This window comes from Acanthopagrus latus, chromosome 14 (assembly GCF_904848185.1).
Source record: "Acanthopagrus latus isolate v.2019 chromosome 14, fAcaLat1.1, whole genome shotgun sequence".
NCBI lineage: Eukaryota > Metazoa > Chordata > Actinopteri > Spariformes > Sparidae > Acanthopagrus > Acanthopagrus latus.
This window is the reverse complement of record NC_051052.1, coordinates 8685620-8755778: the sequence shown is the minus strand read 5'-3', so window position 1 is coordinate 8755778 and position 70159 is coordinate 8685620. Positions and strand designations below refer to the sequence as shown.

Genomic DNA, 70159 nt, shown 5'->3' with positions numbered 1-70159 from the left:
GAAAGCCTGTCATCAAACGCTGTTATCCTGTTTATCTCCCTTCAAGAACTCCTCGGTGTCCTTTGTGTGTCTTTTATACTCTTGAGACAAGAATGTGCGCCGCTGGGAATAGCTCCACGCTATTTCATCGGTCGTACGCACAAACAGGGACAACAGAGAAAAGCGCTCGAGAGAGAGCCTTGCATTACTGTTACACCTCATCGCTCCGTGTCAAAAGGTTGAAGCACAGCCTCTTTCAGAGAGATGATCCAGCAAGCACCCAAAGGCACTGGACTGCAGTGTGCAATCAGGACTGGTAGATGTTTTCTGTCAATTTTCAGCCATTCTATTTCATTTAAAGGACAGCAAAGACGGCCAGTGAAGGCCTCTCTTTGTCACGCTCTGTCAGATTCTATGGTGGATATTTAGTGCTTGGCGTTTCTCTCTTTTTCTGCTGTGCTTGCAGAGGTGCACTGAGAGGCTGGGCGGAGCTTCCCCTCACCAGAGCTGCTCACCTGCAGCAGGTTGGCAAAACAGCGCCTGCTGATAAGCCCTGCTCTCCACACTACCTGCTGCCACATGGTTTCATCAGTTAGATCTGGTACACGGCTCCTGTTAGATCTCTTTTGAGTTCACCAGCACACCTTCATCTCTACAGCCAACAGCCTTACCCTCTCAATTGTCATGCTACCACCAGCGCCACCTTGAGCTACAACACCTCCATCTTTACACGCCCAGATGGGGATTCCACCTGGGACTCTCTGCACCTTTACCTGCGAAACCCTTGTAAAGTCAATAAATTACCTTATATCCTATTTCCTGCCTGACTGTTTACTTTTGATTGAAAGATGTGTTCACTCTCCTACTGTTGATCAGGAAGTTAACCTGAGACAGATAGACAGATGGTTGTTCAAATTACCTGACGCATAGTTTTTTAAAAGTTCCAAACAGCTTCTGGTGGCTGTTTTCCACATGGATTCGTGAAACAAAAACAAATTCTTACATGATTGTCGGAGTATCTGTTTTTGTTTTTTGTTTTTTTTTTACTGTAGGTGGGTTTTCTAGAACATTAAATACATGATACTAATAAATCAAGGAAAGTTGCAGATGAACGGGAAAATGGAGATGCTTCTGACATTGCAAAATTGGCTTTTTGAATAAAAAAACAAAAAATCTTGTGAATCATCATAATAACCCAATCAAACCATTTCAACACCTATGGGGAGATCTTAAACCAACACATTAAGACAGAGCTCTTTACCACCATCATAAAAACACAAAATGAAGTAATATCTGTCAGAAGAATGGTTTTCTGTCCCTCCGACAGCGTTACAGAAACTTGGGAACTGATGGTGATTGGAAGCCGCTCTGCAGGCTCTCGATGGTCTTTCCTTGACATGATCTCCTATCTGTTCATCTAGCATCATCAAACAGACGAAGACGTTTTCTTCGAACCTGCGAAAAGACAAAGCACTTCAAACTGACGCATCACGCGGCCGTCTATAGAGCTGCCACACACACACCGAGTAGTGCATCAACTTGTGTGAAAAGCAAAATTCAAGTCACAGAGTTCACTCGGGCCATTCACTGGCAGCGTCCATACAGCACGTTTTGGCCTCAGTCGCACACACACACACACACACACACACACACACACACACACACACACACACACACACACACACACAAACGCATGAACCCCCCTGAACCCCCTTTGCCATATAAACAGGCAGGCATGTTAGGAATGCCCACGTGCATTTACAGACATGTTTTGTGCCACCAGTGGCATTTGTTTGGTTAATCAGTCTGAGCAGGCAGCGAGGGCCTTTTGTTATTGGCTGGGGTGCAGGGCGGGGCCTGCTGGCTGAAAGAACCTATGAGCATCAGCAACATCCTGCCTCTTTCAGTGAGGAATACAGGATGCATTCCTGTAACACGGCAGCATTGTTATCTCGTATAATGCCAGAGAGAGCAGGGAGGAGAAGGAGGAGAGAGCCCTCGTCGGTCTCTGTCATGGCTTCAGTCCTCTCCGCAGATCCTCCACGTTCCATCTGAAAGAGGGAGAAGATGAGTGTCGATGGAAATGTAGTAGCTTTCATTCACAGTTAAATACTGGTGGGCTGATGAACGAATGCCAGCTCAGGAAATAAACCATTAACATTTTCTGGCACTGCACTTCGGCAGAACATTTTTTTTTTTCAAAATCACTATCATAAAGCATCCTCATTTGGACTTAAAATCATGTTTGGCAGTTTAATCTTCGAGCTCATTTAGGCCCACGTTAAAATGAAGCATGTTTTTTATTTCCTACCTGGTTGGGGCAGCTGTGGCTCAGGGGGATGAGTGGGTTCTCCAGTAATTGAAGGTCGGTTCAATGCACGTTGTAGCGTCCTTGGACAAGACACTCAACCCCAAATTGCTTCCGATGGCTGCTTCTTCATTGTGTGAATGGCTGAGCATTGTATTATCAAGGTGAGCTTTGCTTAGGAAGCGCTGCATTGCTCCTGGCGAGCAGGTCGGCCCCCGGCGTGGCAGCGTCTGCCATCAGTGTATAAATGTGTTTATGAATGGGTGAATGCGCTCAAGGTTCTGTTAGCATTAAAGATTAAATAAAGCTTTATTAATTGTGTAAAACCTCCACTTCCCAGCACCCCGAGTTCCCTGTCGGAGCAGAGTCAGCTATCTACATCTCTAACTGATCTGACTAGCTAACGGCAGCAGTTAGCGGTAACCTCAGCAACAAGTGAAGCTGACAGATAGTGTTGCTGGCCCTAGCTGGTTAGCTCAGTTAGCCATGCAGCTAGCAGTCCTATTAGCATTAAAGACTGAATAATGCTTCATTAGCTGTATAAACCTCTAACAGTGCTCCAAACTCCCAGTCTGGGCAGAGTCAGCTGCTTTTACACTTGCTATCTGCATGGCTAACTGAGCTAACTAGTTAACTGCAGTTACAGTTAGCAGTAGTTAATCTGTACGTACCTACGCCCACTGTTACGTCAGTTGTGTAAGCCGTTCTTCAATGCGGCCAAGGAAGCATTCATGTACAACCAGCTCAAAGAATGTGGAAAAAAGCGGCTCAGACCATATCCAGATGTGGTCTGAGTGCCAGAATTAAATGCGCCCTGAACGCATCCCGAGTCCGCTCAGAAGTATGCTGATGTAATAGCAAATCCTTCAAATCAAATACCATCCAAGAATGCACTACTAATCAGTTAATCAATGGTCTTGTGTTGCTCATGCACAGCGTGTCGTTCTTGTTTCCTTGTTGTGACCCCTGAGAGGGATTCATGAGATCAATTCTGAGACTAATTTGTCCTCGCACAACCTTCCACTCACTGGGCAAGCAGCGCCGAAAAAAAATTACCCGAATGATGTTTGAGGAAATGTGAGCGACCACTAACGTAACACAATTAGAGGAGATGAACAGAATGTAACACAGAAGTGATGTTGTCTGTGCGTGGTGAATACGACTGGACTTCAGACCCGAGGAAGACTAGCTGGTGCCATCAGCTAATGTGGATCCTTTGATAATAAATATATTTGATATACTTTAAGATTAAAAGGATCGGTGCTGGTTACCAAAACGCGCTGCATTCACCGAACACGTCGTCAGGTGAAAGCTCAGGGAATATGCAAACATAGACAAATGAAAGAAAGAGTATTGCGGATTTGACTGCTATATTGTTAGACTTGTGTTAAAGACCCTCCTATGACTAATCTGTCTTCATTTGCATCTCCTAATTTGGGTTTAACATACATTTAACAAAATCAATGGGGGACGGTGACAGGTCGAAGACAAACTAAGCTGGCAGCTAGGTCTTCCGCTGACTAGAGGATTCCTTTTTCACTATCAACACTTTGATGTCACATGGAAGTCACTGAGGCCAGATGGGCCTCATGTGAGGATCATCAGAGTCACAAGGGTGACAGAACGTCCTCAAGTCCGGTTGTGACCCATGTTTGTAGTTACAGAAGATCTGATAAGCACTGTTACTGTATTTAACTCGTCATGGTCAGAACAACTCTGTAAACAGTGGTGGAAATATTAAGTATTCAGGGTCTTTACTTAAGTGAAAGCGTTAATAGTACACGGCCCCAGTGTTCCAAACAATGCTGCAAATGTGCCCTCTTGGATGCCCCTATGGTGCACAAAACGTGTTGATGTGTCCTCTAGGGAGTGCCCTTTTTACAAACGGGTTCCCCTTTTAATGTATTCGGCCCCTGCCCCTCAACTATCCTGAGTCCGCCACTGGTCCAAACCTCAAAATGATTCAAAATTGAAAAGGATGAAAAGGAAAAGCCAGCAGATCCTGACATGTCACGAGCTGGAACAACGACATGTCTGGCCTTTTGCAGGAAAAATTACTTGAACGATCAGTATAGTAGTTAATTGTATTGTAAAAGTGAATAACTAAAATGGGTTACTTTCCATAAAAACGCAATATATGCAAGGGGTGACGCTCCCCTCTGCAGGAGACTGGAATTAACCCTGCAGTTTCTCACAGGCGGGATGCTCTTTAATCCAATCCAGAGAGGCCAAACGTGTCCCCCATGATCAGCATTCAGGGCTCCGACTCTAACCGTCTAACTCTGATCTGTAGGAAATCATAGGTTTTATAAAAGGAGCAATTGTTCAGATCGCAGCTTGCGGCAGAGCTGATCGTAAAACACTCAGGAGGGGCAGAAACCAGGCGGCAGGGGTATGACAGCATGAGCCTTTATATTTTCCTCATGAGCAACAGTGCCAACACAACAAGGCTATTGTGTTGCTCTTGTGCCCTGTTTACACCTGGCATTAACATGCATCTTGGGTGATCCAGTCATCAGTGGACAGCTCTATGTGCGTCAGTTCACACCTGGCATCAGAACGCCTCTCCACATGCGATCTCGAGGGACCGCTCGTGATTGGATCTCACGTCCCTGCTCTATATGCAAATAAACAGTATGTTTTCAACCTGAATGTGATGAATTTAGTGTTTATTGGACCACAAATGAGGCAGGAATTTGGTTGGAAAAAAAAATCAATAGACACTGCTAGAGTCGAGTGCTTCTGCGGGCTGAGCCTCACTGATTAGACAAACACGTCTTCATAATTTGTACAAAAAACGCAACTCAATAACTTTATTTGCCTCTGATGTTCTGCTGCTCTTGTTCAACTTTTTGGCATTTTCTGATTCAGATTTAAGGACTTTCCTGACAAACAAATAGCTTTTCTTGTTGCAAAAGTAACTGTAGCTGCCATCAGCTGGTTAGCTTAGTTAGCTATGCAGCTAAGGGTTATATTAGTATAAAGATTAAATAAAGCTTCATTAGCTATACAGAATCTCCCAACACCTCCCCAGTTCTCCAAGCTTCCTGTCTGGGCGGAGTCAGCTAATAATATGACCACTATCTGCATGGCTAACTGAGCTAGCTAGCTAATGGCAGCAGTTAGCAGTGACTTCGGCGAAGCTGTCTGGCTGTTCTGCCTCGATGAACAGCTTTGTGATGGACCGACAGCTTTACTTGTTGCCTAAGTAACTGCTAACTGTAGCTACCCATAGCTAGTTAGCTCAGTTAGCCTTGCAGCTATTGGTCTTATTGGCAAACAAGATTAACACAAGATTTAATAAAGCTTCGTTAGTGAAATAAAACCTGCAAAACTACAATCTCCCTGTCCCTAATATGACGGCTATCTCCATGGCTGGCTGAGCTAACTAGCTGACGGCAGCTACAGTTAACAGCAGTCACTGGTTAGATGCATGTTTGATGCATCTTGCATGCATTCACACCTGTACTTGGAGGTGTCGCTTGTGATCGGATCACCCATAGTGTATGTTAGTGTCAGGTGTGAATAAGGCCTTTGTGTGAAGTTGCCAGGTTGGGAAAATTGCAGAGAGAGAAAACAGAGACGGGAGGGAAAATCCATCGTAAACAACACCTAAGAGTGTTATATTTGTGACAGCACCCTGAGGACAGGTGTGAGCGAGGGTGTTTAAATAGATTGATGGAAAGACGAGACAGACCAAGAGGAGGCAGGAGGAGAGTTTGAGACTCCGACATACCAGCTCTCTCTGCCTGTGTCTCCCAGGTCGTGGTCGGTGGCGCTGGGTGAGTGGAGAGTCACGTCCCCCCCCGTAGGCCCTCCTGCACCCAGACAGAGTGGCCTGTGTCCTGTGGAGGAGAAAGGTGACGCCAGCAGGCCACACTGAGGCTGTTGTTAAACCCTGCAAATTAAGAGTTGGGGGGGTGGGCATGGCGGTGTTTGGGGAGAAATGCAAGCTGGGAGAATAAAGAATAGAAGGAGGGAGGCAATATTGAAAACGTGGTCTGCAGGGGAGGACACGAGTGAGGCAGAGATATGGAAAGCAGGATTAAGAGTTGTGTGCGTGCGTGTGTGTGTGTGTGTACGTGGCAGAAGTTACATCTGTTCCCAGTTACACCCCCCACCCCCACCCCCCACCCACCTCCTCCTCCCCAGCTTGTAAATGGTAGCATTCTGCCAGCCATGTGGGGCTGAGAGGGGCAGGGGTTCCACTCCTTGGCGGGAGATGAGGCGAGATGAACTCGATTAACAGTCAAATCTTGTTCTCTCGCAACCTCGAGTTGTGTAACCACCTCCTTGGCAGGGTGAAAGTTCGAAATCATTACAAATACTGCTCGTTGCATTCAGAGCAGAGACAAGTACAGATCTGCTAAACGGTTTTTGATTAGTTCGGGGTTTCAGTAAAGTTGTTTAGGGGGGTGCTAAATGATGTATGGATGTAAATTGCTATTTTTTTTTTTGAAAAGTTGAGCGTTTACACTTGGATAATCATGATGAAAGCTGCTCTCGTGATCAGCTGCAGTGCTTACATTAGTGGTTCCGTGACGATTATCATAGTTTGGGTCTTATTTTGTTGTCATGTCCATTGTAGTAATGCAACCACAAAGTTGAATAATGACATTTTTCCTAACAGCAGCAACTCTCAAACATCCTGTCTAGAAACACAAGGTTAGCATGGTTGGCTGAATGTATTTGGAAAAGGGAAAAAAAAAACAACATCTTAGTAAAATTATAACCCAAATGTATGCTGTTAGCATCCATCATGGTGAGGGAAGTGGCTGCGGCTATCGACAAAGCCAGGGTCAGTGCGCAACTATACTAACTTTAGCAGGCTAACAAGTTGATTAACTAGCGGGTGTTATTAGCTCGTACAACAGATTAGCGTTATTCATTACTGGCCTAGCATTAGACATAAATGACTGTCCTTGAAAAATTAGTTAGAGGGAAACAGCTTCTTTATTTTTCCATGACACAAGAGCAGACCTTGCTAAGGAGAGCAGTGTGTTAACCTGCTGCCATCTGGCAAAACATACAGAAGTAACTTGCTGCCATACCATCAGACTGCAAAGCAGCTTCTTTCCAAGAAGTGTTGATTGTTGAGTCTCTCTTCATCCATCATCTGTAACACTTATCCTTTGCAGGGTCACGAGAGGCTGGAGTTGATCCAAGCATTGCAACATTGGCGGGGTACGCCACTCTTTTGCCCAGATTGTCTAATCAAAATCAAATACAAAATTGGCATCAAACCCGAACCATTAACCATTAAAGCGTTGTTTTTTGACGGTCTGGGAATGAGACTCAACAATCAAATATATTCTGCAGGAACACCTTAAAATGTATATGGTGTCGCTTTATTAGTATGTAGAGTTGTTTTTTTTTTTTTTTGTGTATGCGATCTTGTTTTGCATGAAGACAAATGAATTAATACTCACCCTCACTGTTTCAGAGTAATTTTTCAGCGATGGCGAGCGCTATCAAAAGCTGGCGAGCGTGCCTTCGTGCGGGCCCAAAATCACACTGGGCCTCACTATTTCAGTTTAAAGTTTGTAGTTTGAAACAGTCCTTTGTTACGTAATTCCTGCTCTGGTAGTAGTCCATCTGGGAGTACTCTATTGGCATGTACAAATGTGTGAGAGTGTGTCAGTGTGTGGGCGAGAGCAAGATGGAAAGAGTCAAGTGAGTGAGTGTGTAACCGTGCGCGAGTGAGCGGTGTGGGTGTATCTACCGTCCATATCCGCTTTGGGTGCAATCGATTAAATCAAATTCATTTCAGGACTCAGTGTTGTCATCGCTATTTTTTTATCACCTGACGATCCGAATAGGATGACAGCTCACCAAAGACAACCCAGTTGCCAGTGGGCAAAGCGTTCACGTATACGCTGTGGTGTACGAGTGTGTGTGCGCGCGTGTGTGTGTGTGCGTCTGTGTGCGGGGGCAGCGGCAGCCTGGTGAGTGGGCTGTTCACTGCCTTCCATTCTCTCTGCAATCAGAGACACTTCCACCGCCGTATTTTTGCTACCGGAGCCATTCACAGCCATCGCTAAAGACTCCCAGAAACAGGATGTAGGCCAAGCCGGAGCTGCAATTGCTTGGCCACGGGTAACCGACTCAGTTCCAGCATTATGTAAGCCTGCCAGATCAAGCTGTGTAGTCATTTGGTCACACGCTTAATTTACATTTTCAGCAATGGAATGAAGGACCGGAAGGCCCTCTCCTCCTCTCCTCTCGTCTCTTTTCCATTTCAGTAGTGACGGCAGGTTGGAGAAAAAAGGGGAAATACCTGAAAAGTCCTGCTCTATCAAAGACAGAAGGTGTGTTACGTCACCATCATTTAACCTCTCACTGGTCACTTTTCAGGACACGGGGTGGGGGGGAGCAGCATCTGAGATCAGGGAGCTCTGATTGGAAGGAGAGGCAGGAGAGCAATGAGTATAAATCTGTGGGACATTGATCGTGGATCTGTCTCCTACAGCAACACGTGCTTCACAAGACCAATCTGACCCAAGATCATTGCCAGAGGGCATGTTCTACCAGAGAACATAATGGGGAGGCATGCTGTTGTTTACGTAACTACGGCGAGGAGGAACAGCGTCTTTTTACCGGCCTGTCGTAAACTAAAAAGATTCACGTCCCGAGGCGAGCAGGCTCACGCAGGCACCAGCTCCACAGTAAAACAAAGACGAGGCCGCCCGGAGGAGAACGCTCTGCTGGACGGTTTCTGTCTACAGCTGTGTCCAGCCTTTGAATTGCCCCTGTGTCCAGATGTTTCTGGCTATTATCTCAGTGCATGTGTGGGCCACAGCGCGCCTCTCACATCAAGGCCGCCACCTAATGGCCAGAAGTGTGAGGACAGGAGGAGAGACGGAAGGGAGATAGTGTAGCTCTGATAGCGTCAGTGGTGGAAAGCAGCACGGTGCAGTTACTCAAGTACTGTGCTTCAGTGCAAATTTGAAGTTCTGTCATTTCAAGCTACTTTATACATTTCAACCAAGTTTAAAACAGAAATGTTGCACTTTTAACTTCCCTAGTTACAAGATACCTGACTGAAAACACATTAATGCAGGAGTAATACAACTATAGTAAAGAATATATGACATATAACCCTTAAATGACCACATTTTCTGTATTATGCATGTATTATATGTATTATATGTATGTATGTATTTAAAGGAGGACTATAAAGTATTGGAGTTCATGTACAAGATAGATGAGGTAATAACACAAACGGTTATGAAATAATTTTTCCATAAGTGAATAAACTCTCCAGACCACTGTTTGAAGCTAGAAAGGTGGCAGGGTCCGCCAAATATAAACAAAGTGAAAGTTTGTTTATTCAGTCATGAAAACAAAGAGACTGTTTATTTAATTTGTGTGGGTGTCACAAAAATCAGCCGGTGAGGAGCTCTCTCTACTCTGAATCAAAATCTGATTGTTTTCACCTAAATTTCGTACATGCTGGGCTAAAAGAGGAGTAAATGCTAACGGTCACTGTATAGTAAGACTGTGACCCCTTTAAAGGGACAAAATACATTTATACAAGGTCACAAAAACAGATGTTGTTTATAATGGGGAGGTCACAATGTAAAAGTAAACACCAACATTGGAGATGAAAAATATAATCATACTGTTACAATGGTGTAATATCATATGCAAACTAATATGACCGACCTCATGAGCTGTTTTTGGACTGCCAGTACACAAGCATCACAACCCTGTGGCATGAACATCCACTTAATATGAATTTAGGTGTATAAATGTGTGTTTATATGAAAGGTTCATTGAGTTGATGTATAAATAGGTGCATTTTTTGAGTATTCAGAGTATTTTGCGTGTGCGAAAAGTCATAGTGGGGATGTAGGAAGTGAGGGGCTCCGGCAAGAGTGAGCTTCAGTGGGGAATGAGTGGCATGTCACGGGCCCGGCAGCTCTACATGGCAGATATATGTCCAAAAGTGCTGAGCTGACAGAGGGGTGACAGGCAAGGCTTAGCTGACCCAGCAGTGCTGCTCCCTCGCCCCCTCGCTCTGTCTGACTGCAGACTCATCAGCACAGTCTTCAATGCAAAGCGCACCCTCTTTCCTGGGAATCAACCTGACCGTCGCGCCGCTCCACACTTTGGGCGTTCGTTACCACCAAATCTTCCGAGCTTAAAGGAGGCTTCGTAATCTGCCTTCCGCTTGAGCTGCCGTCGCGAAAGGACGGATTTTGTTTTCAACCCCGGAGGTAAACTGGACTGAACGTGAATCACCCCCCATCGCTCTGACCGAAAGTAGCCCTGTTGTTGGTTGCATAACCGCCATCGGTGGGGTGGCCAGCCCGGCTAAGCCGCTGAGCCCTCCTGTGATCGCGGCTCTCTCTCTCTTTTTTTTTTTTTCTAGGGTTCCCGTCCAGAAAAAACAAAGCCATATGAACTGATAACGGCCAGGAAATGAGTTCCGTAGAGAATGACACAGAAGCCCGGGCCTGTTTCATATCCAGTCGCGCATAATAAGGGGAAAATGGATTCGATGCCTGTTCTTGCAGCCGCTCTTTGCTTTCATGTGGCCGCACGGCTTTGAAGCTTCATAAGAGACTCATGTCCTCTCTTATTACGCTGCAATGAAACACATCCACCGAACTGCCCAATAAAACGCGGATCAGAGCGAGTCACGTTTCGGAGAGCTGATGTGAGAATGTTTTGATGACCCAGCAGTCAAAGGTTGTATTTTGACTGCGCAGCTGACAAAACTGAGAGTGGAAAAAAAAAAAAAAGTACCGTGACTGCACTTTAAGACTAGACCGTGCTGCAAGTTGTGCACATTTATAAAAAAAAAAAAAAAAAAAAAAGGCAAAAAAACACCACAACTTGGAGAGTGAAGCTATATACATATGAAGTTATTTGCAACCCACTCATCAGCCAAGAGCCAGTCTTCCACTTCAGCCCCCAGAACAGCATGCGAGTCTGTCGCAGTCGCCAGCGAGGAGACAGAGCTGCAGTCTCACATGCATCCGGCCTCTTCTACTGCTTTAACACATGAAATAATCAGCTATTGTTTTTGTGCGCTACCTCCCAATTTTGAAGCCGTTTAATTACGTTGCCACGTTTCTTCCAGCGCCTGCATTTAACTGCTCAAACTGCACGATTATTTTACAGCTGTCACCACGAGGTACTTTTAGTAAATCATAAAAAAGTATGACTTTTTTCTTACTTTTTTCTTCCTTATATGGTAAAATACATTTTAAATGTTACATTTTGAAAAACCCACTGGCAAGTAACCGTGGTTAATTTCAATAGAGGCATTAAATCACTCAATTCTGCTGTCCCCCTGAGCATTTTAGCCCTTTTCATCTCATGGTTTTGATTTTATGGCCTGCAGTTTAGCTGTTCTCAAGCCAATGTTTTCAGCCAAAAGAACATTGTTAGCAGTTAGCTGGTGAATATATCGGAGCATTTAGGTGCCACACAGCCACATGTTTTTCTCTGGAGGGGGAGGAGCCCAAAAACAGAGCAACAAAGAGAGTGAATATTGGATTTAGATGAACACGAAGGCTGGTTGTGTCAACATGTGACAACCAAGATCTGTGGCAAATCTTCCTCTTCAGCCCTGTAGTTCTCACTGTGTGTGTTTGTATAGGGACAGATACGGGAAAGCCTGAGATGGTGCTTGCAATGTAGAGGGAATGAGTGAGGAGATATTCTGTTCTTCACCGGCTCTGTGGTACGAACCAAGAGAATCAAGTCGTTGTTGTTCTTCCCGAATTTCATGTTGATTAGATTATCCATCCGTCTGCCACTGTCTTTTTACTGGCTACCTTCAACCAATCAGATCAACAATACATACATACATAATACACAAGGGCAGGAAGAGTAAGAGACAGGTGAAACAAAAAAAGGTGGAAAGAAACAAAGACAGGAAGCGGAGAGTCACAAGAAGGCAAATGATGAGAGGACTACAAAATAAAACAGGAAACAACTGCACCAAATAACCCAGAAGCATGATGTCAGTCGATCTAACTCTTGCCGAAGTTCCAATATTACTGCATTTCTTCTACACTAACCTCTTGAGGAGCTGCCATTGTTATTTGTATTTTTTTCTGTTTACCATGCAGATCACTGACATCAGGTCTGGGATTCCATGCAAGTCATCACAGTTAAACCTAGGCCACACACGCAAAACTAAGTTACAACGGCTGGATGTTCGAGTTTAAGTTTGATCCGCATCTTATCCCGTCGATATCCTTGTGATTATTTTGCAGATAAGCCCAGTAAATACAAAAAAGAAAAGGAACGGAGCCATAAGATCCGGCTCCCTTCGAACACCTGCATCACAAGTATCCCTCAAACAAGAAAAGTGCGTCAGACAAATTAAAGTCTGTTCCTCAACGGTGTTTGAGTGTGGATTTAGCTGAATTACCGCGCGGCTTACGGTGAAGGTACGCATGGAATCAAACCTTCCCGTCTCACCAAACGCTAATCCCCCCCCCCCGCCGCCCAGACTGTGCTGTCTGTCTGAGCTTGTGTGTGACCTCCTCTATCACCTACACACCACCACCTTGTTCCCTTCTCCTCCACGTCTGTTTACACCCTCCAGTGTCAACACCGCCCGGGCGCCATGGCAACACATGCGGCGCTACGATGAGAAGCGAACAGGGGCCTCCTGCTGCCACTGGGTTTTTTTTTGTTTTTGTTTTTTACGACCGCTTTTAGAGAAAAAAAAAGCTTCTTTGAAAAATATTTTGAAGTCGTGTCCAACAGTGGGAGAGAAATATGCGTTTGATGTGGCGGGCCAGCGGGTGTTTTATGTTACTGCAGGTGTTTAAGGCGGGATGACAATAGAAAATCCTGCCTATTCATAGTTTCACAAGTAGGTCATGCTATCACCTACACAATGACTGATACACCCTCTTTTTTTTAGGTTAAAACACCCAATTTAGACCTCAGTGAAAACAACTGTTGACAATAATGAGCCCGTGACTGATTTCAGGGTCCTGACACCAAGGATTACCTAACCAGGTGTTGAGCGTCTGCCTCGACCTGTCAGTGTTTCTCTCGGCGAGGCCGAAGACAAATCTTTTCTTTTTCAGATTCTGAATTCTGTTTCGATTCAGTGCGACAGGGTGGAGACGGTCCCGCAACTAGAAGACCACAGGCTCGATCCGCACAGCAAATATGTGTCCCTGCATCTGGAAGTAGACTCCGAATGAATTCAACACAGAAGGCGAAGACGAAGTTACGGCAAACCAAAAAAGAACCGAAACTGGCCGGCCACAACTGGAACTTCACAAACTGTCCATGAGTGGCTGGGCACTGTGGTTTTTTTTTGTTTGTTTGTTTCAAATAAATAGGCCAGTCTTTGTATTATAACAATAGCAACCAGACCCAGAGTCTGAGTCTGCAAAAACTGTATGAACCCATTTTAAAGGAGCACTATGTAGTTTTGGATAGAAGAGAAAGTTTGTTAAAAGTTTACCTTTTTGAGATGTTTACTGATGGACCAGAGTAGTTGACTGACCATGGAGATGGAGCTGTAGTGAGTCCTCCTGTCTCACAAACTCATCTTTGTCTGAATGGTAGGTTTCCGAAGAAATACCAAAATAACGTGAATATCTCATCATCAGCGCCAAAATCGACATTCAACCAGGTCACTCCCTCTTGTGCTGTTGCTTTTTCACCCCTTGATTTATGGCACGCTTGCTTCAGACCTTAATCTGGGCCACAAAGAAACTGGGTTTCTCCAGGTTTCTTTAATCCCAGACCATAATAGCAAAACCGTTTCTCATTTATGACGTTCACATAACCAGGTTACTCAGGAAAGCCGACTGTGACCTGGTTACTCAAGGCACCTTATTCAATGGGTGAGTCAGCCTGAGGAAGGCAATTAACCCTCTACCTATCAGTTGAACAGGATTAGAGCGTCAAATTAAAGTAAATGTGCCATTTCAGGATAATTCAAGGGCTGTGTCTCCTTTGACTTCCCGATCTTGGCATCAAAAATTCGAAAAATAATACGATTTTGGAGAGGAGGGCTGCTGCATCTCTTTAGCGCGAGATCAAAGTCGCCCTCTGTGTCTCCTCTCATTCCTGCCGGGAGTATGAGACCAGAGACCAGAGGCCAGGCGATGCAGTCGCACTGTAGAGCTGCACACACATACACACACACACACACACACACACACACACACACACACACACCAAATCTCATCACGCTGCCATGCAGATGCCTTCACGTGCAGACGTACAGACATGGGCGCTGGCTGTGAGATCAAACGGAGGTGGGTAACATCAGTCCATCCTACCTCTCTGAGAAATCTGTGTGCAGCATGGAGCGTGCCAGCCAGCACCACGCCACTCCCTGTCTCCTTCACCCTCCTCCTCCTCCTCCTCCTCCTCCTCCTTTCGTTGGTGCATTGTCTGAAGATGGAAGACTCCCATGCACAATGCAGCAATTCCGTCGTCATACAGTTCCTTATGTTTCCTGCTAAATGACACAATTTGTGAGCCTTTCACGGTGACACCTACTAAACAAGAAAACCTGAGCAGAGAGGACTATTTCTTCGCCGAATTCTCATTTCCGGAGCGACAGGGGCCACAAAGCGCTCTGAATAATTAAAAATGTTTGCTCGCTCTTATTGAACAGAACAGTCCCAGGTAGGACATCATTTCCACACATGAGGGGGAAACACCGGCGTTATTGAATGTTTAGCGAGTATATTTTTTGTCTCCGCTGCTCCAGGCCGCGGCACACCACGACCACCCCGACGTGAAAAAAAGCATCACGACCTCTCGCGGTGTAAATAATTCAGGCTCACGTTATGTTTCCTCCTTCGCTCCAGCCAAAGCGGCCATTGATCTGAAGATGACGGGCAGCAAACGCAAACTCTGCAATGCTTTGCCTACTTTTACACATTTATGTGACGGCAAGGCGGAGAAAGCCACAGCGTGAGTATTATACCTGCTTCTGGAAATTAAGATACAAAGTGTGATTTATTTGACATGGCTAACAGTGCAGGATCATGGGAGTTACACACAACTGCCACTGCTGATGAAAATCTATCGACAAGAGTTTCACAGGCGAGGGAATACAAGAAGTGTTCCTCATGTTCATTATGGCGTCAGGGCTTCAAATGAGAGGCACCGTTAGCTTAGACAGAATTGCTGATTTCTCTGAATCATTTGGGTCAACGGAAGTTAAACAAAAGGTCGAATTGTTTTTAGACATATACATTCATTTGGATATGCTAATTATAGCTTGAAATTTAGCCTCTTTCAGCTCATTGTTTTGACCCTCACTGCTCTCGTTGTGCACATTTTCAGCTACAACAGGCGACTGATTTCAGCTCTGTTTGACGTCTCCAGGGAAAAAAAAGCTTAGTCAAGACAGCTTAAAGCTAAAACTAGTGAATAAGCAATGTGGAACAACTTGGTGAAGACCAAAACAGGGCTTAAAAGGAAAATGAACATTGGACTTCACCTGTTTGGAGGCTAGAAACCGACATTCCAGTCTGAATGCTAATGTCGCTACCAGTCTACTGAATGTATGTTGTGGCTACCATGTTCGCAAAGCCTTTATACAGCGGATATGTGTCAGTGTTTTGCCTATAAAAAGGGTGTACATTTTTCACATCAATTTGAGATCTCAGGGCATGGATTCTGCCACATGAGCTGTATGGGGCCATTTTAAGTGTTTCTTTCAGTTGTTCGACTTCCCATGGGCTTCAGGGTGAGTAGATGCTGACTGAATCCTTGTTTTTTAGGCGAACTTATCCTTTAAGAGTCAGGATTATGCAGGTAAGTGGACACAGGCCTGCGCTTCAATTCATCATGCTGCCTTTGGTCACATGTGACAGCACATGTGTGTTCTTGTTTGTGCCCTCGGAAACGAACCGGATAAGAACATAAACCGGCTCTCTGGTGAAATCCAGCGTTTGGGTTCATCCGCGTTTCAGGGGTCACACAGTCAGTGTGTTATATCTCTCTCACATATTTCCAATTTCCCCTCCCTTACCCCGGGCGGGCAGCTATTGCTACACATTCAACCCCAGCTGCTCCTGCGTCCACCATCTAATACTGTTATTTCCCGCCAAAGTCTGCTTTTTATGAAGTCTGGTGTCGGTTCGTTCGCCAAGGCTCCCTGCTCCCTGCGCTTCCTTCGCGGAGCCCCTGGAAGATTAAAATTCCCAAACACCACACTGAGGATCTATATTTGAGTTCCACTTGGGTCTGCGCTGCGCAGTTTCCAATTTGTTGGGCCTGATCGCGGACACGACCGCATCAGAGAGGGCAGCAAGTTTAAGGAGTGTCTGACATCCGAGGCGGTGCAGACCACTGTCAGCTGAACAAAAGCACATGGTGCCACATCTGGCTTCTGGTTTAGCATGCTGTTTCCCTCAGCGTACCTCAGCACTGTATGATTATCCCTGTCCCACTGCCTTACAATGGAACAAAGAGGATTGTTGTCTAAGGATAGCTTTGGGAAACAGCAGCCCTGCGATTTAACCGCCAATGGAGGGTGAGGATGAGGAGGAGAATCAGATGCATGCTCTGATACCGGAGGGGCAGAGGGTGTCGCGGCCTGCTGAAGTAGAAAAGCATTCTGAGCGGAGAAGATTACGGCGTTATCAGCTCAGTGCGCGTCTCCCTTCCTCTGCAGGTGTCCCGAGTAACCCTTGTCAGTGCCCTCGCAGTCACCCCTCCGCAGCTGGACCATGTGGTCCACAGCTGAGGTTTTACTGGAAAACCACCACAAAGTCAGGAGAAAAGAGCAGGGCGCCCCCTCCAACCACGAACGCTGCACCGCTGCGCGTAAACACACGCACGTCCTGGTGCACATGCTCCACGACCAGGGATTCGCCACGCCGCACAAAAGGGGAGGCCGGCATGTGGAGTAAACAATGCTCTAATTTCGACTGCAGGCGAGCCCGGTGGTTAGAGGAGCTTCTCAGGAGGGTCACAAGTTCATCACGCCGAGGACTTCGAGCAGGATCCTAAAGACGTACCTGCAGGCTCTCCCGGTGCCTCTAACTTTGAATACCTGTTTTCCTTTTGTAAGGGATGAGAACATTTGGGTTGCTCACGATCGAATGCATAAATGGTCAGGCTACCTATACTGACACAAAAAGATTTTACCGTGGTGAGTATCTTGAAGAAGCAGCTAATTTCTGCTGATTGTCTGCTAACTAACTAGCCCTTAGGAACTAGCTTTAGGAAATGGCAACTGCTTCACTCATCAGACATCCAAGCCAAGACTTCCTCGTTGGCGCGCTGGTCATTGTTTACAGCCCGATCGGCAATTCGAAACGCAAGAATGGAGCTGCAGTTAAGAGACGACGGTAAATAACCTGCAATTGAATGCAGATGCATTTTTAAAGGAGTTGTCACGTGGTAGCCGATGGATTCTGAGATTACATGTCAGCCAATGCATTTCCACTTCTTTTGCTCTAAGGTGATTGGTCAATACAGCTAGAACCACCAACGTAAACCAGAGTGCCCGAGATACAAAATCCTGTCCCTTGCAGACAGATTCTGCATACATGTGCCGATATCTGATCATAGAGATTAACTTGGCTACAGTTATGAGGATATTTAAAAAAAAAAAAAAAAAAAAAGGTGGGAAAATGCTGGAGTTTTCCTTTAAATTTGGATTTGTCAGCTTCATTTTAAAAGGCTGAAATGCCCGAGAGTGAAATCTACATCTCTAGATGAAACAGAACACTCTACTCCAGCCCCACTTTGTGGCTCGGGCCGATAAGACGGGTGGAGTACATTATCTAACTCCAGCTTGAATCACTAAATCTCTGCTGCTGCAACGCATGGGTGTGTGTGTGTGTGTGTGTGTGTGTGTGTGTGACAAGCACCAAAAAAAAAGAAAAAGGAAAAAAGAAAAAGCTCTTGAGTAAAGGAAAAGCCAGGTGAATCTTCAGCGATTACTCACGGTACTCAGTCACTCAGCATCAGCCTGCTGCCACATGATCGCAAACTTTCCTGGGTGAGTTGAGAAAGTGGAGAGTCTCTTGTCTCCAAGCGATGAGGCATCTTATTAAATATTTCTCCTCGCTGTCAGCGCTATGAAAAAATAAAAATAAAAAGGCTAAATTCACCTAGATGGGTGTCGCGGCATCAATAGTCAGTATCCTGACTCATGTGGTGCCCTCTCGTGCTGTTTGGGTTCCCGGCTAACCTGACCCCTCTCACCAACACCAACACTTTCTCCCCTCAGCTACTCATGATACATGGATATTACATGTGACCTGGAAGCTTTCGTGCAGCTGAAGCTAGTTGTTCTGTCTCTTTTCCTTATCAGTTTGTTGCCTAATTCTGATAATCAAGGCATTTTAAAGGACAAATTCGGTACATTTCATTTAAAATGAAAGTAGTGCAGCAGCTCAGCATGGAGACAGCTAGCTAACAAACGGGCATCTCTTTTTAAAAGGTAAAAATAGCCTTACTGTTTTGCACTGTTTGCTGCTAACGTTAGCAAGTGTGGCCGATGCTTCAGCTGCAGACATTAACATTTCAGTAGTACTGCAGTATTTTGATAGTATTAATTGTTTACATTTCATTTTTCTTGTTTAATTTATCTTGTATAATATATATATTTATTTATCTTTATCTGGGATTTCTCTGTATTCGACTACAGGGAGCCACAGTTTGAGGACAGTGGAGCTAAGCTAACCAGCGTTATTACTGGCATCGTCACTGCATTATTTAGTCTTGTGATGAGGACTTTTTAACGTATTCTGGTTTTGTGCGTTTCCTAAATCCTTCTGGATATCTTTCAACATCATGTTTTTATTTTTATTTGACTTATTTCGACAACAAAGAGCGAAAGTCTTACACCCACCCGAGGATCGACGGACCAGAACAGAACACTCCAGCATACTTTCCTCTTCACTTGCGATCAGGGAAAATTTAATGTTTTGGTACATTGAAAAATAACCTGATGAAGGTCTGCGTACCAAAACCCTGTTACTCATTTTTTCCAGATTGCAAGCAAAGAGGAAAGCCTGCGGGAGTGAGCAAATGTAATTTATCGGTCCTGGTTTATTATTCAATCCCTGTATTTTGCATCTGTACCGGCGCCTTGACAACGCCATACATCTGGGAAGGGACCTTTCCCCAGCCTCCCTCACACACTCTTTCCATATAGCACTGTTAACATCCAGGAGTGAAAAGTGGAGGGTCAGGCTCTTGGGGGGGGGCTGGGACTCTCTGGTATTACTGCATCTCTGCTGCCTCGCTACCAGCTCAGACAGGTCTCAACTGGCTGCACCTCCACCTCAGCAAGCCGGTCGAGTCATAACAGCTGACATCATCCCGCAGGAAGCCTTATTGCAAGGTGAGACTTGGGTTAGGAAAATATGCTTTGATCTGAATGGGGGGGCAACGGAAAGGTCTTTCCAAAAAGTATCCTAAGACCTGAGTGGTGACAGTGCTGCCAAAAGATGATGGCGGTGATAGAATGGCTGTTTTGAAGTCCAGGCTATGTAGGAACACTGTGGATTATTTGTTCTGTGCGGAGATTCTCCAAGATTTAGGATGTAGAAATTATGATATAGAACATACAGTATGGTGTCCTGCGAGAAAACACACTCAGATCTGGTCATGCATCAAAATTGCTCTGAGACATGAGAAGGGAGGGTTAAAACCAGTGAGACACACCACTAGACCTTTCTAGATCAATTAAAGTGAGGCCTTCATCTTTACACAGGAGTGAGCGTCCCCATTTCATAGGCTTAGACTGCCACCGTGTGGTCATCTGTGATCACTGCAACAAAAAACAGAACCTGTGATCCAACTTCCAAATCTCATGTGATCCAGTTTTCTCATCAAGATTCAAAAAGAGCCACAAAAGTGTACAATAAAATATGCACATTTTGTTGACATGGTTTTATCTTAAATTGAACATGATTCATCTTTATTGAAACACCTTTGATTTTAAAACCATACAACAAATAAAGACATCAAGTGGTAGGTTTGAGCACAGCAGAGAGAAGCAACAACGACCAGCGTACTGAGAGCATTAAATGTCTCTCTGGTTTTTTTTTTATGTCCTTAAATCCACAATCCACAATCCACGACTGGAGCAGCGTCTGTTGGTTCTAAGTGCAGCTGGTACTTTAAGTGCATGTTGTCATTCATTTTAAAAAATGAGCAGATCCTCTTCATGATTCACTCCCATTGGTCAGTTTGTTTTTTTTTTTTAAACATCAAAGCTCCCCGTGTTGGCCTGCGGTTGCCTCGGATTCTTCTGACTCTTCGTCTTTTTCTGATGAGAAGAGAATCATGAATACATAACAATAATCTCACATATTTAACTTTTAATAGTAAAACAATTGTGAAGCTAAAGAAACTGTCAGGCTGAATTGGTGGCATTGCCTATGTACTTTATAAAATAGAATGTGTGGAGCACATGTGAATCAGGTCTTCATCCTCACCTGACTGTGGTGTTTCGATACACTTGCCGTCTTCCTCCTGGTAGCCTTTTGAGCAGATGCACACATAGCTACCTTTATTGTTGATACACTCCTGGTGCTCCTCGCTGCACACGGACTCTGGCTGAGAACACTCGTCGATGTCTGGAAAACATAAAGCAACACTGACACAACGACCTGACTCTGCTCTGATGAAGTCACTCTTGAAAGAAACCTTTTATCATTGAGAAGTTGCAACATCTACAGCAAGTGTGACAAAATCAGTGTAACTGAAGCAGAAAGGACTCAGTATTAGGAGGAGCACAGATACACCAGATGACAACAGACAATGTACAAGCACCAAACGGATGGAATAATAAGAAGCCAGATTCATAATAAATCACCCAGCATAATCGTAGCGTGCTGGTGACATATGATTTGTCTTACTCACAGCTACATTTTTGTCCAAAATACATGTCAATGTGCTGCACATTCTACACATCCTCTATTATGATGAATCCAGACAGACTAGTCCTAGTACTTACTGACATGTATGACTCTTTAATCTACAGCTTAAAGTAAGTTATGTGCGCGATGCTTCTGCTACAACGCTTCTTATGGCCAATAGAGAGAAGATAACTGACAACTAACCAGTAGTTTATGCACAGCTGAGGGTATGAAAGACTGAGATGAGGTGAGCAAAGATGAACAATTTAATGTTTCATGGCTTCTATTAGGATTTATTGTGTTAAAACTCATCAACTTTGACGTTCCTCCCAGTGGAACATTTACATCCAAGAAAACATCCACATCCTCTTCTCTTTGTTTACTGGCAGATTGCAAACCAGCTTTTTTTTTTTTTAAAAAGGTGCATACTGCCACCTCCTGGATTAGAGCGTTCATGCTGCCCTTGCTGAAAACTTGAAAATACCCATATCTCACAATTCTTCTATAAACAATATACAGCATACAGGACTAACACCTTTCACCCCTGTAGATATACACTGACATCATACCTGTGCAGGTGCCCTCTGTGTCCTGGTACCCACTGGCACAGGCCTGGCAGTTATCAGGACCAGCCCCAGTGCAGCCGGCACACACTTTGTTGCAGGCTGAGAAGGACAAACACACAAACAGCTTTCTATTAGATGGATATCAGCAAATAATATTTTAAGAAAGAGTAAATGTTGTCATTTAAAAACTTTTTTTTTTAAACCAACCACAGTAAAAAAACATTTATTTTCAGAGTTTTATATACATTATGTTAACACTAATATACGCATACATTTTTTTTTTTTTTTTTACTTTTTACTATATAGTAGCTACTGTCCAAATCTTACAGATCAAAATGTTGCTCTCAACAGAAGTAATTACCCTTGCAGGAGTAGGAGCCGTCCGTGTTAAGGCAGTATTGATCTTCTTCACATGGAGGAGGATCTTTGGAGCACTCGTTTACATCTGCAGACAGTGTTACACAAACGGCTACTAAGCACACTTCACACTTCTACCACAACAGGATGTACAAATCTTTTTTTTTTTTTAAATGTAAACCCGTTTCAAATATGCCATCCAGTAAAATGATCAGTCGGGTGCACAAACATGACACATGATTAATTAAGTTCCTTTTTTTTTTTTTTGCTGAAGTGTATGTTCGTGTCAAGTGCTCTGCATCAGATCAGGTGTGAACAAGTAAACTGTCATATGTGACAAATTACATATAAAATATCAAATTCAGGCTGCTTTACAGTTATCTGCTTCTAAATTAAGGCGATGCTGTAAGCACGAGTAACTTCCTTTAACAGGCAAGCTGCACATTCAACCCCCTAAATACTACATGGACTTTTTTACTGGTCCTCTTACCGACACAAGCTTCCTGGTCATCCTCCTCCCAGCCTTCCTTGCACTCATCACAGTCCTGATTGGTCGCTCCAGAGCAGGTTTTGCAGGACTCATGGCATCCTGTATGAGGAGGTGAATCCAGAATTCAGAATCACGGCATATTTACTACATGCTGCTTTTCTCGTGTATATTAAGGAGGGTGATTTGAGGTGCGTTGCTGCTTGGTCAGTGTGCTGAAGTGTACCTGTGCACAGAGAGAAGGTGTCGTTCCTCACTTCGTTGAAGTAGCCGTCGATGCAGTCCTGGCAGGACTCCCCTTCGTAACCGTGGTCACAGCTGCACTTTCCGTTTCCTCCGCGAGTCCCGTCGCCATCGCACATCCCGTTTCCATGACAGGGTCTGTCAGAGCCCCCCACACAGGCTTCAAAGAATAAAATCAGCACAAATACAAACACCATTCCATTAGTAACACATGAACACCAGTCACATGTTCTTGTATTTATTAGTTTACTTTTAAGCTATACTGTGCAAATAACAGAACCAATGTACTCATGCTTTTCCTCACAATTGCAGTCGGGTCCAAATGTTCCTTTTGGACAGCACACTTTGATGGTTTCAACGCAGAACCATTTATGAAGATCAGGATGTTTTGTTTTCCTGCATTGGAACAGGAAACAACACAGGAAAACACAAGTTTACCACACTCTCCGAAGTGAAACAATCGTCTACGCACAAATAACTTGTCACCCAGGGAAACACCGAAAACATTTGCATTGGCAGATCCACACCTCTTGAACCACCAAGTTTCGAAAAGGTCCTCGTGCTCCTCCAGCATGCGGTTGCACTCGAAGCTGCTGCTGTCGCACAGGCCCTCCACGATCTCCATCAGACGGATCTCGCTGTGGACGAAAAAACATGATGCAAGGGCATTTCAATGGAAGTGTTGCATGGAAAGTCGGTTCAGAATTGCATGTGTGAGGGGTTACATCAGGTAGGCCTCCCAGGAGTGGGGAATTAACAATCGCACCTGCCAAATGCTGCAGTTCGACAGTTTAAATATGCTGCCAGCTACATGTGCACAGTTATATACACAGATATATATTCAAATGCATATCACTTATCTAAAACGTTGACACGCTTCTTGTGCCAAGTATAACAGTCTGCAGCTCTGCTGCAAAGCAAACAGGTCTGATGGCAGGGTGACCTGTAGTTTGGACAGGACAGGCTCACCTCGTCTCATATTTAGACAGTTTTCTCTCCTCCCAGGCTGTGTTGCCTCCACCGAAGCCCTGCTTCGCTGTTCTGTCAAAGCCCTGAAATACAAAAACAAAGCCACTGTTTATACAGTTAAGGACATTTGGCAGCATTCAAGCTAGCAGGACACACCAACAATATCAAAGCAAGTTATGTGTAAACTGCCAAACAACACAAAGGAGGGGTTCAGAAATGTCCTCTCACCTTGTTGAAGTTGTCAGTAATTTGCTGACAGGTCACACAGGCGCTTTTTAAATCTCTCTTGGCGTCGGTGACTTGAAAAAGTAAAACAAGAGTTACACAAGACAATAGCAGCGGCAGCAGCCGCAGCTGTGGAGCGGTGGACAGCATCTCAGCCGTTCAATTCATAACAGGACACACGCCTCAGCCACTCGTAAGCAAGCTTCCGACTAATACTAAAGCGCTGCAGGGCTCGGACACATCTAAACGAGCCGTACTAATCATTAAACGTGAGTTTGCGTTATCTATGTAAAGCGCAACAAAGTGGTATTTACATGCCGGGTGTTGAAAAAACGAAGCGCTTTTAGATTTCCGCGTCAGCCTCTTGGTCGAATTGTGGCTTGCACTGATTTGTCAGCGCTGCCTGTCAATCACGTGTGCAGCCAATCACAAGCCGCCACGCGCGGGACCTAAAGGTCTTTCCACACGTGGAAAGTTCGATAATTCACGTGGTAAATAATTTTGTTTTTCTCTTTGGGTGACGCATTTCATCAAACCTCTGAACAATGTCTTAACCCCATTAATAAAGGTGATTTTAATATATATATATTTTTTTATCGATATGAAACAGTTGCATGGTTCACTTCCTGTCTTGACCGGAAGTGATAGATGTCTCTCAGCTGTCATGGCTGAAAAAAGGAATGTTTTGGGGCTGCCACTGCTGTTTTTATTGATAGCTGTGGCTCTCTTGCATTTATTACTTTGTCCGTTCACCAAAGTTGAGGAGAGCTTTAATCTTCAAGCGGCACACGACATTTTGTATCACAGACTTAACTTTGACAAGGTAAGCAGGTGTTATAGATGCAGGTACTGGATAGTGCTAATAAGCTAACTATGCACTATGCAACTATGTGAAATAGTTATTATTTTCTATTTCAACCTTTGTGAAAACGTTCCTCAGACAACACTTAAAGATAGTGTGTATTTTATAGTTACCCAGTTTGACATTGTTGCCATTTGTAGAAGCTGGAAATTGGTGAAATTCCTTGACAGTACCACACTGTAAATAGAATAAAAATGTACTGCACTAAAGAGCCACGAGTAATGTTCATAATAAATACAAGGAAGCTTTCATTTAAGTCTACGAAGAACTACGTGTCAGAAAAATAAAAGCAAAATTATTTCTGCTATACTGTAAAATGTAATCTTACTGACATCAGAAATAATGTTTTATTCATTCGCATATTAGCTAAAAAGAAAAGGTATGAATATCAGTTTTATTTGTATAGCACCAAATCATACACAGGGCTGCAACTATATATATAGTTTTATGTAGTTATTTGTTTGGCATATTTGTTTATTCTTGTAATATTATCTTTCTCTATTCAAATCATGTTGATGTCCACTATGTGATGTTTTCTACACTATTAAGAGCAACTAATTTCTCCTATGGGGATAAAATAAAATATTTCTGATTCTGAACTCTAGATTATTGTTTTCATTATTGATTAATCTGCTGATTATTTGCTCATCACAGTTTCCCAGTGCTCAGTGAAATTCTGAAATTGTTTCTTTTTCTCCATCTAGTGGTCTAAAATGCAGATTCCTCATTTATTATCATAAATGACAAAGGAAATTAGTAAATACGTATGTTTAATATGCTGGAACCAGCAAATGTTTGATGATTAATAGATGATGTGAATAGTTGGCATTAATTTGACTAATCAGTTAATCAGACTGCATTGCTGTATGCATGGTTATTTCATATACATATTGTACTTTTTATCTTAAACATGTAGGTATTTATTATAATAATCAACATTAGAGCAAAAGAAGTGAGTAAACAGTTTGCCCAAAAGCACTTCCTGTATTGAGATGTGGCTGTATTAGTGTTTCTGAAAACAGAGGCTTTGCTGTCTTCCAGTACGACCATCATGAGTTCCCTGGCGTGGTGCCGCGGACCTTCCTTGGCCCCCTGCTTCTCTCGGTGCTCTGCTCCCCTTTTGTGTTTGTGTCCTCTCTGCTGGATGCACCGAAATTCTACACACAGCTGACAGGTAAACCATTAATATTTGACTGATTCGCACCTTTCAATGCACTGCTGGGTCGAAAACAATTGCCTCATTGGTCTAAATAAATGTGTTTGCTTGATGCGCTCTTTACAGTGCGAGCATCGCTGGGCGTGTGTGTCATCGGCGCACTGTGGCACATGCAGAGGGAGGTGAGGAGGCAGTTTGGCTCCACAGTCGCCGGGCTCTTCTGTCTGACATGTGCCTCTCAGTTTCACCTCATGTTCTACAGTACCAGGACGCTCCCTAATGTATTCGCACTGCCCCTAGGTAAGACACAACACTAATAAGTGAGTCTGGATGAAAGGGAGTAAATGCACCAGCTACATGATGCTGTTACATTTTTCTTCCCAGTTCTAGTCGCGTTCACGTCCTGGATGGCTCAGAAATATGGCCAGTTCATAAGCCTCTCCGCTTTTGTCATCATCGTGTTCCGGTCAGAGCTCTGCATCTTAATGGGACTCATGTTACTGATATCACTGCTGAGCAGGAAGCTGGGACTGCTGCGGCTGCTTTACTACGCTGTTCCTGCCGGGATCCTGTCACTGGGTGAGTAGATGTACAGTGGGTGAATATTAAAATAAATGATCCAGTTTTTAATCTCCTTTCTTTTGTTTTTTTTTCCAGCTCTGACGGTGGCCATCGACACCATCTTTTGGAGGAAGTTGTTGTGGCCTGAAGGTCAGGTTTTGTGGTACAACACAATTCTCAACAAAAGTTCCAACTGGGGAATATCCTTTTAATTTACAAGAGTGCATTTCACTTCAACTTTTTGTTACTGTCACTAAAAACCATAAAGGATGATCCCACCCCCAGTTCTCCTTGACTCTATCTCCCCAGTAAACCTCTCCCTTTCTGTGGTACTTTTACTCCGCGGTGCCCCGTGCTCTGGGCTGCACGCTGCTCTTCGTCCCCCTCGGCCTCCTTGACAGGCGGATGAGGCTGTTGCTGCTACCAGCCGTGGGCTTCATCCTCCTCTACTCGCTGCTGCCCCACAAAGAGATGCGCTTCATCATGTACACTTTCCCTGTGCTCAGCTTGGTGGCTGCGCGAGGCTGTTCTTTCATGTGAGTCGAAACAAATCAGCCCACTGCTTGGATTCAAAACTCAGCGCAGGAATCTACACTTCGTGACTTTCAGAGAACACATTATTTTAAAGATAGCATAAGCCATTGCTCACTTTCTCCTTCCCTTGTGCTTTAGTTTGTGCAACTACCAGAAATCCTGGATGTATAAACTGGGCTCTGCAGTCGTGGTTGGCCAGCTGTTGATCAATGCAGCGTACTCCAGTATCTGCCTATATGTTTCCCACCACAACTACCCAGGGGGCCGAGGGCTGCAGGAACTGCACAGGCTGTTGCCAGTCACAGCAGGTTGGAATCACTCTCAGCTCATTTTTGTTTCTTCTTACTACTTCTTAAACAAGAATTCAGACCCACTATTAATCCTCTGCCACCTTTAAGAGCGATATGTGCATTTAGTATGCAATTTTCGGGTTAACTCTTAGATTGTCTTTTAGTTTTGATGTTTTCTACTTTTTGCAAGAATCTGAAATAATGTAAAACTTTATTTGGGCATGCACACAAGCCATGTTATAATAATTGTACTTGGCTCGCATTTTCAGAAATAGTGCAAAATACTATACTTACTATTACTACTCACTGTATTATACTCAGTCATTCAAAACATTGATGTGTTCAGTTAAACAATGTCTATTTCTCCTCAGATGTCTTTGTTCACATCGACACTTATGCTGCCGAAACTGGAGTTTCTCGCTTCTTGGAGCAGAACAGAAACTGGAGGTTAGCATAACTTTTAAACTAAAACTTTGCCAAAAGCCAGTTATCACTTCATTAATGCCATCACTTAATTTTTTTTTTTTAATAGATATGACAAACGTGAGGACCTGAGCCTCACAAATCCCAAGATCAAAATGTACTCACACCTACTGATGGAGGCCAACGCCACCAAGATACAGCTACTTCAGCACACTCATCAGCCTCTGGCCTTCATAGAAGGTTACAGCAACATTGCCTTCAACATGCATCACTTCCCTCCTCTCAGTGTGCGTTTGGACAGAAAAACAGTGCTAATGGAGAGAAAGACTGCAAGCAGGCAACAAAAAGACGGACTTTAACAGGGATGATGCATCTGATGAAGGAGTGACCAAGAAAAACAGACCAAAACGTGACCAAAACAAGTGAAGGGTACTGTGAAGAGAATAACAAATCTATCATCCGTCACATTTGTCTGCAGTATGATTATTTATATGCTACCCAAGAAGAAAATTGTTTTATTTACTCATCAAATATTTTCAGCTACTTAAAATGGTTCACTGTTGTCATGCTAAGGAGTAATGGATTGTTTCCCCTGAAAAGCAAGGGAATAATTAAATGTCTTCTTGCAGACAAGTACAGGACTGAACTCATCTTCTCCAGACAGATTTGTATTTTTTTTTACCTCAGGTTGTGATGTTATATTTTATAGATGGATTTTATAGGTTAATAAAGCTGAAAGCAGATTTCTGAATTGCACTTATGTTTCTCAAGTCACACACACACACACACACACTATTACTGTAAACTTGTCTGAACAGTAAAACCTCCATAACCAATGAAAACACCTCAATACCTGTGATATTGCATAAGGAAAACCTTTATTTACAAATGACCACAAAATTTGCATGGTTCCAGTCTCAATGCTAAAACATTTATCAAATTAGGTTCAGAAGTCATTTAATATAAAAATGTACAGTACATTGTTTTACTCAATAATAAACCCATAATTTAATCCCCTGGACATAAACTTAAATTGTGCTTAAGAGACAAATTGTATATTCCAAACAAACTGCTTATTCTGAAAATACAGCAATATTATACATACTCTTATTAAAAACATTTAAGCGAGTTAAAAAAAACTGGTCTATTTCTAAATGACAGTACCATGAGCCACAAATTCACAATGAAAATTAAATAACATTAACTTAAAAACATCTTTCAGTCACAGCATTTATTTTTGGGCCATGTTTTCATCCAGAAAACAACTCTGCATCTAACTTTAACACATAAATCATCATCCAAAAAAAAAGAAAAAAAAAAAAAAGAAAGCATCCTGAAGTGATCTGCGCAATTTAACAAAATATTTACAGCATTTTGACCTGAAGTAGTTTTGGATAAGGCACAAGGAGAGAGTAGACACGGAAAAGAGAAAAAACATCGATTTACAAGCAAACACATTATCACCAACCCCTACAGCTAGAAAAACCCTCCCTCCCTGATACACTTTTGACTGAGACTTTTCATCACAACAGCTCCAAAGTGTTTAACAGTAGTACACAGAATACAATAAAACCCTCAAATCTGGCCTTTGCATTGAGAATCAATCAGTGTATAAATTGATATTTTACATTTTGCCCAACAGAAAAACCCCCATTTCACAGCTACGCAACTTGGTCCTTGATAAAGGGTTTTCAAGTTAATGGTCAGTGATAATCAGTACTGAAAATAAATCAAAGGGAGGTTGACCTTGAGGAACAGCAGACCCTCCATGTTCTCCAGTAGAGGTCTGGGCTGATTTAGAGTACAGTTGACACTAGCTGTGCTGAACAGTGTCTCTGCTGGGACGATGCTGGGAGGGCAGCCCACGTAACGGGCGGCTACTTTGGCAAGTTCGGGCCACAGGAACTTTTTCAGGTTCCAATAGTCGAGGGGATCACAGCTTTGATCAAGTATGTCTTCCTCAAGGTACTCCAGCACTGTCAGCTCTGAGGACTTTGGCTTCTCCTCGTGTTTTATCTTTTGTCGGATGTCGGCCATTAGGGACCAGAGGTTGTCCTTGTTTGAGTCGGAGGTGTCTGATGAAACGGGGGCCTCGCTGCAGCCATTGGGCAGCAGAGGCTGATCTGCTGCTGAGGTAGAAGAGGACAAGTCAAGCTCGTGGATTAGATCTTGCTTACATTGCTCAGCTTCTTCCTCTGTGAACAATGAAGTCTTGTATCGTGGGTCCAGCATGGTTGCCCAGGTGTATCGTGGGTCATGCAGAGCTGCGGACATTCTGCTCACCATGGCTTCCTTTAGAGACTTGAGCATGTTGTCTATGCCCACAGTTTCATCAAACAGCAGGTCTATCTTTCGATTGAGGATATGAATTAGTGGTATGACTTGTCCCAGAGTGGCAGTGCGGTTGCTCATCTCCCTGTAGGCGACCTCAAAGGGTTTCAGTGCATTGCAGACCGATAGCATGACCTCCCACTGATCACAGCTGATAATTTCCCTGAAATTGCACTCGATCGACATCTCGTCGATGGCTTTCTTCTGTTCCACTAGCCGCTCCAGCATGGTAAAGGAAGTCCTCCATTTTGAAGGAACGTCCTGAATCAGTTGGTTCTCCGGCAGCTGGTGGGCCCTCTGGAGCTCAGCCAGCTTCTCCTTGGCCTTTGCTGAGCGGTGCACACGTTCACAGATCTTTCGTGCAATACTCAGAAGGTTCTGAACCATTCTCTGGCTCTTTATGGCTTCGCTCACAATGAGGTCTATAGTGTGTCCAAAACACTGCATGGTGACATGGCCATGGTCCTCCAAAGTGTTTCTGATGGTGTGGTTATCAGTTACAGTGAACCCCTTTTTCAGCCCTGATGAGGTGATCCAAGAATCCCACAGATACTCGAGCTGCTTTGGGATGTCATGCATATCGTGATCACAGTCTATCTGTGAGACACTTAGGAGAGCGGAGCAGTGAAAGTCCTGACCCTGGGGTCTGACACTTGACTCGTACGCTGCCCAGTGGGCACTGAGGGTCAGGTATTCTCTTGTCTGGCTACTGACCCAAATACTAGTCGTGAAGTGGACAACACCACCTTCAGCCTCTTTCAGGTGGGTGAGCACAACATCCTTCACCCTTTCGTACATATCTGGTATGGCAGTGCTGGTAAAATAAGAAGAAGGTGGTAGAGAATACTGAGGCTGAAGGTACTCAAGTAGTCTATTCAGTCCAGCATTCTCCACCATAGCTGATGGCTGAAGATCCAGTGCGAGCAGTTCAGCGATAAGTTTGGTGATTTTTTTGGCAACCGGGTGGTGTTCATCAAACCTCTCACGAGTCTGTTCTGTTTCATAAACAGAAGTGTCCATGAGCTCTTGTTTAACGCGAATTTCAGCAGACGGCACATCACCTGAGATAGTATTGTTGCTTTCTAGAACATGTCCATGAAACCTCTGCATGTGCCTGAAGAGGCAGCTTGTGCCAAGGTTTGTAGTCTTTTTGCCTCTGCTAATTGTGCGGCTACAGTGCAAACAAACCACCTTTGTGGGATCAGCAGGTGAAATGGAGAAATGGTTCCACAGTTTTGACGTCTTTTTGCTGAAAACGGGCAGGGGTTGTGGCTTTTTCTCACTTGCAGGGCTCTCAGTTTCTTTGGTTGAAACTGCATCTGTTGCTGTGAGACTGACATAGGGATGAGGGGAGGATTCCTTCTCATCTGTGCTTTTTTGGTTTTTGAGGACGTCTGGGTGGCGTCTCATAAGATGCCTCATCAGACAGCTTGTACCAAAGTCGCCCCGTTTCCCCCGGCTGATAACGCATGGACAGTAACGGCACAGTGCTTTTAACTGGTCAACTGGAGACACTATGAAATGGTGCCACACTTCAGATTTCACCCGTTTCATGATCTTCTTGTTTTGCTGGAAAACTGAATGATCCTGATTGAGGCTTGGGCCCTCTGAGAGGTCACAAGGTGAGGAAGTTAAGGGTGTATCCTCCCCCTGAGTTTTGAAGGACAGATTGAGAGAGGACTCCTGTCCTGAGAGATGCATGACCTCCTCAGATTCCTCTTTTATATCCATGCTTTCCTCTATGCTTTGGGGTAATTCATCTGATATGGTTTCTGGTGAGGATGGAAGAAGGGGTGATTCTTTTTTAATTTCAAGTGGATCCTGTAGTTGCGTGCGGGACAGTAGTGAGGGCGGGTTTGTGTAGGGCGGGGGAATGTGGTTGCCCTGTCCATTTTCCTCAATGACAACCTCTTTGTGGGCCCTCCACATATGACGGATAAGACAGCTTGTCCCTAAATCCTTCCCATTTTTACCTCTACTGAATTCATTCATGCAATGGATACATACTGCTTTGGAATTGTCCGCAGGCGACAGGTAGAAGTGTTTCCATACAGCTGATCTCCGACGGGAACTTGAGCTTTTAGGTGTCCCAGGAAGGCGCTCGGGCACTCCGTCGGACATGTCTTCAAGGTTGTTTTCATTGGAATGTGAGAATGAGAGCATGCTGCAAACAGTGTCAGTGTTGGCAAAAGGTTCTAGTTTTGGTTCGACTTTGGGCAACACTTCTTTGGATGACAGATCTGAGTTTTCAGCTGAGGAGGTGGACGGTGAAGTGTTCTTTGAGGCAGAAGAAATAATGCTATTCGTCAAGTCTCCATTTTTTGGTGAGTTCGGGGAGGGAGGTATCAAAGATGAGGGAAGCAAGCCAGTCAGATTTGAGGATGTGTCTACTCCGTCTTGTAAAAGCACAGTGGGGTGAGCCCTTCGTACATGCCTCATCAGACAACTTGTGCTGAGGTCTTTCTCATTCTTCCCCCGACTGAACTCTTTCATGCAGTATAAACAGATTGCTTTGGTACTGTCTCGTGGTGATATACAGAAATGGTTCCATGCAGGAGATTTTTTCCTTGGGTTGGTATTACTCCTCATAGATGACAAAAGGCTCTGAGTGACAGCATCCATGGCAACATCATAAAGGGTGCTTGTGTATCCACTAAATAAATTGCTATACTCATCACCATCTCTAGTTACAAAAGGGCCAATAGAGCTACCAAATGCGAGCCTTTCATCATCCTGGGTGTCCTCCTCCATTCCATTAGCGTCCTCGGTCTCCTCTTTGATATGTTGACTTTCTTCATTGCCATTTTCATACTTGTCACTCTCCATATTTTCCTCAGTATCAGTGTTTAGGCATTTGTTTGACAGAGTGGGAGATGCTGGATCAGTCTCACTTGCTTGGTCTGACTCCAGCTCTTTGTTGTCCTGAGAAGATAAATGAAAAGAAGGGGGAAAGTCTTTATCCAGTGTTATGGAGGAGCAAGCAGGTGACTTTGCATCCGCAGTCTCATGAGGATTAATGCTGTAGGATTTGAACACATAGCCATCCTGGCCCTCAATTTTCAGGCAGGTCCCTTTTGCCTCTCTCTTTTTACTTTCTATGGAGCCATTAGGTTCACTGACCATATCCTCACTCAAGTGAGGGACATCTTCCTCCCCATCCATGGCAGCAGCCCAAGGGTTTCTGTAGAATCGTCAGGTCTGTGTTGTCAGATGCAATCAGTTATTTCAGGTGTAGGCATCGATACTGCAGTTCTCAAGCGGGAGTTGTAATGGGTGTGTGGCTGTCTGGGACACAGGCTGCCTGCTTGTCCTTCTCCATTTATGACTGAAGTATTTCCACCACTCTGCACACAACCTGGAGAGTGGGAAAGAGAAAATAGATTAAAAAGTGTATTCTCAAGAAATGACGCAAGTAAAATACACAGATCAGCCACAGCTTTAAAATCACTGGCAGCTGATTTGAGTAACATTGATCATATTATAATGCAGTGTCCTGTTGTGTAATTTGGGTCCTGGCATTCTTGTGGACATCCAAACATTGTGGACCAAAGTTCACCCCCTCACGGCGACGCCCCCCACCCCAGCAGGACAACGAGCCCTTCCATACAACAAAAACTTCTCAGGAGCGGCTTGACGTAACAAAGAGCTCGAGGTGTCCAAATTCCCCAGACCCCAATTCGATCATGCATCCATGGGAAGTGCCAGAACAAGTCTTATCCATGGAGGCCGAACCCCCAGACATACAGGACCCAAAGGATCCACTACAAACGTCCTGGTGCCAGACACCACAGGACACCGCCAGAGGTCTTATGACCATGCCTTGATGGGTCAGAGCTATTTTGGTTGCACAAGGAGAACCCTCACAATATTTAGTTGGTAGTTTTAAAGTTGTGGCTGATCAGTGTAGATATTCTGTTATGACACAGATGACTTGTAAATTACATTCATACTTTAGTTTTATAAAACAAATTAACCTGGCTCTTTACACAAGCTTTAATGTGTGTTGATGATAAAAGTAACAAAGGTCTCCTGCTGTACAATCAAGCTTCACAAAACTCTTCCCTTGTTGACCACTTTGATTTTCATTTGAGTGCAACTCTGTGGTAACAGACATGGAAATGCTTGAAATTGCAAATTGGCAAGCTCCACCCAAAGGCAGTTTTCATTTTGGTTTCTATTTGTTTCTCTACAGTTTCTTATCTGTCTCATTTACATTATGCAGGATAAGCCTGGACTTCAGGTCCTTCATTCAGGGCCCACAGCTTACATATGCAAGCAGCAACCTGGGAAACTGTAATTATCTAACAAGGGAAAAAACACTTCTCCTAGCTTCTTCCACAGAACTGTTGCTCGATTTAGTCGGCTATCTGAATTATAATCCTGTTCCTACTTCCACAAACTGAACACACTTTCTCACTACTGACAGCAACAATATTAAAATTGGCTGCTTTATATTCTGCAGGTTTCTGACCCATCAGGGCATGGACTCATGAGGTTGTCTCATACTATCTACCATTAGTGGATCGTTTGGGTCCTGTGGGTTGGGGGATGGCCTCCATGGATCGGACTTGTTTCGACACGTCCCACGGGTGCTCGATCAGACTGGGATCTGGGGAATACGTGGTCAGCACCTTGAGCTCTTTGTCATGTTCCCTAAGCAATTCGTGGGCAGTGTCCGGGTGCAGCAGGGCACACTTTCCTGTTTGGAGGACCATTGCCATCAGGGAGTGCCAAATATTGCATTGTAACAAGGTGATCAATGTCATATACCTTACTCATCACTAGATTTAATGATGCGGCTGATCAGCATATCATAAAGCTCACAGAGGAAATATTCACATTGTTAAACTGTCAATTTTCAGTTTTTGGGACTTTATACATTCTGTAGTGCCAATGCCTTTTTCCCCATCACATGTGATTATGTATAACTAACCATGGTACAGTAGATCTATGAACAACTGAAAATGTCCTACAACTCTGCAAACAATGCACTTGTACAGTGCTTAAATGTAGAGTAAACTGAATGTGGATCTATGTATAAAATGTGCCTTTTTGTAACACTGAAATATTTCAACCACACTGCAGAACTGACTGGTAAATATTGAGGAACTAATGACTGTTTTCAGGGACACCCAGTTTGCCATTTCTGCCACGACATTGTTAGACTATCAACTGTTTATCAGCACCACACAGTTAAAATTATCCTGTCATCAACACATGTAGATTTACATGCATGAGTGTGATCAGTGCGCATTGTGAAACGTGCCAGAACACATGCATTAAGACGTCAGTTTGTTAGCTCCACTTGGCTAAAGCTAATGCAGCCCAATACAACAGCCCTGCAATACAAAACACCTTAATCAAGAGGCACTGTATAGTTTGAGAAAACAATACCATAATTGTCATATTAACAAATATACATGAGGTGGTAATACAAACCCAGAAATGTATTTTTTTAAATCACTGAATAGACAAAATGTTCTCAAAAACTACAAAACTCAAAACTCAAAAAAATAATAAAAATAAAATATCAGTAAATGAAGATCTTACGCCACTGATTAAACATGTTTACCCCAAACTACACAGAGCACCTTTAACTTTACATTATTCAGCTTTTGTTGAAACCCTTACAGAACATCCACGCTAGCCTTGGCAATGTGAATGGGGCAGTCAAAATATCAAAAGCACCACTCAATATAGTGTAACAGCTCTATAGTTTACAACATCCAAATGACTGTTACATTCAGTTATATCCACAACTCGACAAACAAAAATGTTGAGATTAAACAGCACATTATTTTCATGAAAGGAGTATTTTTAAAATGCATTTGAATACATCAGTTTAGGTAATAAACTGGTGACTGGGTGGACTGGTGTGTACTTTGTTCATTGGACCAATGTCATCAAGCTCAAGCATACTAAGCAGACTAAACTACATAATTGTACCTTTACAGTACATGAACAAACAATACAAACGAGCCCTAGAGGAGGCTTCACATTGCTCAATACAGTACGTGGAAGACACATAACGTTAAGCTCTGACAACATTTGCCCAAGTAAACATGATCCCTTAAATCCAGACTAACTTGAATCAACCTGTAATAAATGTTGGTAAAAATGTGTCGGTAAATCATCTAAATCTAACCTGGTGATTGTAAGAAGGATAACAAACGGTATGACTGATTATTAATACGTGAATCCGTTTCAAAAAGAACAAGCAAAAGTAATTCAGTTCCAAAGTGAGCAGTGACAGACAGTTTTTCCGGGTTTGGCTCAAGTGCTAGTCAGGAAGATGAGACAGGACAGCAGATATCTGTCTAGCCTTCGTCTTCACACAACACACCAACTTGTAAATGGTTCCCCACGCATCCAGCTTTCGGTTCACCTTTGTTGGACAACAGCTAACACAAACCCTGAAACTTGTGCGACCCTCAACGCTGGTCAATATTCAACGCTGTGATTAAAAAATTCGGCCAGTTAGGCGACATCATCAGTAAACACCACGGTGGCTATCCTGGTGCTAACTGGGTTAGCCACAAGGCTAATAAACACACAAAAACAACACATAGGGTATAACACCGCTGTCACATGGGCTCTTGGCACAAATATTCGACGCAATGAAACTTCCACAGCTATCCCATTAACGTGCCGGTGGCCTGGGGAGAGGCGTTCGGTGAAAGCTCGGACCACACCACGACTGCTAGCTGGTTAGCTGCCAGCTAGGCCACACACACACACAGGACATACAAGCTAACCTGGCGAGGCAGAACCCAGCCGTGGCAACACACGAACCACACGGGATCCGAATCAGACCGGGGCTCGCCACGACGTCCCCGGCCGAATTAAACCTCTCCTCGGACGCGTACGTGTGCTCGGGGTACTTACTGTGAAGCGTGGCGTTGCGGGACACAAGGTTTCGGCTCCTAAACAGTTAAATATGACACATTTGATTGATCCGGAGGGGGGTTCACTTTGTTGCTTTTGTCTCCTGGTTAGCTAGCAGTTCACGTTCGGCCGGAGCAGCTCCACACAGCGTCGGACGGAAGGAACATGTTTTAATGATGTCACCGGGCGCAGGGGGCAACACGTTTAGGCAGTATGTCACATAACACGTTTATTTTCCACTCGTCAAAATCAGCCACAGACGACTTATTATTAAAATGACAGCTGACAGGTCTGTTGTGACATATTTCTTTATTTACAATATGCGCAAATAACAGTATAAATATTTTTGGGGAGCACATTTTCATTATATAAATAATTTTCTACTGTAATATAATACTCCATAATAATCATATTAATAATACAATAATAATTTAATAATACACTTTTAATTTCCGTCATTGGTTGATAGTGTTTGAATATTAGCCGAACTTATTCGGCTTTGGACCTAAGATTTAAACAACCACTGACCGCGGTTCGTTTGATTAATCGAACAAAGTTCGACAGCTTATTACTACGACATAAGTACTCCTCAATTAACGCACGACTTCTGCTCCGTGTTGCGATCACGGTTTGGGGCCACTGCGCTCATTTTACATAAGAATCTAACAACACATTGATGGTTTTAACAACACGACATTAAAACTCTTGTAAACCGGCGGGGGTTGCTTTTTTTTCTTCACCTCAAGGATGCGATCTGGGGCGAACCGGTCACCAGGGTGGGGCATTTAACAGTGGTTTGTTGTTGTCCTGGTCCGCGTGTCCTCTGTGAGTAGAGGAGAAATGCTGAATCAATAGCCCGGACCATGACACACAAGGCGCACCGACCTGAAAGTCATACCCGTCGATTGTGACTTACACCCCCCCTCGCCCGGTCCCGGAGAGCCAAAACAAGACGCACCGTCCCCGGCTTTGCTCAGACAGTGCCCCGGTTCGCGCTTTGTTCGGAGCTTTGTGTCTAGCGTACTGCTAGTAGGGATCGAGTAAAAAAAAAAAAAAAAAGCAATGGATTGATTGTGTGACAGATGGGCTTTTGTGTGAAATCTACGACTCACCACCAACATGACCTCCAGCGTCACACGTAGAGTAGTGCGTACGGGTGGGAGTTGTCTGGTGAAACGCATTGTTGTGTTGGGGGATGAGCCCGTTCGTAGTGCTGCTGCTGCTGCTGCCTTTTGCTCCTGGTCGACTGTGGCTAGCGAGCGTCTCTAACCTATGAATGGTCCACAAAAGCAAACGACACTGTGTTCTGTGTGGGATTTCACGTCGAGACCTCACAGGCACCAAGCAGGCCTCTTCATCTTTTTCATTAGTATCTGAAAAGACCCCAGTATCGCCCGTTGGATGAGAACACTGTGTACGGAATTAGAGCCACTTAGCAGGCCGTGTCGCCATTGCTTTGTAAGGCTGCGGGCTAGCTACCGTCTTCCTCGGCTAGCAAAACTGTTCGTGAATCCGAGGTATGTGCTTTTGGTTTTTATGCATCCCTGTGTTTTGTTCTGTGGCCGTGAGAAGACATGTAATGCGTCTGCAAAATGCGTGCTCAGCGCTACACGGGGGTCTGAATTGACAAACGCTGTTGTTTTTTTTTTTTTTTAAAGAGCTCTTGTTTTGCTTGACGCCATTTGCACCGTTCAGGGGGGTGGCTAGCTCCGCTGGCTAGTTGGTTAGCTAGCTGGCTGGCTAACTGGCTAATGTTATTGTTAGCAACTTTGCCACTTGGACTGACGGTTGGTTGGTTTAACGGCAGTTGCACCTCTGCACCAAACGGCCGAGGGCTAACTCCTGCGCAGTCATGTTGAAAGCGCCGTGTGTGACCGCCTCCCACTGCATTTAAATGCCCCAGCTCATTGACAAAAGTGTAACGTACCACTTCACAACACACTCACAAAGTCACTGGAAGTTAGCTTGGGGCAGCAACGTCAGTGAAAGTCACCCCATCCCTTTGCTCTCTAACCCATCCCTGGCAAGCCCTGACATAATGCACTCAGGTTACCCAGTGTTAAACTGTTTCTGTCACCTGGTGCAGATAAACATTGGGTTGAACTGAAGTCTAAAATTGAATGTCTAAAAACGGAAACCTTATCATAGCATCAGTTACAGTGGCTGTTTAAGGGGCGCTATGTAGTTTTGGAGAAGAAATCAAACTCAGCATTCTTACATTAACAATATTAATCAGGTAATAACACAAACTGAGAAAGATATATTTATTGTCCATAACTAAATAAACAAGGTTTTCTCAGAGGAAAACACGGTTTGAAACTAGAGAGGTGATAAGATATAACGGTATGAGATTGTGTGTGTTTAGGCACTTAAAAAAATCAAATCAAAATTCAATCAAAATTTCTCTCCTGATTAAAATGTATTCCTTAAAAGTATATATTGCTCCTTTTAAATATAATACATGCAAATCACACAATGTTCTGTCTCTTGTGCATAAATGTAAAATACCTTATTTCTAAAGGTATATCGTTATCATAGCATCAGCTGTAAAGGATGTCAGTGCTATACTTTTATATCTATTCATCTTACTTGATGTTGCATGTCATTTGATAACCTTACTCGCGCTGTTCAATAAAGTAATTGAGGCTTTGTCAATTATACAGCGCCTATAATGTTTTGTACCATGTCAGTGATGAGTAAGTGTGGATTACACTACAGGTTACAGTATCTAGAGCTGCGCTGATTGATTGTTTGATCCATTAGACTATCAAGTCAGTCTATAACCATTTGAGGCTGAGGTCATTTTTTCAGAAGAGCAGAAACTTGAATCTCTCAGATTACAGCATCTTAAATGTGTAATTTTCTGGTTCCTTTACTCCAGTAAACTGAGCATGTTTGGGTTGTGGTCGTCATCTTGTGATTTGGGTAACACTGATCAGCATTTTTCACCATTTTCTGACTCTTATAGACCCAAAAACAAATCAATTAATCAAGAAAATGATCGACAATGAAAATAAGCATTAGTTGCAGCCCTCACTGCTTCAGTAAATTATCCTGGTCTATGTTTCGTGACTTCTGAACGGCAGCTACTCTACTAAAAATCATTGACTTTCTCCTACTTTTCTTTTCCCTCTCTGCATCTCCACAGCAACACGGAGCGGCAAGATGAAGAAGAAAGCTCGGCAGCACCGGCCTTCGGTGCCGCAGAGGCCCCCATCTCCCATCAAGCCTTCCCCCAACAAGCAGATCTTGACTTACGCCCAGGCGCAGCGCATGGTGGAGTTCGATATCGATGGCCGCATCCACCGGATCAGCATATATGACAAGCTGGACGTCATCTCAGACGATGACCCCATGGTGCAGGAGATGATGGAGTGCACCAGCAACAAGGAGAACGCTGAGAAGCCGCAGCAGCAGGTCCTCCTGAGGTCGGTCAGGTTAAAAAACAACCAGGAGAAGAGGAACGCTGCGCTGGGCATCACGGCTCCTGGAGAGGGAGGAGGACATAATGCTGGTGTGAACACCGGCCCAAAGCTTCCAGAGCCTAAATTTCGAACAGTGGAATATAATCTTCCAGCAGTTCCTAAGCGTTCAGCTGCCTTTTATAAATTCACAGAGAAGACGGAGGAAGAGCTGGATGAGGAGACGGAGTATGACATGGACGAGGAAGACTATGCCTGGTTGGATTTGGTCAATGATAAGCGGAGAGGCGAGGGGGTCAGTCAGGTCTCTCACAACGTTTTCGAGTTCCTGGTCGACCGCTTTGAGAAAGAGTTGTACCTGGAGAGTCTGGACCAGTGCAGTGAAAAGCATGCCCCCATCGACGAGGATGCCGTCTGCTGCATCTGCATGGACGGAGAGTGTCACAACAGCAACGCCATCCTGTTTTGCGACATGTGCAACGTGGCCGTGCACCAGGAATGTTACGGTGTGCCCTACATTCCTGAGGGCCAGTGGCTCTGCAGACACTGCCTCCAGGCGTCCACCCAGCCCGCAGACTGCATACTCTGTCCTAACAAGGGCGGAGCGGTGAAAAGGACCGACGACGACCGCTGGGGCCACGTCGTTTGCGCCCTCTGGGTCCCCGAGGTGGGCTTCTCCAACACCACCTTTATCGAGCCCATCGACGGGGTCAGCCACATTCCTCCAGCCCGCTGGAAGCTCACCTGCTACCTCTGCAAAGAGAAAGGTGTCGGCGCGTGCATCCAGTGCCACAAAGCCAACTGTTATACGGCCTTCCATGTGAGCTGTGCCCAAAAGGCTGGCCTCTTCATGAAGATGGAGCCAATCAAGGAGGTGACAGAAACGGGGGAGTCCACGTTCTCTGTGAAAAAGACGGCCTACTGTGGAGCTCACACGCCTAACGGGTGCATAAGGAGGCCTCTCACCATTTACGACGATGCCAAACCCAAAAATGGACTATGTAAGAAAGTAGACAAAGGGAAGGGACAGTCTAAAGGGAAGCAGAAGAAGAAGAGTAAGAGTAAGAAGCCTGAGCCTGAACCTGAAAGTGAAGAAGAAACCCCAGCTACTGTGCCTACTTTTCCTGCTCACAGGTATATCTCCTCATCGGGGTGGAACTGATGCCTGGTCTGTGATTGAGGGGGGCTGTCTTGTTTTTCTCAACATGCTGATGGGACTTATGTTTGTTGATGTACAAACATTGGGTGTTTACAAGATTTGAGCTTGTACAACTGGCAAATGTATTCCTTCACAGGTACAAGTTTGAGTGACCTACCTGAGCACATTTCTGTTGAGTGTTAGTCCAATGCTGGTTAAAATTGTGTCTGTGGTTGTTAAGTTTAAAGCCAGGACCACAGGTGACCAGCCACTGTTCCTGTAGTCTGTTTTCTAAGAGAACATCCTTGCTGCTTGTTGGTCTCTCTCTCTCTCTCTCTCTCTCTCTCTCTCTCTCTCTGTCTCTCTCTCTCTCTCTCTCTCTCTCTCTGTCTGTATTCTTCTAATACCTGTCTGTTTTGCTGGTTTCTCTAGGTTACAAACCATCATGAACCAGGTGTCAATCCAGAAGAAGAAGGCATTTGTGGAGCTGGTCCTAAATTATTGGACGCTAAAGAGGCAATCCAGAAACGGGCTTCCCCTCATCAGACGCCTCCAGACAAGCCTGCAGTCTCAGAAGAATGCACAGCCGGTTTGTTCAACCGTCAGTCAACCACAGAAGGCTTTCAGTCTTCGTTTTGCCTTTTACCTAAGTAGCTTTTAGAACTTGTGAAAAATGTTATACTTTCCATACACAAAGTCCTTTTCCACACTTTTTGTTAAGCCTTTAATGCTCTTCTTAGTATGCTTTTCAGCCGTTATTGCTACTGTCAACAAGGTTTTTGACAGTGCTGTGTATATTCCTGCTACATGTGGACACGTACCCTGATGTAAGAGACGTTGTTGAAGTGAGAGTCTCGTGAGAAACAAGTGTCTGCTGTGAAAGTCGGAACATTTTCAGTCATTTTTCTGTTCTTTATCGTGTTTGTCTTTCTGTGTCTTCTCCAGAGGCAGAACGAGGAGGAGAGCAGGGCGCTGAAGGAGCAGCTGAAGGAGTGGCATCGCCTCCGACATGACCTGGAGAGAGCCCGGCTGCTGCTGGAGCTCATTCGCAAGAGGGAGAAGCTCAAGAGGGAAGAGGTAGGAGCGCAGATTTGACTTTTGACCTAACACAGGTAAAACAAAGGAAACAATTTGATCTTATAATGTCTTCCATCTTGGCCCTTTTTTTAGATTAAACAGCAGGAGACTCTCCTGGAGATGCAGTTGACTCCCTTCAGTATTTTGCTCCGAGCTCTCTTGGACCAGCTCCAGGCTAAAGACCAGGCCAAGATCTTCACCCAGCCTGTCGATGTCACTGAGGTGAATTTCACAAGATACTTATATACTGTTAAAGTTCTGTTGGTGAGTTCGTCCACAAAGAATCTTGTGTTTTTTTTCCCCTTTGGATGCCAAAAAGTCACCCAACAGTATTACTTAATGTAAATATTGCATTTTATAATAGAGTATTTTTGATTTTTTTTTTGGTTCATTATAGGGCTGCAACTAATGTTTATTTTCATTATGGATTAATCTGCTGAATATTTTCTTGGTAAATCTTGTTTAGTCTATAAAATTGAGTCACAATTTCTTAGAGCTGACATCTTTTAATTGCTTTTTCAGCTGTTCAAAACCCAAAGAAAGCAGCAAAGAACATAACTGCTGGTTGTTGGTCTCACAATTAAGAAGCTGGAACCTGCTTGAAAATTGACTTAAACCATCGATCTATTATCAATCTTTCCTTCTAACTGTCCGGCTCTACTGCAGTGCTGCTATTCCTTGTGCTCACACGTTAAACAAGCTCAGCCAAGAAAACACAGATAGATTTGATAAGCCTTCAAGCTGGATTTGCTGGTTTGCATTTGAACTCAGCCGGTAGCATTTTAACAGCAACTGTCTGTTTGACCTGTTTGTCTGGCTGGTTGCCAGATATGTGCTGTACTTCGTAGACCTAGGAGAGAATACTCACACCTTTTGCTATCTCTTCTATCACAACACATCCGTTAGAAGTTGCACTTGAACACACAACAAAGACTTCAGCCAGCAGACGACTGCTCGCTCGCTCCAGGTCACAGGTTCTGGTCACAGTGACACCAGGGTATAAATCAACCCCCCTTCTCATGTGTTACGAGAGTTGAGCAATGTGACTTCCTGGTATGATGAATGTGTAACCAGAGAGTAAGGTGCACAGGCAGCTTTCTGTAGAGGGCAAAGATCCATCCTTGGCATGCCCGGCTAGCTCAGTCGGTAGAGCATGAGACTCTTAATCTCAGGGTCGTGGGTTCGAGCCCCACGTTGGGCGTTAGCTTTTGACTCTGGAGTCCAGTATGTTGCTGCTAGATTCATTTTATTCTTGGTAGACTGAGCATGTGTGATATGTGTTTGGATTTGGATTCAAGTTTGAAGTATGAAGATGTTATACTATGCTGTGGTGAAGTTTAGTCTTTTCAGATGGTGCTGCTGCCAGATCAGGACAGGATAGGTGGTAGGTAGGATGGTGCAACAATGAAGAACTGTAGTTTTAAATTCCTCAAAAACCAGCCAATGTTAACAGAGAATCTAAAGAAATAAGAATTTTGATGATGTTAGCATCCTAACCAGTTAGCAGCAGCATACCACTAGCTACTAGGATAACTGAGCTAACTAGCTAACAACAGCTACAGCAGTTAGCAGTAACTCTGATGAGTTACCCCCATATGTATGAAGTATTAATTCAAGTGGTGGCCACTTCTTACATATCAGCATTAACATGTGACAAACAAAGATATTTGCTTCATATTTTTTTTAAGTAAGTTTCAAAAAACTACTTTATAATTTCTGTTTCCTGTAGGTGCCTGACTACCTCGACCACATCAAGCACCCAATGGACTTCTCCACCATGCGTCAGCGCATCGACGCACAGGGCTACAACAACTTGGAGCAGTTTGAAAGCGACTTCAACCTCATTGTTGATAATTGCATGAAATACAACTCAAAAGACACGTATTTCTACCGGGCTGCTGTGCGCCTCCGAGACCAGGGCGGGGCCCTGCTGAGAAAAGCTCGGAAGGATGTGGAGAGAATTGGCTTTGACACAGAAAGTGGCATGCATCTGTCAGAAGCTCCTGAAATCAAATCGGCACCAACGTTTTCTTGGGAGGACGGTAAGAGTAGCAGCAAAGACACAAGCCTCTCTGATGCATCGCTGAATATAAAATGTGTTGATCATTTTTTAAATTCTTTCCTTAGTCGACCGCCTACTTGTGCCAGCCAATCGGCAGCATCTTTCTCCGGACAAGCAGCTGCAGCAGCTCCTGGAGAAGTTCGACCTGACATGCGCCATGAAGTCCAGCCCCTCCCGCAGCAAACGCTTAAAGCTACTCAAAAAGACCATCAACGACGTGCGCAATGAAATGAGCTTAAAGAGAGTCCACCCCTCCCACCACCACCATCACCACCACCACCACCACCACCACTACTCCCCGCCCTCAACGACTGCCTCCACATCGGCATCATCTTCATCAGCTGCTGCCTCCCACTCGGAGCTGGGCAAACCTAAAGAAGAGGAATTGCAACCCAACGGACATTTTCCAGACGATGAGGGTATGTATGGATTTATTAGAAAGAGTTTTTTGTGTTTGAGTCACATGTCCTTAATATCCTGAAGCACAGGTCAAAGGTCAGAGATTAGCCTGCAGCCCAAAACAGGCCTCTGAGAGCAAAGTCACATGCTCCTCTCCATACCTAATTTGTCTTTGACGCTTTCAGTACTACAATAGTTCTGGTGTCAGACGTAATGCCTCCCAGAACTCTGATCATTCTGCTTCAAAGGGAATTAAATGGCAATTAAATCCCATTATCAGGCTACTTAAACACATAATCATTACCCCGCACTATTTGTCATGAGGTTAGCGTCTGTCTGCTGGTGCTGAGAAATGTGCGCACATTTTTTTGAATATCTGTTCTTGGTATTTGCGATGGCACAGCCTGCGGTTGTGAACACGAACTTTACTTTCTCAAATCAAGAAATTTTAAGTGTCATTAACTGAAAAGCATTGTATGTTAACAGGATTATTGGTGGTAATATTACTTGTTAATGTCTAATAGGTGTCAACATCAGGAATATTTATAGCACCAAATAAGTATATATCTTAATCTTATTTCTAGTGCAGGTTTTGTGTCCAGATGGTCTGACAAGTTGTTCACATTTGGTATCAGCTTCTGTCTTGAGTGATCCGACCACAAGTGTACAGATTTAAGCCAGTCAGTTGACACCCGGCATTAAGATGCATCTCGATATGTGCCTCATGTGACCACTTGTGATTAGATCTCACTTCCCCATTCTATGTACAAAAATAGAAGAACATCACTAGAACATAGTGATACATTTTTTTCTTTTTACATAAAGAAAGACATTTTTCCAGGGGGCTTCTCACATCAAGAGAGAGAAGTAGCCTTAATGTAAAAGTTAAAGTACTGTTAATGGTGAAATCAGGAGGTGACGCACTTTAGACACAGATGCAGACAGGGTGACAAATTGAGACTTTTTACAAGTCATAAACAACTTAATATTAATATTTAATGCAGAATTAACAAGAAGGCCAAAATAGTTGAGAATCATTTGTCGACAGCTTTTCACAAAGTTGATTACATTTCTCACAAGTCTACACATCTTGTTGCGTTATTTTAAAGGTAGTAAGTTAATGGACAGACAGAGGTAGTGTGTTTCAGTTTCTGTTTACTGTATTTGTAAAATTTAACATGTTTGCGTCAATAACATGTACTGTGTTTAGTGTAGATGGTGAAATTCAGGTGCAGGTGATGCACTTTTAGACACAGAAGGCATGTACAGCTGTGCCGCAATCTTTTCACTCTTTACAAGGACATAAACAACTTAATGTTTTGTATTTAATGCTGAATTTACAAGAGGGAAGAAATGATTAAGAATTTGTCGTAGCTGTTTGCAAAATTTGTTCAGTTTTCCCTCACACAACAAGTCTTTAATTCACATGAGGAAGTCTGGGGATACTGCAGTCACTAGTTCCATGGTCGGGTGAATCGGACGACGCACATCTTCACGGAAATCAGACAGAGCGTAACCCATTCTGCCTGTTGTTTCACAGAGGACGTCAGTTGAGAAGGTGGTCCTCCAGTGTGACCCGGGACACGTGCATTGATGCCAAATGTGAACAGGGCTGTAATACATGAACTGTGAGAGAGTTGTTAAAAAATGTGCTTTAAACAAGGCAATTTGTCGGAGATGGTTCACACAGTCTTTATGTAACTGGAAATTATTCCACATGCTCAGTGACACAGAAAACCTCTTTGTGAACTCCTGATTCAAGAATCTCAGTGGCGGACAGGAACAAGTTGAGCATTACATGGAGGCGATGATGGTCGTGCTCCAGCAGCAGAAGAGAAAGTGTCACTGTTGAGTCCTAACAGCGTTTCTTATGTCTCTCTGTGGAACTGATCCCTGAATAGATAGCGTTATAATGAGCTGGTGGGAGGGAGGAGAAAGAAGGAGAAGAAAGGAAAAAGTAATTTTGCTCTCATTCTTTATTTATTGAAGTGCCTCAGTGTTATGCTAAACAGTGCCTTGTTTTACTTTTATGATAAACCCAAAAGCCATATGATAATGTGCTGTGTCAGCAAGCACAAAGTATGAGTGCTGCAGCGCATTACTGTTGGTAATAGTGTTGTACTGCAGGTCATATATCTTGTCTTTGGCAGTTTGTCATACTGTTTATGTTTGTACTTTTTATGAATAGCTTTTTGTTCATTGTTTTTCCGAAAGAGGATGCCAAAGATTTCATTCTGCTCGTTTTGCATCGCTAATCCTTCAAAACAAAACCTATTATAATTTATTTCTATGGCACCACGAGGAGATGGAAATAAAAAGAAAGAGAAAGGAAAAGTACATTAATAAAAAGTATAACCCTCCCCCCCAAAAAAGTGTAAAAAAAAATTATAAAAACAACCTGCGAACTGGAACCCGAATAAAAAAATATTCATATATCTAAACTTTAAAACATTTATTTTTCCCATGACTGACTAAACAAGCTGTTCTCAGAGGAAAATAAGGTCCTCAGAACCCTGTTTGAAGCTACAAAGGTGGCAGACCATATAATGTTAAGTTAAACTGTGTTGTCCTTTTAAGGTCAGTTTGTTGATTCAGGTTATGCAGTCACAACATCTAAGAACAAGAGACTCAGTAGATAGCCATGCAACACAATGCACGGACCTCGTTAGGTCACAACTATTCGCATTGATAATTTGAGTTAATATTAATGTTTTCATTAAAATTCTTATATATTTCTACTTTAAAATGTCTTGCCCAAAAGTTCACTGTGCTACTTTAATGATGGCTGAAGTGTAAAATTTTTTCTTCCTCTTTCTTTCCCCTACAGGAGACAAGTCCCTCCCTCCTAAACTGGAGCTTTCAGACTCCATCCCTCCCCTCATCCACTCCGACACAGACCCTGAGCCCCCCACCCTCAAACCAATCGACGCTGCCCCGGACTGCGAAGACAAAGCTCCCAGCAAGCGAGTGAAGTTTGATGGCGAAATTCCAGACTTGCTGTCCTCTACCCCGCGCCTCAATGGCTACTCCCATGACAGCCTCCAGAGCTCCTTACTAGACGGAGACGTGAGTGTGGTGGCCACGTCGACCCTCGCCGAGCCCACGGGCACAGTCAACCGCCGCACCGCGGTGCTCTTCCGCAAGTCGAAGGCCGCCAGCCCTCACAAGCCGCCAAGGGAAGGAGACAAGGCGGCTGACGATGTGGACAGTAAAGAAGAGGGTGAGAAGGAGGAAGAGGAGGATGAAGATGGCGCCCAGCTGGGCTCCAAATCCTTCCTGTCAGTGGTCATACCCAGGCTGGAGACGCTACTGCACAGCAAGAAGAGGAAGCACAGTGGCAGCAGAGACAGTGAGGAGGAGGGAGGAGGGGAGCACGAAGAGGAGGGAGAGTCCCCTGTCAAACGACTCGACACTGGTAAGAGAAAAAACAACAGCTCTGCATCAATGACTGATTTTTATTTTTGCATGGCTTAGTGTTTCTTTGAGTTACCGCATGTTCGAATCCGAATGACATGTCTTCAAGACTATTGAAATTAGCAAAGCAGTATTTAGCTCTGCTGCCGACAAGAGAAACTGGTAGTGCAAACATTGTAATGAGCTGGTAAACTGCTTCTGCTGAACAACCTGTAGCCAGTGCAGAAGCATTCCACATTGGAACAGGAGTGGTTTGGATCCAGATTCAGATCTTTTTTTTCAGATCCTCCTCTGGTGTTGTTTCTCCTCTCAGGTCTGTCCAGTGGTTTTCTGGAGGTGGAGGAGGAGAAGGAGCTGGAAGACTCGAGTAGAGCCAGTCGACCCGTGGAGCCACGACGACGCTGCGCCTCTGAGTCGTCCATCTCCTCGTGTAGCAGTCTGCCGGGAAGCACCAGGTAGTCTGTAGATTAATCTCATCATCCTTCTGATGTGTAATGATGATGAGTTACCACAATGATGGGTTATATATTACGAATTTGTGGTGCAACCGTTATAAATAACCACAGTGACAGCTGTTCTGATGTGGCTGGTTAAACCACACTGCACTTTATCACATTTTCTGTTCTCCCTGGTCTAATGAGTGGTGTTAGCAGGCACAAGTGAAGATACACAAACAGATGTGAAAGGATGTTTTTACATTCATTTAGCATCCATTTGGGCATGTGCGCCCATTTCCACAACGACTGACAGAAAATAAAAAGGTAATCAACAATTGGGATTCTTAGAGGAGTTCTGGACCCCAAAAAATGCAGTTAGCAAATTCCAAATAACATGAAAGAGCGGCACATCTCAAAGTTGCCATATTTCACTTTTTCTTTAGCTCATCTCACAAAATGTTGTGATGTGAGCCACATCATCAAGTGAAATATGAGTATTCTGTCCACACAGGGCTGCAAATTTGAGATGTGCTGCCCTTGAAAGAATACATTTGCATATTTCTGTCTTCTGTTCAGTTTTAGCCGTGAACCTACAGCGTTTTATATATCTGGCACCTGGTGTTATGTTTATAAAGTTGACCCTGGTGTGCTTTTTATTTTTGTTCTTAGCACTATTCTCAGTCTTCCAAAATGCGGGAAGGGGAAACCCGCCTTGGTCCGGAGAAACACTGTGGACGATAAGAGCGAATTAATCGCCTGCATCGAAACCGGGAACTTTGCAAAAGCTGCGCGCATCGCCGCCGGTGAGTTTGCTGCATCATGTATTTAAAAGAATCTGCATGCCTGCACACAGACTATCCACCATTTCAGATAAATATACATGATTCTCTTCAGTGAAATAATGATGTTTAATTCATATTTTCAGTGTTGGTACTTCTCAGCTACATATTTTTAGGTTAGTACTGGAAGATTTATACCTGAGTGAGAGATCTGACACCTTACAACAACTCGCTCTATCGAAGAAAACAGTAAATAAAAGAAAACAAGGTCGAAGATACCTCAAATTACAGAGTAAAACAGTTCAGAGCTGCTCTTTCTTTTTATTATCAGGCAACATGTGCACAGATACTGATATGTATGTGATAAGCTGTCGCACTTAATCTCAGCCAGGAAGTAGCGTTGTATATCTCCAGATGTCTGCAGGTCCTCTAAAATCTTCAAATGTCTTAAATCATGTTATGGAAACTGTGAAAGGTGCAGAGTTCCTTTACTTTTCCTATTAAGCTGGAGAATTGGCCTCGTGTTCCATTCGACCTTCAGCATTAATTCTCTTTTAAAAGTGTAACTTGATAGAACTTGCACACAGCTGGTCTTCATACACACATTAAGAAAGAATCAGGGTTGGAAATTAACAGCAGCCGCCAGCCAGCTCGGTGTGACTTTTGGCAGTGAGCACTGAGTCTTTGTACTCTTCCTGCCATTATGGCGTGTGACCAGTCAGCATCTGGAGACTTTTCCCCTCGTCAAAGATTCACATTTGGCTTGTAAAATGCTCAAACTGGCTGGTATATTTTAATATCCGTCTGCAAAAAAGTGAATTTCCCGCCCTGATCTGCTGTGTGCACTTACAGCTCGGCTTTTGGAGATGTGATTCTGTCTGTGTTTTTAAACCCACACGTAACTTGTTTGGTGTTGTTCCTGCTTCTTTAGAGGTTGGCAACAGCAATATTTGGATGCCCGCTAGTGCTGCAACAGTTGCATTGGAACCCCTAAAGCTAGTTTGGGCCAAATGTAGTGGATACCCTTCCTACCCTGCCTTGGTGAGTGTTTGTGGGAGTGAATGCATGACAATCGCTGACTAAAGTCTTTGTGTTCTGTCATCTCCTTGTCACCTCTTGACGTTGGGACACGTTGGAACCTGATCATGACACTTTTCGTCCCGCAGGAAGAGGCCATAGTTTACTGCAGCTGTTTCTTTTTTTTGAATTAAAAAACATCCTGCTTTGCCTCTAGGTGGCAGTCTTTCACTGTTAACCAGGTTAATTTGACCTTAGCATGAAAAGGACATACAGAAAAGAAGCCTGTTTGAATGCATTTGTATGTGTGTATACAGTACAGACGTGTCTGCTCGATTGCTTCCGTGGATTGATGTATGTTTTTCATGTTTGCATTCATGAGCCTGCATGTCTTAACCCCCCCTCTCACCCTCCGCCCTCCCCTCTGCCGCGTGTAGATCATCGACCCCCACATGCCGCGCGTGGGCTGCCAGCACAACGGGGTGTCCATCCCCATGCCCCCCATGGACGTGCTCCGCATCGGAGAACAGATGCAGTACAAAGCCGAAGAGAAACTCTACCTCGTCCTCTTCTTCGACAACAAGCGCAGCTGGTGAGTGTGTGGAGGATTGAGACTGCTGCAGGGGCCTACAAGGGTAAACCTGTCAGCCTGTCCGTCAGCTGATCATTATTCTCCCGTGGCTGCGCGGCATCAATTGTCAAGAGAGAAGTAATGGCTTTTTAAAAAATTTCACCTGGACTCGCGTCACTGGGGAAATGATTTTCAGTCTTTAACAGTGACGATGGTGCTGGACGTGGTGCTGTGTCACACTTTCTATCTGCTGCATGTTAGAGCGAGCATGATGAAGCTGACAATATGTACTAAAAGGAGAGTCAAAAATAAGATGAAACACATCAGTTAATAATATTGTTTGATAATTAAAGTAAAAATAAGTGGATAAAAAAGATTTTTATTCCTTCCTTCCTGTAGTGTTGTTTAGTGTCGCGGCACACATCGAGTCATTTATCCTTCCTGTTTTACCAAAGAAACACTTTCAGTCCCACAGAGCACCGCACACTGAATATGACTCAGTTTTAGTCACAGTAGGCATTTCAGGACAACTATTTCTGACTACTACTGCTGTTGCTATTAGAAGGTGAATACCAGGAACTGAGTTGGGATTTTTGACAATGAGTTTTTTCTCCAGGGCCCTCATTTATCAACAGAAATGTGTGTAACATTGTGTGTGTATACGATCACTCGGGTGTTGAATTTACCAACGTGTGCTTGTAGGAATGTGTATAAAAATAAGCACACCTCCTGCAATGCTAATGCCCATCACCATCCAGTGGTCACCATCCAGTGGTTGGAGAAACTGCAAACAGAACACGCTGCAATCATTTATCTCAAAACCTGATTACCTACAGAAATCCTGTGAAATCACCTTTGGCTTTCACAACGTTTGATGGTTGTTTTTGTGTCGACTAAACGATTATCTGAAAAAGAATAAGGATCAACAAATAATGACGATTATCTTTGACCTTCAAACTAGGGCTGCAGCAAACGATTATATTCACAAGTTAGTCGTTTTCTATCATAGATGAGAAGAAAAGCAGACCTCACTGTCATTACAACATTACAACTAGATCAAATTTTCAGCTGGAGTGGTTTTATTACAGTATAGCTTCACGCAGCAACCCTGCTGTGTGGAAAAAAACGAGGCTGAGAGCAAAATCTATCAGTATGACAGATACGCAGGATGTTCGGTGTTGCGTCCTCTCACTGCAAATGCAAAACAACAATTACAACAAACTGCATTTTGTAATTAATTATGTGCATTTCTATCTTGTTTAAAGACTGTTGTTTTCGAGTCCTGGGAAAAAAAATTGGGCCTCTCTGCTGTTCAGGTGCTGTAACACTGATGTTGTCTTTTTCGCCTTCAGGCAGTGGCTTCCTAGATCCAAGATGGTTCCTCTGGGGATGGACAAGACCATAGACAAAATCAAAATGATGGAGGGACGCACGTCCAGCATCCGCAAGGCGGTCCAGATTGCCTTCAGCCGCGCCATGAACCACCTGAGCATAGTGCAGGACGAGCCAGTCAGTGACCTCAGTGACGTGGACTGATGGCACCCGCTGACTCTCTCCCCTCACACACACCCACACACACAAACTTGTACCTCTCCTGTACCAAATACCTTCCCCCCACCCCCTCCTCTCTGTCTCTGCAGGAGACTCAAATGTTTACTGGGCACCTGCTGTAACAGGTGGTGTGTCTCTTCCTCATCCATTCCTACTCGCACACACTCCTACCATGTGCCGACGGGATACGGCTGCTGCTGAAATGAATGTGTCTATCTTCTCCTCTCCACCTCCTCCAGGCTTGTGACTGTGCTTAGAGACTGCTCTTTCTTTTCACTCCACCAATCATCTTCATTCATCATTTCAAGGCAAAAAACAAAACAAAACAACAAAACAAAACAACAAAACATTTTGGTAGCCTTTCCAAATGCACCTGTGGTGTCAGGACAAGAACTTCGCACTGTCCGTTACATTTATTGGGCTGAGGCTGATTCAGTTTTTTAACACGGCAGATAGCCAAAATCATCATTTCTGTTACATGTTATTTAAAAAGTAGCATTTAGTAGCTGGTTGATTAGCTAAAGTGGACAAAAAATTCCCTGTTGTGTTGAATAGCCTTTACATATTAACACCCTGCTCATCTGCATTGACAAATACCCTCCTTTGTATTTAACTGTAAATAATGTGTACAGCTGCCTGACACTAACTTATTTTGTAGTTTTGACATGATTGGGTACTGTACAGGCGTTTTCTTAGTATTTATACCTGATGCATACTTTTGACAGTGCTGTATGATCAAGAAAAATAAAATAGAAAAAAACATGCAAAAGCCTTAGTATTGAGGAGATTAGGGCTAAAATATCATGTTTCTGAAAAGTATGAAAGTATTCCCATTTTTAAGTTATTGAAGTTTATAATCGTAAGCTTCCATTTGGCATTAATCCTTTTTGTATAACAAATAGTTTGGTATATTTTTGTTCATATATATTTATATGGTTTGAATACACAGTGACACAGTATGTAAGTCTCTGGAGCTCATACAGACAGTCTGATGATGTGGACACGGAGCGTTTATTGTTCTGAAGAAACCAAAAATTGTTGCTACCCAGAAGTTTTCTCGCTGATTTCTTCCTTTTTTTTTTTACTTTCTTTTTTTCCCGTGTGATGTGTGAAATTGTTGCCAAAAAAAATGGAAAAAAAAGTAAAAGTGTATTTTTTATGTGAAACATTTGACTGTTACTTGGTTTCGCTGTAGTCGTAGGGGGACGTGACTGCGTTAACTTATTGTAAAGTATCCGCATTACTTTATATCCGAGGAAAGACGTGCAAACTTGATTGTGGTAAAGTGGCACATTTTGTGGTGGATACTTGCCTTCTTTTTAAGTAACCTTTTCTAACTTTTTTTGTAGTGGTAGACTTCAAGACATTTCATTTTATACTATTACCTATTTTTTGCTGGGTAGCATTGGGTAGTTTTGGTATATTTCATTTTGTACTTAACTGTAGTAGTTTTTTTAATCGGGTCATATGAAATATTGCTGGGACTGTTTTTTGTAGCAAAGCAAAAAATAAAACATACAAATATAAACACATGTGCCTCTCATGTTCTTAGAGTCATTAGTAACACCATCAGTGATAAATGGTGTATTTCAAGTTCATAATTTTAGTTCAAATCATTAAAAAAATCTACTAAAATGATCTGCTGAATGTGCAGAAAATAACCGTTTTGGGTCATTATGACAATTAGAATGTTAGCATGCTACACAGTGCTCAGTGCTCCCAATCAGGACCACTAGCTACACTAGTAGCTAACTAGCAAGCAATAGCTACAATTAGCAGCAGTTACTGGTTATTCTGTTGATATGCTATTTGTTTTGAAATCAACAAGATGCCAGTTCTTACAGATGTACAACTGTAGATAATAGTTATTTCACTCTTAACAATCAATGAAAATCTATTTTATGAAGCATTATTTATTATAACATTGCAACGGATGTTTTTAAACCTTTACAGCTGTTTGATACATGGTTTATAAAGCAGTGTATTGTTTAATAATAGTTAAATAATTACTAACTAAAGGTGAATGAGCTATAATGAATGATGGGTTAAATGAACCCATCGTTTATTATGAATTGTAACCGAGCCCTCATTTTGCGTTTTAACAAAGTGTATCTTGCAGTCATAATGCAGTGTTCAGAATGCAATTCATTTATCACCGTTCTTTAAATTGTTCTTCAGAATTTGACTTTGGTTTCGTTATTAAAGCGACTTTTTTTTTTTTTCATATCCATATCTGGGGCTCAAAAGGGATTCAAATTGTCCTTCACGGTTGGCAGGTTGCATACACTAATTCAACCTCCCACCTGCCATATGGCAAGGTTCCCTGCTCATCTATTCAGCTGATGATTGTCCACACACATCGTGTGTCCTATAGGTTGCCAGCTACATAACAGAGGCTGCAGAGAAGAGGTCGGCTCATGGACTGTGACGGGACATGGCGCTGACGTGATGTTGCCAGGCTGTTGTGCACGCGTGTCCTGATAGGAATCACATAAATCACATTATAATATTTGTTCCATCTCTTCTATTGGATATGTGATATGAGATTTGGCTAACTACTTTTGGTATGTTGGGTGTATTCCAGGGATTTAATTTTTTATATATGCTTTTGAATATCGGAATTTTTGTAACGTGTGTTCATAATAAAGGAACGATTCCACTTGATTCATACGGACCTACTCGGCTTTGCTTCTCTGAGCAGCTGCCGACTCCGTCCAGACTTTAAAATGCTCTCAAGAGTTAGAGGTTGCAATTTGTGTCTTGATGACTGCTACAACTTTGGGGCAATTGAAGTCAAAATGACTGTTTTTACAGCCCTTTCATCAGTGTGCTGTGTGAACAACCAGACTGTGGAGCGGCGTGCTCTCTAACCCAAGACCAAAAAAAGCTTAACCAACACTGCTCTCGCTGCTGCTTGTTGATCTGGCATTTCAAGTCTTAGTTCCTGCAGTGCCATAAAGTCATTAGAGTTCAAGGTAATCTTGACTAGTGCAGAGCTGCATGAAATTCCTTCTCTGGTTAATTTTTTGATGCCTCTTTCTGAGGCCCCCAGTAGAAAAAATCTATTCTAACTAACAGACATTTTAGAATTCAGGGGGTTTACACGGCCTCAGGAGCTGTGTTTATGAAAGCCTGACCTTCAGTGCTTCTCAGGATGTGACCTCGCAAACCTGTAGCAAGTGCCGATCGGGTCCGCTACACAACTTTTTATGTATACTAATTACACAGTCCTGGTACATGTATAGCGTTCCTCCCTGGTAACATAGTAAAGTGTTCTCTCACAGTGAGGTATTTCTTCTTTTACTGAAGGAAGTCGGCTGAAGAGGACTGCCAACTAGTCGGAACTACAAAGTACATTTACCAAAGTGCTGTACTGTAGTACAACTTTCTACTTGAGTATTGCCATTTTATCCTACTTTAGTGTAAACTACTGCCCCACAGCAGCATGTTGGAAGCCAGTATTTTACTCAGCTGTATGTATTTGACAGCTCCAGTTGCTCTATTCAGATTACTAAAACACAAATATAGCCATTTGTAATAACAGATGATGTGTGTCTGAATTAGCTCCACTATGACCTGATGCAAAATAAATAATAGCTGAGAGCTGAATAAATGTAGCAGACTGAAAAGGAAAATAATTATAAAGCCTAAGAAAAAAAGAAATAAATCAGCTGCTCAAGCTTAACTGAGATCTCCAAGTTTCAGCAGCAAGAGGCGGCCATTTTGGGTCCGTCCACACTGGGGCGCTGTGGCTCCACACAGAAAAAAAAAGAAAACAACCCTCCCTCCATCTTTGCTAAGCTGTCCTTCTCAGAGCCAGGCGCGGTTACCTGAGGTGCCCACCTGCTCGGCTCGGCTCCTCTCGACCCGCTCAGGTGGGCATCAGTATGCAGCGTGTAAACTGTTTTCATCACTGTGTTCAAATGGCGAATGCGCCGATTAGAGAGAATGTCAATTAAAGCTAAATCGGTCTGAAGACATGGCTGCTGGTTTTTTTTTCCCGCCCTTTCTCTCCCTCCCTCTTCATCTCAGCTAACAGACTGCTAATGTCAATCACTGGCCGCCATCGCCGCCCCCTCCTCTTCCTCCTCCTCCATTTTCCTTTTGTATTCACACGGAGTGGGCGGCCAATTCTCCTCCTAAGTGTTTCTTTATTTGCGTCTATGCTGATATTCAGATGAAAGTTAGCTAACGGAGATGGCGGGCGCGGGGTGGCGTGGGCGGGCGGGAGATGAACCTTGCTGCCATCCCAGCTCGCGGGTTGGCGGCGTTTGCTCCGTGGCTTCGTTCGCGAGCAAGATCCCCTCAGAGGGCTGAAGCCGAGCCACTTCTCAGATGCAAATTTTCTGAAGAGGAACTGTTGAAATATGCATTTATTACTTAAGCCAATCCGGCTTCTGTTATTTCCGAGCCGCTGACATTCGGAGAAGGTAAAGTAGCGTCACGGGGGGGGGGGGGGATTAAACGAGCTCGTAATGGCCCCAGTTATATAGAGAAGAAAGAAAAAAAAGCCACCTTCAAGGCCGCCGCTGAAAGACATCTCCCATCTTCATAAACAATTGCGGCTAATGCGGTCGCACGCAAACACACAGCGGGCTTCCATCCCGCCTCTCCCTCTCTCTCATTGTCTGTCTGTCTGTCTGTCTCCTCCTGATACTAATTGTGTGGGGAGGTAAACACAGCAGTCAAGTGGAGAGGACGGCAAGTCAAGCGTGAATATCAATCTCCCCACATCAGTGTCATCAGATGACTTTGACTGAGTCGAGGCGGCGCTCATTAGAGTGGCGGAGGCAGGGCGCCGCGGGCCGCAATAACATCCAGGTGGAGAGGGGCTGCGAAGTTTACGGAGGCCCGCGGAGCTCGCCGGTTAGCAGGTGAGCGTGTGTGTGGTGGTGGTGTATGGTGGAATGTATAATCCACACACACACACACACACACACACACACACACACACACACACTCCTCTTTTCGTGCAGAGGTGTCACCAGGGTTCAGGGAGGAAATGTCACGTTTCCCCACTCACTGCATGCACTCACCGGCAGGCAGGCAGGCAGGAAGGCAGCACGGAGCTCGTGGCTTTAATGCGCGCGCCACATACTCCATATTTAGGCGTCTAATTAATATGAACCTGTGCCACCAGCAGCTTCCCCGGCTCCCGACGTCGAGGAGGTGACAGCGAGCAAGGCCCGGGTTGCACACTAGTGTCAGAGCCGGCAACTTCTTCCTGATAACTCTTCCTCTGCCTGGGGGGGGGGGGGGGGTAGAAAAGGCTCATCTCTTCGATTTTTCTTGGCATTTCTTGACTTTTCTCACCAGATTATTTCCAGTTACGAGGCCGCTTTTATTTTGGTCCTGGCCATTGTTGTTTTTTTGTTGTTTTCCTGACAACAAACCCAAAGCAGAGCTTGAAAACTAGTGTATAAGTACATTTGCATGCTGTCATAGTTTCAGCTTCTTAAATTCATTTTTTTTGTATATTTATGGGTATTTTTTCACAGTTTTCACATTTTACCCAGCCCTTAAAGGAACAGTTCTCCCAAAAAGTTGTCATCTACTCACCCCCGTGTTGTTTGGATTGTTAGGTGAAGGTCTTGCAGTCCACAAAAGATTTCTGGAGCTTTGCAGTAAAACAGCTGCAGATGAGGACTTGTTCTGAAACATTAAAAAAATCAACTTAGAAAAGGAAATTAAATGACTCCAAGCCAAAAAATGCTAATTCTAACCTTTTTTTTTAAGCCACAACCTTCACTGTAGCTGCTAAGCTAAAAGAGTTAGTGTGCACCACATCTGAAGTGAGTGCACGGGCCTGACTGTGTGTTGATGGTGTTCAGTATTCCCTTTTCAAATCAATTTGGGATCTCCGGACAACACAGTTTAATACTGTTTTACTTTATGTGTGGCGGACCCTGCCACCTTTCTAGCTTTAAACAGCGTTCTATTTTCCTCCGAGAACAGCTCGTTTACTCAGTCATGGACAAAGTCGATATTTCTGAGTCTGAATTTTTTCTCCAACACTTCACAGTTGTCCTTTAAATGTGTTTAAAAATATCTTGAAGGGGCCTTAAAAGCATGACATTTCAGTGTAGATACATATGAACATGTACTGATAATTATTGTATTATCATTAAATCCAGTCTTCCCCTCACATTTTACCCTTTAAGTAGCTTTAAGGTTGGAAACACCACTTTATTTTGTCTCTGTGACACATGTATATTGAACATCAGCCTGTTCCAGCCGTTTATTGAAGCATGGTGTTTACATGCCGTATGTTTAAATCGAATATATCCAAACACTTCCACCTTACCTCCAGATTCAGCCCGACAAATCTGATGTCAGCCTCTGGAGACTCGACTGGAATACTCAACCACGCTCCATGGCTTTAAACAAAGATACTGTCAGGGATCCACTTGTGAATCAGTGGGGCTGTGAGAGGTTAAACATGTTTTTCACCTTGAGTTTTAAAACGGAAAAAAAAAAAAAAAAAAAAAAAAAAAAAAAAATTAGCTCCCTACAAGCACAAAAAAAAAAAAAAACCTCTTCGGAATGCGGCGGAGACTTATTTGCAACAGAAAGTTCGGGAAAGGTGTGTGAGGTGACTCGTAAAGGAAACGCACTCTGAACCCCCCTCGCCCCGATCCTGCTGCATTAAACATCTCGCAAACCGTCCCATTTTCATTTTCGAGCACGCACATGAAAATATTATCCTTCCAGCTCCATCCTCCTCTCTTCTTCCTCCCTGTCTTTCTCTCCTTTCCTCTCTCTCTCTCTCTCTCTCTCTCTCTCTGTCTCTGTCTCTCGGCCGGTCCCTCATAGGCCCAATCTCCAGTGGCCATGTTCAAAACACTGGGCCAGAATAGCATGGGGGGTGGAGGGGGGGACCCTAGGTAGATACATATTTATGGGGTGCGTTTACTTCCCACCGCAGAGGGGAAGTCGAAATAGTGTGTTTCCAAGGTGAGCAAAACAAACAACTTCAAAGGAATTTAAATGCACTTCATGTTAATTTATTTTTTTTTCCCACAGTCACATGTTTCTGCAGAGATTAGCGTTAGATTGTTAATGAAGGATTCGCGCCTGATGCCAGATGACCTGATTATTGTGTGTTTGCAGGAAAAAAAGGAAAAAAAAAAAGACAACAACAACAAAAAAAAACAAAAAAAAAACCAGAAACCGGAGCCCCGGAGGCGGCAGCGAATGAATTAGACGAAGCGAATCAAAGCGTGTGCGCACAGATGTAGAGTGCGAGCCGCGTGCCAGCCGCGGTCGCGGAGAGACGTTGCTCTCGGGGCACCATTGATCAGAGTGATCAGAAAAAGAGCAAGCGCTAATGATCGGGATGAAAGAGCTTCTTTCTGTAATAATTCATCAGTGGTCCCCCCTCGGGGTGTCATTTATTTACCGCTAATCTGTAACAAACTACAGATACGGCGACTTGGCTTGTCGACGTCTGCTCCTCGTCACATGCCCACCCTCCCCCAATCAAACACAGCCACGCGATCGTCTAATTATCTGTTAATGTCATGATTCAGCTGGCTCCGGAAACGTGGCGAGGGTGCTGTGTGTGTGTGTGTGTGTGTGTGTGTGTTGGATGGTTGGTTGGTTGGTTGGGGGGGCAGCAGGGCTCAGAGCGAGGCCCCTTTGATGTGGAGGATAATTACTTGTGTAGTTAAGATAATTAGCAAAAAACAGTCCAGAATTAAAGTAAACAGGCTAACTGTCGCTTCCACCGCGGCACCCGTTCACGCATCCACGTGTTTGTTCGGTTCACGGGGGACACCTTCAATGTTCTGGCGTGCCTGAAGTGGAGCTCCGAGTGTGTTTCCGGGGCTCAGGGAGTGCTGCTGCGGATGTGAGGGAAGTTGTACGAAGGCCTCCGTGTTGCTGGAGAAAAGTGACGGGAGAGGGGAGATCACCTGATCTGTGCCCGAGGCTAGCGGTTCGGGCTACGTTAGCCGCCACTAGCGTTAGGGATCCCGAGCTCTGTTCGATCTGCAGTATTTGAAATGCATCGTGGGTAGTGTAGGCAGCAGCAGTTTAGACAAGGAATGCATGGAATACAGAATTCACCTCTGGTTTGTGCTGCGTTCGTTGGAATGCTTTTTAATTCTTTATCCTTTTTTCTTTTTTCAACTTTGCAATCCACCAGAGAGTCTGCCAAACGATGTAATTGTTTTGATTTACTCTGTTTTCTGTAAATGTTACTTCTCTTCTCATCCTGTGCTTGCTTTTTTCTCTTTGGCCCTGAAGGTTGTGAAACACACACGAAAATGATGAAATATGAAGTGCAGAGTTGTGGATCGTGTCCCTAACAGCCGCCTGTGTCTCGGGCGGGCTTGAACGCAGGGACCCCCTCGGGGGGGCGATGCCAACGTGTGCCGGCGCGGTGGGCGTTTGCGTCTTAAGTGGCTTCATCCCGGCTCTCGTGGAAAAGAGGCTCCCCCTCGCCGCTCTCATCACCATTCCGCCGCGTTCCAAGGACACTGTTGTGATTGACGGGGCTTAATGTGTATCTTGCCAGAATTGGATTTGATCCTAGGGGCTCTGCCACGGGGCCCCTATGTTGGATTTACACCCCCCCCACCCCCCTCTCTCTTACTCCTATCTTCCCCTCCCTTTTCTCTGTTGAACAAACAGAAACAGAATTACCTCTTCTGGAGCAGCCCCTGCCTGCCTGCCTGATGCATTGTGGCGAGATCATGTGCGGATCTGTGTCGCCTGGTGATTGTGCTGCCTCTTTTTTTTTTTTTTTTCTCTTTCTTTCCAGCGACGGCGGGGAATGTAGGGGAGGATTTGTGAAACACAGACAGAAACAAAGAGCAGGTGCGACCGCGTTAGCTTGTTTTGATACGTGCGTATGTATTTTATGTACAGGTGTGCGTTGCGGCATACGCGTCCGTGTCGTGGCGCGCCGGTCTATGCCTGAGGACGGGAGCGAGTGGAGCGGCGGGGGCGATCGCAGATGCACCTGCTGCCACAGAGCTGTAAATTCCCTTGCAGAATTTAGCTGAATAATTGCGCTCACCCCTCCCGCTGGCGCCTCACGCTTCAACGCACTGATGAGATGAAACAAAACAATGATTTGTGGCGGGGCTTGTCAGAAACGCCGCGTCCCAGCTCAGCCTGGGGTTGAGGTGGCGTGGCAACTCCGGGGTTGCACAACAGGCGCAAACTTTTCCCTCCCCGCACGCGTCAAGGCCCAATCACGTCCGTAAAAAAAACGGCAGCGTGGCGCCTGACATAAAAACCCGGGCTCGAGCCTGAGCCGTCCGAACGCTCTCCGCGGTGACAATAGCTGTCAGGGTCTGCAGAAAGCGAGCGCGTTTTTATTTCGGCTCCCATCAATCCCGTGGGCAGCCAGAATAAAGATACCTCCGGCTTGTCGTTAGCGCCGCGCCATTCAGATCTTTGAGAAACGTGGCGTCGGTTCACCGTGCCCCGCGTTTGTGATGCGAGCCGGGGCCCCCTGTTCTCATCGGCTTTCAGAAAGCCGACTCTTGTCTCCAACAGATCTGTGGCAGTAACATCCTTATCGCCAGCGAAAAAGCCTGCTGTCCAGGTTTATCCATGTGGCTGAAGACTGACATTACTGCCGTAGCGTCCCTCCTTATCTCCGTCTGTTTTCGGAGGAGGAGGAGGAGAATGTGGACCAAGACAGATTCCTTTTTGAGCCGAGGAGGAGACAATGGGTTTCTATCTTGATTCCATGTGGAGGCACCACTGAACCGGCGTCCTTTATCCATTCATAGGAGGGTGTACGTACGTGCACAAACAGACGCTGGTTTTAATCTGTCCTATAGGCACTGTAGGAGTGCCTCAGAAATAATCTGCATTGCTTGTCCATATATCACTCCTCTGGGAGTGCTCCGCAATCCTGCAATTACACAAATTGTCCGAAAATTCAATAAATCTCTTTCACGTACCTGTGATTTTTCCACCAAAGGGTCAAGCTGGAGCTCATCGTGCTCAGGCCTGGAACTGAAAACCAGAACCAGCTTGAAACTTCTTCCATCTTTGCTGGATTTAATCCATTACCGACCATTAGCCTGATGCGCTAAATTGGCCACGCTCTGCCTCTTTTCCTCTCCCCGGTCTGAATTGCATATCTACTCGCAAACACTTGACATGCATGGATGCAGACAATTTCCACTGATAGCGAGAAAGAGGAGTATTTCTTAATAAATCACATTCGGAAAGAAAAAAATAAAAAGAAAGGACTGTAGCCCGAAGCTTCACACAGACAGAAAGATCAGAACTCATCTTGAAAGCCGGAACCTTTTGGATTCGGGTCAGGTAGGAGAATTCTTAGTATGCATATTTCCACATAATCCAATTCATAATCAGTTTTATGTGCCAAATTTACGTTTTTATTTTCTACAAATGAACCTTTTCTCAACTTCACTTGAAAGGACTCCCTAGAGCTTTTCCTCCCAGGCAGTGCTCAACTCTACGTGAGGTAAAGCTCCACCTTTAAGGCCTCTTATTTTGTAAAGTTAATATAAACGTTAGCCATTTCTAATCTGATAAAAAACTAAAAGCTGAAACAGTCGATTCGTTGATTGTGAAAAAATGGAATTGGCCCCGTGACAACTGATGAATCCTTATAAGTCATACAAACTCTCCATATCCGCTGCCCTCCACTCCGTCTTCACACACCTGGAGAGCAAGGACAGCTACGTCACAATGCTGTTTGTTGTCCTCAGCTCAGCATTTAACACAATCTCACCCATGGAAGCCGACTGGAAAACACTCTGGGCTTGAGTACATAACACCCTGCAATTACATATTGGACTTCCTCGCAAGCAGACCCCAGAGAGTTCAGATTGGCAGTCACACCTCCGCTACGTTAGCGCTGAACACTGGCGCCCCTCAGGGCCATGTGCTCAGCCCCCTCCTGTTCACCCTGCGCACCCATGACTGCACTCCCACGCAACAAGAGAACGATCGTACGAAGATTTGGATTGCCAAGTGGTGCGCGGAGCACAATTCACCAAGGAGCAGATTGTTGATTCATGCTGGACTGAAGGAAACTGTGATGTGACGGTTTTTTTTCTACCATTTAATAGACCGATTAATCAATCCCTCGTGAAGATAATTGGCAGAAAAATCAATAGAGAAACTAAATGAGTTGTAGCCGTGACACGTATCTGTTAATGTTATGGAGCTTGGCAGTTCTTTATAGCGTTTTAGGAAGCCCCAAGGTTACCTTCAGTGTTTTTTCCATTCTGTTACTGGGGTCCCCTGGTGCGCAGATGTTGCAGATGTCCCAACACACCTGGTTCTGCAAGATCACGGTAGGACTGATGTACCCTCTGTAATGGAGGGTTATTCACTGGGGTCCTTGCTTGGGGAAGGGGGTGGGTCCATGTAACGTCCCTCTGTGGCCGTTGCCCTGGGGAACAGCAGCGCTCAGGTAGGAGATTGTTAAAAAATAAAAGATGCTCTGTCTAACAGGTCGGGGGGGGGGGTGGTGGTGGTAATATACTTTCTTTTCCTCCTCTGCTTCTGTTTTTATTACTGCATCTAGGCGCCGTTCTCTTGTCAAATAAACTGACTAAGTTATCTTGCCGGATGGAGACGGTAAAGTCACTGCTGCTGCTTTTCCCCCCACAGATCTGCGGATTAAGTCAGAGTGATTATTTCTCTCTCTCCAGCCCTCTTCAGCTCTTTTATTGCGCTTCCTCCTCCTCCTCCTACCAATCCATTTGTGGGGTCTATTCCCCGTTTTCCTGCAGGGGCCTGTTAATGCCACCGGATATTTCCCTGTTGCACCACACTACTTAAGTGTTTGTGTGTTTCCACTGTGTTTTTTTTTTTTTTTTTTACTCTCCCACCTGCCCTCACTCTGCTGCTGTTAAATGATTAATGCTGAAAATAAGGACCCACCAACTTCTCCCGCTCCGTCTCTTCCCTCCCGCCTCCTCCCCGTCTCTCCTCCGAGGCTATTGATTGTAGAACAAAGGGGAGGGACTCGGGGCTGACCCCCAGATTACAAGTGCACGGAGTATAATTACCTGCGGCTCTCTCTCCATCGCGCCCCTCCACCGACTCCCTCTCCCTCCAACAGAAACACCGATAAGGCAAAAGAAAAAAAAGAAAAGCTCAGCTAAATTAAACATGTCAGTTTTTTTAATGGAGTTTATTTACTTTGGTGTGTTTACCTATTAATGTCCACTATGATTTCATCTTCATACCACTGTGTGTGTGTGTGTGTGTGTGTGTGTGTGTGTGTGTGTGCCGGCTCGCCCAGAGGCTTAACCCCCGCGCTCTGCATAATGCAGTAGTAGCCGAAAATGAGGCTCTTGTCACTTTATGCCCACGAGAAACAGGAAGTATTATCCGGCTCGGGAATCTGTATTTGTGCCTAACACAGGCTTCACTTGCAATATCTGTCACGGCACCCCTTTAAAAAAATAAATAAATAAATAAGTGCCGGGCCATTGTGAGAGTCGGCTAATGAAAAGTCTTTAGTGGAAATATTGATTCCTTAAGACGGGGGGGGGGGGAAGGTAGTGGTTTTGCATGTTATAGCTCATTAAGTAGAAGTACTTGCATAAAATTAATTAAGGTTGATCAGACCACTGCTAGTACTTTGCACAGGAAAAAAGGAGTTAAAGCTCTCCGGGCTTAGAGGTCTGTCTGATATGGATTTATGGCGTTCAGTGTGGCTGTGTGTGGCGGCTTCGCAGAGGGAGGTCCTCCCCTCGATCCTGTATCAACGTCCGGCAGCTCCGCCATGAAGGAAAGCTGTCTTGACGAGTTAATAAGGGACTCGTTATCACGGCCTGTGATTTCCATTAGGAGGGTTTTTTCTTTTCTTTTTTTTTTCACAGCAGTGCGCACTGTCAAGAGAATGATGTTACATGTGGGACCACATGTCGGGGGGGAGTGTGAGATGTGGAAAAGGTCAGCTAAGAGTAATGGCTAAGATTGTTTAAACAGGCAGCCAAGCCGTGATTCGATGATTGATATCATTAGTTAACTGTTGGCTGAAGGCTAGCTGGTTGAAGTAGCCAACAGTAAAGGATAAATGGTAGAAGTCGTTAGCCTAATTGTTAGCTTTATGGAGGTTGAAATTGTTAAAATTAGGTGGTTAGATGGCCCAAAAAAAAACACAAAAAAACAAAAAAACAGTTGAAAGACTTAGCTAAAGGTAATAGCTAAATGGTTGAGGTACCTAATGTGAAGGAACTGTTGAAATGTCGTTATTAGACAGCTCAGAGTTAACAGTTATGACAGTAAGCTAAATGCTAAGGATAAATTGTTGATATATGGTGGTCAGTTAGCCAAAAGTTAACAGTTGAAATATTTAGCTACAGGTAATAGCTGAATGGTCGAATTAGCTAAATTTACGTTTCATGGTTTAAAGGAGCAGTATGTAGTTTTGGAGAAGAACTTTTAATCAGAAGAGAAAGATCGTCATGGACTGATTCTTTTTTTCCCATGTCCAAACTAAATAAACAAACTTTGCTTCATGACTGAATAAGCAAACTGGATAAAAAGGACAACGTAATGCCTGCCACCTTTCTAGCTTCAAACAGTGTTCCGGGGACCTTATTTTCCTCTGAGAACAGCTTGTTTATTCAGCTATGGAAAACTTGTATATTACCGAATTTGCATGAATACCTCATTAATGTTGCAAATATTCAAATTCTGAGTTAGAATTTTCTCTTCAAAACTACAGAGCGTCTCTTTAAATAGTTTGCTGGTTAAATAAATGGTTGGAATTGTTGAAACTGCACAGTGGCGCGAGTTTATATTGTCATGTGCTGATGTAAAAATGGATGATTTATTCTCGTGCATGTGCTGGTTTCTGTACAACAGGCTTATTTTCAGTCGCTGCTCTTTTGTTCCTTCTATTCCACTGCATTTTCATGAGGATCTTCTTTTTAATGTGTCTGTGCTTACTCCGAATTAAGAGAAGTCTGATACAAATACATGCAGTCATGATGAGGTGTCAAGATCTAAGTTTAGTACATATTAGTTTGTTCAATCATTGGCTGCACAGACCGGTGGGGGCGTCACACCGCTGATGTTGAAAATCACTGGTTCAACGTATCATGTTATAATGTATTCATTGGAACGCAGCATTAAACAGCCTCAGACTAAAAGTACAAACTCCCTACATGCACGCTCTTTCTTCAGAGGAATCCGAACACTGGCTGACCTGCGAGTGCCTAGATCAAGTCCTTGACTTGAAAGAGAGCCTCTATAAATGAATTGATTCCGTATAGGAAGAAGAAAAAGCAGCTTCAAGCCGTCAAAGTGGCAAAACAGCAGGTGTAATTAGTTAGAAAGAGGGAGAGACGGGCTGTGAAAGTGTTGGAAGTTGTGAATTTCATTTTTTCATCAGTTGTTAAAAATAATCATATGTAGACGCCATCGTCACCTCTGTGCGTTTCTCTGCCTCAGAAGCATAAACAATCCAAGAAGTTCACACCCTCCCACAGAACAGTTCAGTGGGCACTTCTCTCTGCCGCGAGACTTTCGCAACGCTCCCTTTGACAGAGAGTGGCTTCTGGAGGCTGTTCTGGTGTAGTTACGTGCTGAGAGGTGAAGATCGGCCGACTCAAAAGAGGCGAGACTTCAGGCCTCTCAGACTGAAATCGATAACATGGGGGCCGTTTGCTGCTCCCATCTTATAATACTCGCCTTGTGGTTTCTTTGCTATTAGTGAAACGTTGGTGGTCCGCATCGACACCGAGTCTGACGAACGCGTCTGCGTTGCCGTATGTCATGTGAAAAAAAAAAACAAAAAACAAAACTGTGAATTTCACACCCGGCGACAGTTTTATTGTTTCAGTTTGTAATTTCATAACTGCCTCTTGTGGAAAACAAAAAAAAACAAAAAAAAAAAAATAAAACAAAAAATCCATTTAGCTGGCTCTCCAAAGCAATCACAACAGCAGAAATGTATTTTTCTTCCTGTCTCCTTATTGGCACCTTTCACAAACAACGGCGAGGGATTTAGCGAAGCAGTTAGCGCGACATCACACCGCACGTGTCAGTGACGGTGAAACATATTCAGAGGGAGCGCTAGGTGATATTAAGGCTCAGTTATTGAGCTGCATCATCCAGTTTCCACGAATTATCTCTCGGCGGTTTAAAAGAAAAAAAAAAATCATTTCTCTGCTTCATAGTTATGCATGAAGATGTTTCTGTGGATCTTATTAGTCTGTTTATTTCATGGAAAGATCAGGAGGCCTCAATATTCTCTCCTCTGTTTATACCGTATTGATTTTTTTGTTTTGCGTGCCCGGAGAAGCCGGAGATTTTAGGGCTCTTTAAGTTCTTTAGATTGCATCCTGAAGTGCTCATTCATGAATCCATTAATGACGCCCAGTCACGACTTATTATTTAATGCAACACGAACATACAAGGTGCAGTTTTCTTTCTGTGTGTGTGTGTGTGTGTGTGTGTGTGTGTGTTTTGTTGAATCAAGTAATTACTAGTGAATCTTGTGGTATTAGCATTTTGATGTAGTCCTGGCCTGGTTTGCCCCACTTAGCCTTTGCTGAGGTTTCCGAAGTAGCCAGTCCAGGCTAGTCTGGGCACAAGTGTGTGTGTGTTTGTGTGTGTGTGTTTGTTCAGCCCGTGGGTCCATCCATCTGCAGCCGGACAGGGCCTGGCTCGCTCCCAGCCCCTTTAGCACAGCCATTACAGCACCAGCCACCAAAGCAGTGCCACATGTATGCCTCCTCAAGATACCAGTGGGGGTGGGGGGGACAAACTGTGTGTGTGTGTGTGTGTGTGTGTGTGTGTGTGTGTGTGGAGGGCACGAGCCCAAGTGTAATAGGTTGATAAATCACCCACTAGCTGCAAATTAATGACCAGCATATGGGAGCGGGTGCAAATACGCCGCCAAACTGCAACAATTGCACCGAATTACTTTATCTTGCAAAACAAAAATCAATTAGAGCCTGATGTATATCTCATGTTGCCGCCGCGCTCGTGTTGCGGGAGGAAAGCAGGATGCGTGGGCTGGTGGGGGGGTGCAAAGCTCATGCCTTTTTTTTTTTTTTTTCCAAGCAGGTATTTGCATTAGAAGGAGAGAGGAGAGGGGAAAGGTCTGCTGAAGGTCAGCTTAAACGGAGGGAGGCAGAAATGTCTTTTTCTGACGTGTTTGCCCTGGAAATCAAGTTACATCAACAGGCTGGAGCTGATAGAAATTGGATAAAAACCTTCAGGGCTGCCTCTCCAGACTATGAATACCATATTTATTATGCCCGGACCACTTTGGACCACCCTCCCGCCCCTTTAAAGAATACATATAACGACGCATCAGTGCAATGGTATCACACACTTTTCAATAGAGGAGACCTTTGGAGTGACAGTGGTGCACCGTGGCGAGATAGGGAGAGACAGGCGTGGGCAGGAGGGAAGGCGGGGAATAAAGTGAAAAGAGTTAGTTAGGTGGTCAAGGCGCCACCTGCGCTCCGCGGCGGAAAAACTAAACCCTCTCATTCCCCTGTCCTCTCCCTCGTCCCTCTGTTTTTTTTGTTTTTTTTTAAGGTCCTCGGAGGATATTGCCGCCGTATTCTTTTTCGGCGGTAAAATGTCCCCAGGCACAAAGCTATTTCAGATGCTTTACCGGTGGGCCCAAAGTGATAGAAAAGGCGTAATTTGTTTTGACTTTGCCTCTCACACAAACCAATCTCCCGGCGTTATTTAAGTCCCCGCTCCTCTCTCGCTCTCAGCAGCATGTGACGACAAACAACAAATCTCAGGTTGCCATGGATCTCCGCTATTTATAGGCTGTTTGTGTCTTCTTTGGTTTTTTTGTTTTGTTTTGTTTTTTTTCTGCGCGTGTTTGTTGCTTGTGCATCTGCATCTGCATGTGTGTGTGTGTGTGTGTGTGTGTGTGTTTGTTTAATTGTCAAAGCTTTTCTCCCCTCCACACCATCCCCCTTGTTTGTTTCCATCATGCGGTTGAAATACTGTCATAGCCCAACTATCGCAATGTGGATTCGGTTGCAAGACATTGTTGCCAGACATGGAAAAAAAGAAAAAAAAAAAAAGAAAAAAAAAAAGAAAAAGGAAAAAGAAGAGCTTTGTAACTTTGTAACTTTGAATTAGACTTTAAAAAAAAATAAAAAAATAAAAAAATATTCATGCTGTTATTCCCAGCGCACTCATATCTGGGCTGGTATGATCCGAGGATGCAAAGAAGAAGCCTAGGAATAGCGACAAGGAGTCTTCAGAAAAAAAAGAAAAAAAAACACCTGATGGTCCCGAAATAGAGAGCTTCATTATGCCAAGAGCCGGGGAAGGATCCAGCCCCTGCCT

The 70159-nt window shown here is 44.1% G+C and overlaps 4 protein-coding genes, 1 long non-coding RNA gene and 1 other non-coding gene across 11 annotated transcripts; 3 read left to right on the top strand and 3 right to left on the bottom strand.

The window, feature by feature from the left end:
- Positions 1-20149: 20149 nt before the first annotated feature.
- Positions 20150-24349, bottom strand: creld2 (cysteine-rich with EGF-like domains 2). Its single transcript, XM_037122158.1, has 10 exons — positions 23971-24349; positions 23743-23825; positions 23301-23411; positions 23078-23169; positions 22757-22933; positions 22534-22632; positions 22048-22131; positions 21690-21785; positions 20698-20838; positions 20150-20528 (listed from the first exon to the last, which is right to left on the bottom strand). Exons 1-10 carry the CDS (start codon positions 24115-24117, stop codon positions 20470-20472), a joined length of 1089 nt encoding a protein of 362 aa, XP_036978053.1. The 5' UTR covers positions 24118-24349; the 3' UTR covers positions 20150-20469.
- Positions 24350-24585: 236 nt separating this feature from the next.
- Positions 24586-28536, top strand: alg12 (ALG12 alpha-1,6-mannosyltransferase). The gene is made up of 9 exons (XM_037122157.1): positions 24586-24790; positions 25871-26003; positions 26112-26285; positions 26370-26564; positions 26643-26746; positions 26859-27082; positions 27219-27388; positions 27742-27817; positions 27903-28536. The coding sequence occupies exons 1-9, from the start codon at positions 24632-24634 to the stop codon at positions 28150-28152; spliced, it is 1485 nt and encodes a 494-aa protein (XP_036978052.1). The 5' UTR covers positions 24586-24631; the 3' UTR covers positions 28153-28536.
- A 116-nt stretch (positions 28537-28652) lies between these two features.
- zbed4 (zinc finger, BED-type containing 4) lies at positions 28653-38258 on the bottom strand. 4 transcript variants are annotated; one of them, XM_037122156.1, is made up of 3 exons: positions 37010-37180; positions 33245-33479; positions 28653-33046 (listed from the first exon to the last, which is right to left on the bottom strand). In XM_037122156.1, exons 2-3 carry the CDS (start codon positions 33284-33286, stop codon positions 29507-29509), a joined length of 3582 nt encoding a protein of 1193 aa, XP_036978051.1. In that variant the 5' UTR covers positions 33287-33479; positions 37010-37180; the 3' UTR covers positions 28653-29506. The 4 variants fall into 4 exon arrangements, with proteins under 4 accessions (XP_036978051.1, XP_036978049.1, XP_036978048.1 ...); XM_037122154.1 differs by lacking the exon at positions 37010-37180 and adding an exon at positions 38122-38258 and having other exon boundaries at positions 28653-33479; XM_037122153.1 differs by having other exon boundaries at positions 28653-33479.
- A 128-nt stretch (positions 38259-38386) lies between these two features.
- Positions 38387-54419, top strand: brd1a (bromodomain containing 1a). Of its 3 annotated transcripts, none has more exons than XM_037122152.1 (13): positions 38387-38526; positions 40158-41565; positions 42002-42158; positions 42515-42646; positions 42740-42868; positions 44376-44688; positions 44774-45127; positions 47935-48522; positions 48835-48976; positions 49628-49761; positions 50669-50778; positions 51192-51346; positions 52678-54419. In XM_037122152.1, the coding sequence occupies exons 2-13, from the start codon at positions 40175-40177 to the stop codon at positions 52859-52861; spliced, it is 3789 nt and encodes a 1262-aa protein (XP_036978047.1). In that variant the 5' UTR covers positions 38387-38526; positions 40158-40174; the 3' UTR covers positions 52862-54419. The 3 variants fall into 3 exon arrangements, with proteins under 3 accessions (XP_036978047.1, XP_036978044.1, XP_036978045.1); XM_037122149.1 differs by having other exon boundaries at positions 42002-42170; XM_037122150.1 differs by lacking the exon at positions 38387-38526 and adding an exon at positions 38639-39245 and having other exon boundaries at positions 42002-42170.
- On the top strand, positions 43775-43847 carry trnak-cuu. Its single transcript has one exon. It is a non-coding gene; the product is annotated as a tRNA-Lys (tRNA).
- On the bottom strand, positions 51355-64274 carry LOC119032695. The gene is made up of 3 exons (XR_005079009.1): positions 64080-64274; positions 58436-58528; positions 51355-52109 (listed from the first exon to the last, which is right to left on the bottom strand). It is a non-coding gene; the product is annotated as an uncharacterized LOC119032695 (long non-coding RNA).
- Positions 64275-70159: the final 5885 nt, after the last annotated feature.

Excerpts from the sequence above, each read along its gene's own strand:
- alg12 (XM_037122157.1), top strand. The coding sequence starts at position 24,632 with ATGGCTGAAAAAAGGAATGTTTTGGGGCTGCCACTGCTGTTTTTATTG. Across the intron at positions 26,004-26,111 it reads ATTCTACACACAGCTGACAG|TGCGAGCATCGCTGGGCGTG; the intron begins GTAAACCATTAA and ends CGCTCTTTACAG. Across the intron at positions 27,818-27,902 it reads GAGCAGAACAGAAACTGGAG|ATATGACAAACGTGAGGACC; the intron begins GTTAGCATAACT and ends TTTTTTTAATAG.
- creld2 (XM_037122158.1), bottom strand. The coding sequence starts at position 24,117 with ATGCTGTCCACCGCTCCACAGCTGCGGCTGCTGCCGCTGCTATTGTCT. Across the intron at positions 23,826-23,970 it reads TTACTGACAACTTCAACAAG|GGCTTTGACAGAACAGCGAA; the intron begins GTGAGAGGACAT and ends TTTGTATTTCAG. Across the intron at positions 21,786-22,047 it reads CGGCTCCTACTCCTGCAAGG|CCTGCAACAAAGTGTGTGCC; the intron begins GTAATTACTTCT and ends TGTCCTTCTCAG.
- zbed4 (XM_037122154.1), bottom strand. The coding sequence starts at position 33,286 with ATGGATGGGGAGGAAGATGTCCCTCACTTGAGTGAGGATATGGTCAGT.
- brd1a (XM_037122149.1), top strand. The coding sequence starts at position 40,175 with ATGAAGAAGAAAGCTCGGCAGCACCGGCCTTCGGTGCCGCAGAGGCCC. Across the intron at positions 42,647-42,739 it reads AGAAGCTCAAGAGGGAAGAG|ATTAAACAGCAGGAGACTCT; the intron begins GTAGGAGCGCAG and ends CCCTTTTTTTAG. Across the intron at positions 48,523-48,834 it reads TGTCAAACGACTCGACACTG|GTCTGTCCAGTGGTTTTCTG; the intron begins GTAAGAGAAAAA and ends TTCTCCTCTCAG.